This window comes from Lissotriton vulgaris, chromosome 1_1, assembly GCF_964263255.1.
Source record: "Lissotriton vulgaris chromosome 1_1, aLisVul1.2, whole genome shotgun sequence".
NCBI lineage: Eukaryota > Metazoa > Chordata > Amphibia > Caudata > Salamandridae > Lissotriton > Lissotriton vulgaris.
This window is the reverse complement of record NC_141685.1, coordinates 1,469,445,596-1,469,517,684: the sequence shown is the minus strand read 5'-3', so window position 1 is coordinate 1,469,517,684 and position 72,089 is coordinate 1,469,445,596.

Below are 72,089 nucleotides of genomic sequence, written 5' to 3'. Positions count from 1 at the left end.
AAATAACAATAAATAACTAGAAAAATAACTTTAAGATAAAAATATAATAAATAACTAGAAACATAAGTTTAACATAACAATATAATAAACAAAATGTGCGATGGACTCCAATGGAAGAGGGGTAGGTAATCTACACACAAAAATAAAAATTAGTGTTCAAAATTAGATCGATGTGAATAAATGAGGTCAAACATTACAAGTTAAGGAAATACTTAGCGATATTTTTTTAACTTGCACGTCTGCAGTGTGCCTGATACATTCCACTCCTCTTATAGGCTCGAGTTCAAGAGGTGTCTGTACGAAAGTGCCTACTGCATCAGATTTACAGTGTGGATCAATAGGTCTTTAAAATGATTCAGAAATGAGACAGAATTAGGTGAGAGATCAAATCATTATGCAGGACAATATTCTTTGGGGCTTATTTACAAGCCCCTTGCACCACTTTTGCGTTACTTTTCCCATGTTAAAAATGACGCAAAAGTGGCGCAAGGAGATTGTAAATAAGACCTTTTATTTCTAACGCTTTTAATCGGAGGCATTGTATATTTAGGCCGCACTGCTTACCTTGTGTAAACACTGTGACCAACAGAGTTCCAACAGCTTGAACTCAGCTTTGGTTGTACAAGGCAGAGTGGACAGCATTGTCCATAAGTTTAAAAGAGAAAGAGAAACAATGTGAGAGAGAGAGAGAAAAACCGACATTAAAATGTGAGAGAGAGAAAGTTATAGATGGAGCAGTTAATACTGGAGAAAATCTTTGTAGCTCACCTTTTGCCTTTGTTGTGTGTCCAAGCACGTGCTGGTTCATAGTGCACCCTCCAGTTTAGTGATCTGAAAGATAGTATATAGAGTTAGTAATAGCATAGTACATACAACTGCACAAGTATATTTTTGGTTTATTTATTTGTACACTCAGGAGTACTATATTCCATGCACTCCCACTGCATAGCGGTGAGTTTTCAATGTTGCGTACCTAGACTGTTGCACCCCATTGATTCACAGAGTTCGGAGGTGAGTGCTTTTTCTTGCAAACTCAGAAGCAGTTTTACAAGCTCTTTGTGCCACTTTTTCCATGTTAAAAGTGTCACAAAAGTGGCGCAAGGGGCCTGAAATCTGCCGCTCAGACTGTTGTAACTTATCTATTCTCACTGCTCGTAGGTAATTGTACATTCCTATGCAGTGAAGCTGCTGCACACTACCCACTCTCTTCTTTGACAGATGACTTGTCGTTGCTTTGGAAACAAGCTTCTTTGCTCACCTTGGGCCATTGGCGTGATTCAAAGTGTCTCCCAGCGTCCTTCTGCGCAGAAGCATGCTGGGAGACACCAATGGAAAGAGCGGTGCTCCTATAACCTGATTTGCAGCCAGGTGGGGTGATGCGCCCTTCCCACAACTAATGGTATTGTGGTGGATTAAGTATTCTAGAAGAACCTTTAATTCACAGGTGGTATACTTCATATTTTTTATTACCACAGTAGCAACCACCATGGTCCTGAAGAAAGCAATTGTACAACTACCACTAATGCTGAAACATGTCAACCCCTATTGCGAACAGATATAATGTCAAATCTGTTAGTTTGTTATTCACTTTTTAGATTTGGGCAAACTGAGAGAAATCATTAAAACTTGTCTTCATCGCTCCCCACGCTCCCTGCTCTCCATTGGTATCGTCGGGCTGCACTCTTTGCTTTGATCTGCGCATTTAAAAAACTGCTGGCTGCTGTCTATTATAGCGCTGTACCTGAATTAAGCATTATTGATTTATTTGTCTAATCCCAGTTTGTAGCGCTCGCTGTGAAGCTTCCGGTTTCACTTTTGCTGCCATTTTGTTGTTGTTGTGCCTCGGAGCCCGTCCTCTCCACCCCGCTACCTCCTCCCAGCTGCTCCTCCCTCGCCCCTCCCCCCTCCACTATCCACTTATGACAGAGGCTTTTGCGCGCAGCGTTCCCGCGCAGAGGTCACGCCCCATGCGTGCCGAAGGTGCGCCAAAGGTAAGCCCGTCTATGCCTGTCCGCGCCTGGACCGCGCCCAGCGCCAGACCCCCTGGTCCTCGCAAATCCCACTCCACCCGCATAACGTACGTTTCCGCATCCCTCTCGGCCCTCAACCCCGGCTGACTCCAAGACTGCTACCAAGCCGCCCCTGGACACACCCAAGGAGCCTTCACCTGCCACTCCTGCAAACTCGACTGCATCAAGACTCACACTAAATCCACAGACTCTAAACAGAGCTCCGACTCAAACCACCTTAAGTGCATCCTACTCAACACCCGCTCGATCCACAAACATGCAATTGAACTTTGGAACCTACTCGACACCACATCGCCGGACGTCGCCTTCCTTACAGAAACCTGGATGAACGCCTCATCAGCTCCCGTCATCGCCACAGCCATCCCGGACGGCTACAAGATCATCCGAAAGGACCGCACCATCCAAACAGGAGGAGGCATCGCCATCGTACATAAGAATTCCATCCGCATCACGACAAGCTCTGACGATAACCTTGCAGACGCCGAACACCTTCACTTCCAGATCCACACCGACCCCAAAACCAGACTCCGAGGCACCCTCATCTACAGACCACCAGGACCACGCACTCAATTCAGCGAAGACATCACTGACTTCATCAGCCCACACGCCCTCCCATCTGAGGACTACATTCTACTGGGAGACCTCAACTTCCACCTGGAAAAGAAAAATGACAGCAACACCACCACCCTCCTGGACAACTTGGCCAATCTCGGACTAATACAACTTGTTGACACCCCCACTAACTATGCCGGGCACACTCTCGACCCAATCTTCACCTCCAGCAAGCACATCTCCTTCAACCACACCACAGCTCTCCATTGGACGGACCACAGCTGCGTTCACTTCAACTACAAAAAGACCACGACCCACAACCTCCTGCAACCAATTCCCCGAAGAAACTGGAACAAAATTACCACCGACCAGCTCTTCACTCCGCTTCACAAAAACCCCCCTGCCAAATCATCGGACCCAAACCAAGCTGCCACCAAACTCACACAATGGATCAACCACAGCGCCGACGAACTAGCACCCTTGAAAAACCATCAAATCAAGCAAAATAACAAAAAAGCCCCCTGGTTCAACGATGACCTTAAGACATCCAAGAAGTTCTGTCGTACCCTGGAGAAAGCCTGGAGAAAAAAGCCAACCACTGACAACCTGACCACCTTCAAGAACGCCACCCGCAAACACCACCAACTGATTCGATCCACCAAGAAATCGGCATTCAAGGATCGACTCGACAACAACGCCCACAACAGCAAGGAACTATTCAACATCGTCAAAGAATTCACCAACCCCACCGCCGGCACCAACGACATCACCCCATCCCAAGACCTTTGCGACTCCCTAGCCTCTTTCTTCCACAACAAAATCGCTGACATACATAACAGCTTTGAAAACCAACCCGGAGACCAATCCACTCCACCCACCTCTGAACCAAATCCCCCCTGCAACAATCTTTGCGCCTGGGACCCAATCACCACTGAAGACACCATCCACCTGATGAACTCCATCCACTCAGGATCTCCTACCGACCCATGTCCCCACCACATTTTCAACAAAGCAAACTCCATCATTGCACCCCATCTCCGAGACGTCATCAACTGCTCCCTCAACTCCGCTACCTTCCCGGAAAGCTGGAAACATGCCGAACTCAGCGCCCTTCTGAAGAAAGCCACAGCAGACCCCACTGAACTTAAGAACTACCGTCCCATCTCGCTCCTCCCATTCCCTGCCAAAGTCATTAAGAAAGCCGTCAACAATCAACTCGCCTCCTTCCTCGAATCCAACAAATCCCTCGACCCCTCACAGTCCGGCTTCCGAGCCAAACACAGCACCGAAACAGCACTCATCGCAGCAACAGACAACATTTGAACACTACTGGACAACGGAGAAACAGTTCCCCTCATCCTACTTGACCTCTCCGCAGCCTTCGACACAGTCTGTCATAGCACCCTCATTCAACGCCTCAGCAACGTCGGAATACAAGGAATATCATTGGACTGGTTTATCTCGTTCCTCGCAGGAAGAACACAAAGAGTCCACGTCCCCCCTTTTAGATCAGAAGCCACCGCAGTCATCTGCGGTGTACCTCAAGAATCATCACTCAGTCCCACCCTCTTCAACGTATACATGAGTCCCCTCGCATCCATCGCGCGCCAACACAACCTCAACATCATCTCCTACGCCGACGACACCCAGCTGATCCTCTCCCTCACCAAAGACCCAAACACCGCCAAAACCAACTTACACAAAGGAATGAAAGATGCTGCCGAGTGGATGAAGAACAGCCGTCTAAAACTGAACTCAGCCAAAACGGAAGTCCTAATCTTAGGCTCATCCCCCTCTGCTTGGGACGACTCATGGTGGCCACCGGCCCTGGGAATAGCACCCATATCTACGGACCACGCACGCAACCTGGGCTTCATCCTGGACTCCTCCCTCTCGATGACCAGACAAGTCAACGCCGTTTCCTCATCATGCTTCAACATCCTACGCATGCTCAAAAAATATTCCTCTGGATCCCCACCGAAACAAGAAAAACGGTCACCCACACACTAGACACAAGCCAACTAGATTACGGCAACACCCTTAACGCCGGAACCACAGCCAAACTACAGAAAAAACTCCAACGCATCCAAAACGCCTCAGCCAGACTCATACTAGACATCCCCCGCCAGGCTCACATTTCCGGTCACCTGAAAGACCTCCACTGGCTCCCCGTCAACAAGAGGATAACGTTGCGACTCCTCACCCACACACACAAAGCCCTCTACGACCTAGGACCCGAATGCCTCAACACGCGCCTGTCCTTTTACACCCCCACCCGCCATCTTCGCTCGTCCAATTAGGCCCTCGCCGCTATTCCACGCATCAACAGATCTACCATGGGGGGAAGATCCTTCTCCTACTTAGAGGCCAAAACCTGGAATTCTCTCCCCACCCACCTCCGCCTTACACAGAACCACCTCTCCTTCAGAAAGCAACTTAAAACTTGGATATTCGATAAATAAAGTACCCCCCCTCCCTTCTCTCAAGCGCCTTGAGACCCTCTGGGTGAGTAGTGCGCTATACAAATTCTTGAACGTGAACTTGAAATGTTCACATTCACTTTGCATTGCTATTTAGTTACCACTCACACCATATTTGCTTGCACCTCCCATCATTTTATATATTACTTAATGGTTACGTTCCAGCCACAACAACATCTGTAGGCTGTGGAAGTATCTCCTGGGTAAGGAGAACCCACATGAAGTAAAAGGGCGGTACAGAATGGTAACTGATGGGAATATTTTTCCTATACCCTTGAGATTTGCCCATTTATTCTAGTTGCACGTATATACACGTTTTGGGTTTATTCCAACCTTATTAATAGTTAGTTGTGCCTTGGATGGCTCTCATAGTTGAGTGTCAGTTTCTTTTCTTTTTTTGACCCCTAGACATTGTTTGTTGCTATTATTATTGGTTAGGGTATGTGTCTAGTTCTTGGTCGTTAATCTTGCCCTAGGACCCTCCTTCTAATTGTTGTTTTTTGTAGATCTCAGGCAGTAGTCATCACTGGCATCAAGAAATTGATTTTTTTTGTATTCTTTACCAAAACTGTTTCTGACTTATATAAATCAAAACTCACTTGCATGGTGTCCATAGTGTAGATGGAAAGCTGAATTCAAGTTGTGAACCCTGCTGTACACAGTGTAGATCAAAGGCAGTAGTGACACAAACATCGAGGACAGCTTTTTTGTCACATACGTTAACAAAATGTGAGGATACAGTACAATTGTCTCTGCCTTAAATAAATCTAGAATGAATTTAATGTTGTCTGTACTACTTAAGTACTTCTAGTATCAAGTGGTGAACTCTGTTGTTCGCAGTGTACATTTGAAGTCAGTAGTCAGTCCAGACATTGAGGAATGTTTTTTGTTGCATCATTTAAGAAAATTGTCTCTGTCTTACATAAATCAAGGCTAATTTTAATGTTGTCGGTAGTATTGATTTAAATCTGAACTCAAGTTGTGAACCCTGCTGTCCACAGTGTAGATGGAAGGCTGTAGTCAGCACAGTTATAGACAAATGCTTTTTGTAACATCCTTTTAGAAAATCGGAAGACATAGAGTACAATTGTCTCTACCTTAAATAAAGTAAGGCTGGATTCAATGCTGTCCGAAGTGCAGATGCAAAGCTGAATTCAAGTTGTGAACCCAGCTGTCCACAGTGGAGATTGAAGGCAGTAGTCGATACAGACTAAAGTCTGTGGTGCTGTGGCGGTCAGTTCGGAGTGGGCCTGTATTGAGGAGGCACGTGGTCTTGGTGGCAGCCACGTGGCAGGGTGCGGACCTTCGCTGTGACAGAGTCTCTTCTCTTTGCAGAAGTGAACCACGACCAAAGCGTAGGCTAAATATTTATAGTCTTATGCTGATGATGCGTACATTGGACCAGCCCACTCCGCTTCTGCTTCAAGGAAGGGGGGCAGACAACACAGCTACATGACCAAAATATTCCCCAGTGTCTGAGATAATATGGTTGCGTCCACTGTGCAGTACACTAAACGTATCAATAGCATATCTACACACCAAAAAGTGTCTGGATTCTATAGTGTGTTGTGTATAGCATATCATCGGTAGTATTAGCAGTGTGTACATTATTGTTGATGTGCAAATCCTTCCCTTATACATAGTTGATTGCCACATCTCTGAACATTGAGCTAGTGTGCTGTTGAGGGGATATATTATTTTGGGAAGGTCCGTTGTCCTGTTTTGCACTGCGTCTGAGGTAGTAGAGGGGGAGGGGTCAGGAGGGGTGGTTGTAGTGGTGGTGGTGCTTGGTGTTGTGATTTTGTTGGGTGTTGGAAGTGCATAATTAGTACTTCTATCACATATTTGTCTTTAAATATGGGTCTGAGTTGGATGTAATTCACACAGTACATAGTCAACATCCTTACACTAGTTAAATGTAGATATTAATTTGTTAGTGGTAAATGGAACTATCGCCTTTTTTTTGGATAGCATTGCAGATTTGGTTTGTTTTTGAAAGTTTGGGAAGTGGTGTTTTGTTTTTTGTTTTTCTACGAGAACCCCTAGTTTGTATATTATTAACGTAAGTTGTGGTTCTGGTTTGAAGCGATTTTCTTGGAAGAAGAAATACATTGAAGAGTGGTAATAATTGTCGTTTTTACTAAGTTGAGGATGGGATGATAATTAAAAAAGAAAAAAAACGATATGAACTTTATAAATAGGAATTATCATTTAAAAAACCTTAGAAATTCACTGAAAAAACATAGGTTTCAAGCAGGTTATAGTTAGGAATTAGCATTTCAAAAACATTAGAAAATCACTGAAAAAACCATAGGTTTCAGGCACGTTATAGTTATGAATTAGCATTTAGAAAACCTTAGTTAGCTGGACATTTCTCTCATATAAAACCATTGAAATTCCTCCATCATAGTTAGTTCAGCTAACTATAACTCGCGCGCCCGCAATGCACTGCTGATAACGTCATATATTACATCACTCATGACATGGTCAGTGACATCACTCATGACATCACTGATGATATCACTGATGACATCATCTTTGTGATAAATTTGCAGACCTCCTTTTATCCTAATCTAACCTTTGATACACACATTCAAAAAGAGAAACAGGGGGGCAAATTTACAATAACTGGCGGATCCCTACATATCAGCAGGGATGCACCAGTTATTATGCACCATGCCTCCGCCATCATGGATGCGCCGCATTTACAATGTGGCGCAACATGGGGTTAAACCGGCACAGATGTGTGACGCATCTGTGCCGTAAAAGCGGTGCATTGCTGGAGTTGCGTCACAAGCGCGACGCAGCTCCAGCAATGCTCTTGGGGGCCCTATTCTTACAATGCTGCTTCAATCCTTATGCCTGCTTCAAGCAGGCGCAGGGTTTTGATGCAGCATGGGCCCAAAAGTGACTTGTTGATTCCACTCAGCCACTTTTAGAAGGCATTCCTGTGCCGGAACGCCCCCCCCGCGCAGGAACGCCTCCTTCTGGTGCAGGGCTTTACAACATGACGCATCTCCTAGATGCATCACGTTGTAAGTACCCCGCAACATGGCACATCATTTGCGCCGCCGCTGCTTCACAAAAGTGACGCAACCGGGGCATAGAAGGGGCGCAAGGGGCTTGTAAATGTGCCACTAAAAGTTTTTTTAAATGGACATACCAATACCAGTTACAACAACCTATTCAGTAATTCCAAGATCTAAATACACATCCACTCATTCACCAACAGTCCTATATAGTCACTCATACATGTATTCACTCATCATATGTACTCATACACCTATACATCCTGTTACACACCACCACTCATCCATAGAGTTACTTAAACACATAGTCACTTATGCTAATAAAGATTCAAAAATCCATTTACTTGCATATAAAATTATACACACACCACTACACTCACTTCTACAGAAATGTACACATACTTACTCTCTTAAACAATCACTTATTTATACATGAACTCTTCCAATCTCTCACTCTCACATATACTCACCTATATACCCCGATACTTTCATATACTAGTTTAAAACATGTGTAGTTATTCATAAAGACACTATTAAGCCAGTCATTCATTCACTAACACACCCATACACACACTCATCCACCCATACAGTCCTGCACACATGCTGCCTTCAAATCATACAAGCAGTGAGTCACTCCTTAATGGAACTATGCACTATGTAAGACCCATCACTGAACCATACAGACACTCAGACATTCATACTGATACTCAAATAAACAACTAATAACCCATATAGACACTCATGTAGCTACTCACCAACCCATGCAATCACTTATATACAGAGAGACTAATACAGAATATTATATATTTAAACATTACTCACTAACCCATATATTCACTAAGATACTCTTAATCAATGTGTTATATAATCAATATTTTTTTAAAACCATCCATTTAGACACTTATATACCCATTTATTCTTCCATCAACCTTTACATATCTATCTATACTACTAGTATAAAGAGAGAACAGAAACCTTTTAGCAAGGTAAACACGGGAACCACAGTGCCAATCCACACACCCAATACATTGTTGGAATCCTCAGGGTGTGTAGATGGACATAGGCGACATTAAATTTTAAAAAAACGTAAATTAAAAAATAAAAATGTGTAAACAAAGTAGTCCCCTAAAACTAGCGCCGGCCGCGACGTAGCGCTGACCGCGACCTAGACGTAATGATGATATGCGGGGAGGAGCGGTGACGTGCGGCGAGGAGTGGTGGTGAAGTCCGGAGCGGGCGGCTCAGGTAAGGCAAAGGCAGGCGGGAGGTGGAAGGCGGGAGGCGGGACGCATGCGGCGGGCGGGAGGCTCGAGGCGCGAGGCAGGAGGTAGTATGGCCAATGTCGGGGTGGGCGGCAGGGGGTGGCGGCGAGGCGGGAGGCATGAGGCGGGAGGAGGGAGGCGGGAGGGATGCGGTCTGGGCAATGTCTGGGGGGGTGCACAGAGGCTTAAAATGCTGCCCCCAGCCCCCTTCTGCCATGGGCAAAGCCGGGGTGGGCTGCTAGTACATATATAAAACATATTTAATTTTCTAAAAAACACACATTCACTGGATGATGTCATGAGTGATGTCATGAGTGATGTCACTGACCATGTCATGAGTGATGTAATATGTGACGTCATCAGCAGTGCATTGCAGACGCGCAAGTTATAGTTAGCTGAACTAACTATAACGGGGGAATTTCAATGGTTTTGTATGATAGAAATGTCCAGCTAACCATAACGCCCCTGAAACCTATGGTTTTTTCTGTGAATTTCTGAGGTTTTTTAAAAGCTAATTACTAACTATAACATGCTTGAAACCTATGTTTCTTTTCAGTGAATATATATAAAGCTATACATACATATACATCCATAAGGAGTTAAACAGAGCGGATTTCAGCCATGTATTTTAATTACCAAATAGATGAGTTTCAGTGTTCCTGCCTTTTTTCAATGTAATGTAATGTAATATGGACTTATAAAGCACCCTATCGCCCCACGGGCATCCGGGCACTGAGGTTAACAGGCACTCCCCTAAATGTAGGGGATTTAAGCATGTAAGAAAGCATGGGTCTTTTTTAATATTGCACAGTTTACTTCCATTAGAGAATGGGCAGCCAATGACAAGAGACTAAAGATTGCGGATCTTTATAGGGTGAAATATTTTCACAATGTCCGCCATTATTCATTATTTATCACATATAAGGCACCCCTAAGGTAGGCCTTAAGTGACTGTAAGGGCAGGGTGCCATGTAAGTAAAAGGTAGGACATGTACTTTTATGTTTTACATGTCATAGTAGTGACAAACAGCCTATTTTGTTTTTCACTACTGTGGCATATCCCTCTCCTAGGCTGCCACTGGGAATTCCTTTATACACTATTAAGCTGTAATTTCTGATCAGAGAGGAGTAGCTCTTTCATGTTTAATATGTTTGGAATGGTAATGATAATTCCTCCTTACTGGTGAAGTTTGATTTAACATTACTGTTATAGAAATGCCACATTTACAAAGTGGACATTTCTCTATACTTATTGCTCTTGGTGCCTTACAACCTGTCTCCAATACATGTCTGGGTTGGTTGACAGCTATACTTTGTGCATTACCTCTAGACAGCCACAAAGTCCGGGAGGTGAGGCTCCGCTGCATTCGGAGCACTCATCTGCATTCACTGCATTAGGATGGGTCTTCCTGGGCAGGGAGGAATGGGATGGGCTGACACTTGCACTTCAAAAGGAAGTGTTGTGTCCACCTACAAACCACTGGTTTATCCCCCTCACAGAAGGCCTGGCAGACAGGAATTGGTTGAAAGGGGTTCTTGTGCACTTCAGAGAGCTGCTCTGAAGCCACCCCCTCCCTCAAAGGCATTTTTGAGTATAAGTACTGGGTCTCTAAGACACTTCTGGATCTGGAGGTGAACATCTGTCAAATGGACTGCTTTGCTGCTTAAAGGACTTAACTCTACTGTTTTTCTGGTAGGACTGCTTTCCTGCTTGTTTCCCTGCTGTCTGCTGCTCCCTGGCTCTGTTGGAAGAGGAGTTGAACTCTTGCATTCCCTCCAAGTGATCTTCAATGGCTTCTTGGCTTGCCCCCTGTTCAAAAAGTCTAAGGCTGTCAAAGACTTCATGTCCTGCCACTGCTATAGGTCTCTGCAATCCGTGAGTTGGCAGCTGATTACCAGTCTTATGATGTTAAACAAAAAAGCACTTTGCTTGGTTACAGATCAAGTGTTTTTGCTTTGCCCAGGATCAGCGCTTCTCATTCTGAACTTTGACAAGGGGCAGAGCGTGCTGGATCACCAGCTTGTTTTGTTAAACCACAAGTGCTTATCTTGGCTACAGATCAAGTGCTTTTGCTTTGTTCAGAATCAGCACTACAAATAAGGCAATGTGGGACAATCACTGCCTTTCCTGATGCCGCAGGAGTGCATCACTGTGAAATTCTCAAGTGTCACATTGCCCAGGTGGCCAGGGGCGCACCTGAGACATGGGTCTGTGAGGCTCAATCAACCTGCCTATGCCTCCAGGATCAATGCTGTGTCCTCTACTCCGGTGACTCCCCGCCTGTGAAGTCACAACAATGTGTTTCACTCACCCAGTGCCTACTGACCTTCCCACAGCCCAGCACCTGTATCTGTATCGTCCGCGGCTTGCCCACTTCAGCGATCCTTCATCTTAAGGCCTGCAGTGCTGCCCTACGGCAAAACCTCATAAATGTGGCCCTTTGAGTCTGCTGAATTCTGAACTTCTGGCTATGAAGTACGAAAATGGCACAGTATTTACTTGTCAAGGATCTGCCCTACTGCTTACTTTAGATACTGGCATTACTCTATACTTTTGTCCAGTACTGTCAGGGCCTCATTTATGGTTTTTTTGCCGTATGGCAGCACAGTGGGCCTTGCTGCCATCATGGCTAAATGCCTCACTCCACTACTTCAGAAATGCAAGGCTGCACCATATTTGCAAAGATATGGTGCAGCCTTGCATTTCCATCTGCACTGGTGCTACACTTAGCAGTGTAGCTCCAACGCAGGCACCCTTGCACTAGTGCAAGAGTGTCTACGTGCAGTGGAGGACTATTTATGTATTGGAAGGTATCCCTTCCTGCACAGAAACAATCCTAAAATGCCATTTTGTCACTTCTATGTGAGCTGGAAGTTACAAAATGTCATTCTTTTTAAGGATTGTTTATGTGCAGGAAGATCACCTTCCTGTACATAAACAATACAAGGCTTTTTGCTTTTTCCATGTGTGCTGCACGATGTATCTTGTGAGCTGCAGCCTACCTGTGCCCCAGATTGCAGTGAGCAGAGTCCAGGAAGTGATAAGAAGTCAGACTAGTGATGTCTATTCCCTAAAAAACGATTTTCCCTACCTGTGATTGCATTATCTTTTCTTTTTAAATGTCTTTAACTGTCTTTGCCTGTGGTTGTTACAGTTTAAAATTGCACTTTTAACTTGCCAGTGATTGCATAATGTATCACCTGTTTGTGTTCAAACGTGTCTATTTTCCTGCCCATGACTGCTTCCATTCAACCTGTGGCATTGGGGGATTTGCAGTCCAAACCCTGTAGTTTTTCCCTCTCATTTCCTGTGACTACCAGTTTTCCCTCCAAATGTCTCCTTTGCTCTGCACTAAGACCTGAACGTTAAGCAGGGCATGCCCAGCCACCATTTTGTGTTAAGACGTCAGTGAAACCAACCCCCCTCGCCCCCCTAGCAACAAGGATATTCTAGTAATCTGCTGTGTGCTATTTACACTGTATTTAATAGGGACTGTGCGCTTTGTTTTTTGGCCAGGAGAGGGAGTAAAGTTTTATTCAAACAGTATTGTTAAAGGACAAGTTTGTTAGGCCCTTACCTGCAGGAGTCCAAAGTGTGGATTGAGCCTGTCTGTCTACTAGGAGATATCTGAATAGAGCAATAGCTTCCAACTCGCTGGCCAGCAAACCTTGTCTGAGGTAGCTGGGACCTTATGTATTCTGCTATTGTTTGGTACATGTGTACACTGATTGCTGGTTGTATCTGTTGTTTCTATTGGATTTGTGTTAGTGTCCTCATTGGTTGGGTATTTGAGGGTTCTGATTGGTTTCTGTGTCTGTGATTCAATGAATGTAGGGTAGGAACTAGGGCTTCCTGTGTTGTTGGTTGTTGGGACCAGGGTGGGACTAAGAGTAGGATTAGGCTTTCTATTTGAAGTAGGGACTAGGGCTTACTGTGCCATTGGTTGCTGGACTTGGGTTTAGACTACTGGTAGGGCTAGGGCCTCTATAGAGATCAAGTTTTTTTTAACTGATTGGTTGCTTGGACTAGGCCTAAGATTGACTGTAAGGTCCTGGTCTCCTACTGGTTCCAGATTTTAGGGTTAGTGTTGTGATTCGGTAGTGTTAGGGCTAGGGTTCCCAATGGCTGAAGGGGTCACCTAATTAATAGGCTATAAAAGGCCAGGGTTAGAGTGTCCAAGCCTGGGCATTGAGGCTGAGGCTGCCCATTTTCCTATTCACAATTTATTTTCCATATAGATATGTACCTATATTTGTGAATTGTTTTGTATAAACATGTAGAAAAATTATTTTGTTAAAAAAAAATCATCCTTGGTCTACATGTACTTGCTTTCATTGTGCATCTATGAGCCTCCATGTACTTGGATCTGTGTTTCTGTTACTTTTCTCCTGAAAAAGCATATCCAATGCACTACCCTACTTTAATCTACATATATTTACCTCCTTTATGCATCTATATACTTTCGATGTACTTAAGGATCTATATATTTATCACTTTCTTCTAATTTGGCATTTCCAATGCACTACCCAATTTCTCAGCCTATACTTCTCTTAATATACCTTCTAGCCCACTTTTTGACTCATCTCAAACTACTTCCTACTACTCTTTCCAATGAACTACCCTATCTCTCACCCTATACATCTATCAATATATCCCCTACATCCACTCTCTCATTTGTCTCAAACCCCATACCACTACTATGATCCTCAAAATAACCCTTTCTAGACTCTCTTTCACTTTACCCCTCCTTGCCTCATTTGACACCTCTTTTACTGTACCTATCCCCCAAAACAAACCTCTCTAAACTCTTCCCCTACAAAAAACCTTTTACTCATCCAAAAGCCTCCTCCTACTGCTATGACCTAAAAAATAAAAAATAAAAATATAAAAAGAAATCTTTCACTCTTCTATCCCTCCACTATCCTTTTTAATGAAAATAACAGACTAACATGTTCACTTCTCAAGTTCCTTATTCCACTATACTAACTCACCACTAATACTTTATGGGCTCCAGAGTAGCGTGCTACTCGCCAATAAAGAGTTTCAACACCCCATCAGGGTTACAAGCACTATATAACTGCAAACCTTTTTTTTCTTTTCTACCCCTCCCCAACCCTTCTTATTCCAAAAAACTGACTAACATAACCACCACTCAAATTAATTTCATGTTTCACCGTACTAATTCAACACTAATCCTCATGGGTTAAAGAGTAGCATGCTACTCGCCAAAAAAGCACTTGAAAACCCCATCAGGGGTAGCAAGCGCTATATAAATACAAACCTCTTTCCCTCTTCTGTCTCGCCACCTACCTTTCTCTATCCATATAGCTGAATAACATATCCACCACTCAAATTACTTCATATTTCACTATACTAATGTTCAACACTAATCCTTTATGGGTTCCGGAGTAGCGTGTTACTCGCCAGAAAAGCACTTCAACACCCATCAGGGGTTCTTCCCCTTCTATCCCTCCGCTATCCTTTTCACTCCAAATAACTGACTAATATCCACCACCCAAATTACTTTCATATTTCACCGTACCAGTTCACCACTAATCCTTTACGGGTTTCTGGAGTAGCGTGCTTCAACACCCCATCAAGGGTAACAAGCGCTATATAAATGCAAACCTTTTTTCCTCTTCTGTCTTTCTGCTATTCTTCCGAATGCAAATAACTGACTAACATATCCACCACTTAAAATGTACTTGCATGTTTCACTATACTAACTTAGAACTAATCCTCTATGGCTCCCGGAGCAGCGTGCTACTCTCTGAAAAAAATCGCTTTAACGCCTTGTCAGGGGTAGTAAGCACTATACAAATGCAATTACAATACAATTACAATACAATGTGCATACCAGTGCTTCAGTTGAGGCCTCTAATCCACCATACTACTGTTTGCTGTACTCACAGTGCACCTACAAGGCTAGCTTAGAATACCAGCTTAATTTATATCCTTCAATATCAAACTCCAGTGCATTTACAATGCATTTTACAATATTCAATTCAGATTTTTTATCTTTATGTAATGAATTAATCTGCTAATGTTACTTCATTTTTTCTGTTTAGCCTGTACAAGTTCTTGTGCAGTGCTTGTGAAATCTATTGTATTGAATTTATCTTAAAAGGGACTTACATCCCCTCTTCACTTCTTATTGGTCCTTGTGCTTGTAAATGTCCTTTTTCTCATTTTTTATTGGCTGTAGGCATTCTATTTCCTGGTATTTCATGTATTTCTGTCAGCTGTTTTCCATTGGCAAAGTATGGAATTCATTAGCTTTGGTGGAACTTCTTTTAAGTGTCTCAAGCAATGATCGTAAACCTCTCACCTCCCAAACATGCACTCACTCTAGACCTCCCTTTTGTTGCAGAGGCCAACGCTTGTTATTACACATCCTTCTGCTTCCGGTCTGTGTGCAGTCCCTTCGAGTTATTTCCACGACTCGTTGTATTTCGTTTCACAGCCCTCCCCATTTCTTTGCACTCTTCTAGAGTCTGTGCGCTTATTTAGTTACGCTAAATTTAGTTTTCAGCACTCACCAGTTGCCCCGGGGAACCGCGCACTCACCAGTCACCCCGAGTAGGAAGCAGGCACTCGCTCTAGTGCTCCCTTTTGTTGCCGTTGCTTGCTATTACACATATGGCCGAGATACCCGCCACCCCCGCTCAACACAATCCCCAAGAATTGGGAAACCGGAAACAGTTCTTGAACTTTTGGAAGGCGGGAAGGGAGTCACCCTTCCCGGCCGTATTTATTAAAATATGAAACAAAAGAAAACATTAAAATAACAGTTTCATATAATGTACAATTTCATTTCCACATTACGATGTTGGCTAACCTTAACAGATCTCTAATACAAAGGTTCTCCTAGCCGAACTAACATCCTACAAAACATTTGACTTGAAATTGTACATCCTAACGTTAAGGGCCAACGGCAAGGTCGTAACCGGTGTCAGATCCCTAAACCAGAAATACCCCCCTCACTTGTGAGAGGGGCGACCGCACAGAGGCGTACCTCAAGTGCATCTACCAATTTCCCTTTGTACTTGACGGGGGCCCCAATAAACTCGACGCCATTTAACGGTCGTTCGAGGACTCGTGTGAGGTGTCTAAAAGGTAGCGTAAACCCCCTCCCGCACCCCACACAACTTACCCATCTGCCGTCGCAGATGTCCTGGCCCCGGGAAATTCCCCAGGAGGGGCCGTAGCCCCTCCTATCCAGGAAGGGGCCTTGACCATCTTTCCTTTCCTTCCGGCGGCCTCTCCTTAGACAGGACCGCCTCCCCGTTGAGGGGCCAATTGGCCACCTCCCCCGCGCGCTCCCATCCGTAATGGGTGACGCCCCCTCATAGGGATCTTCCAATTACTGCTCACCGATCATGACCTTACCGCCCAACCAGAATAAATACGACAGTTCTACCTAAGTTACTAAGATTTACAAAGCAAAACAACATTTATTATCAGGCGTAAATACTGATCAATCCTTGTTCAACATTACTTTATTTGCAAAACATACTGAAAATAACCAATCTTTATTGCATCGTTAAGAAATTTCACGACGATCATCACAACCTGTAAGAAAACAGATAAAACCAAAGATACTATATCAACTGTATTTCCAACGAATTGCTGTCCTCAGGGGCTGGTGGGTGGGTCAAAATTGCTCTTCGTTCCGTCTCGAGCTCACGTGCAGCGGGGAGGTGCAGCTTCAGAGCACAGGAACAAGAGGATGCTTTCTTGGCTTCCGCTCCTTTTATCCGTCTTCAGGGTGGGCGTGAACCCGCCCCCGCCTGCCTCCGAGGGCGTGGCCGGCCGCGTTGGTGTCTAGGCCAGCCCACTCTAGGGCGGGAAAAAGGCGCGCCCCGGCTACGCCACTTCGGGCATACCAGCCGAGACTCGCCTCCCGCCCAAGATGGCTTCCCGGGGGGATCGTGGTACTCCACCATACGTTCGGGGGGACCGATTGGTCGCCCCTTTCCATATGGCCGAGATACCCGCCACCCCCTCTCAACACAATCCCCAAGAATTGGGAAACCGGAAACAGTTCTTGAACTTTTGGAGGGCGGGAAGGGAGTCACCCTTCCCGGCCGTATTTATTAAAATATGAAACAAAAGAAAACATTAAAATAACAGTTTCATATAATGTACAATTTCATTTCCACATTACGATGTTGGCTAACCTTAACAGATCTCTAATACAAAGGTTCTCCTAGCCGAACTAACATCCTACAAAACATTTGACTTGAAATTGTACATCCTAACGTTAAGGGCCAACGGCAAGGTCGTAACCGGTGTCAGATCCCTAAACCAGAAATACCCCCCTCACTTGTGAGAGGGGCGACCGCACAGAGGCGTACCTCAAGTGCATCTACCAATTTCCCTTTGTACTTGACGGGGGCCCCAATAAACTCGACGCCATTTAACGGTCGTTCGAGGACTCGTGTGAGGTGTCTAAAAGGTAGCGTAAACCCCCTCCCGCACCCCACACAACTTACCCATCTGCCGTCGCAGATGTCCTGGCCCCGGGAAATTCCCCAGGAGGGGCCGTAGCCCCTCCTATCCAGGAAGGGGCCTTGACCACCTTTCCTTTCCTTCCGGCGGCCTCTCCTTAGACAGGACCGCCTCCCCGTTGAGGGGCCAATTGGCCACCTCCCCCGCGCACTCCCATCCGTAATGGGTGACGCCCCCTCATAGGGATCTTCCAATTACTGCTCACCGATCATGACCTTACCGCCACAGGCCGGATAGTTGACCGGCTATCCGGACCCCCCACAAAACACTCCTACCTAAAGGTCATGCTGTAAACTCCTTAACCATGCTATGAAGTCTCCTATGAGTAATTCGTTCCCCACCCGGGACAAATGAACCCCGTCCCCCAAATACATACTGTCCCCTTTAATACAACCATGCGAAACAGAATGCAGTGTACTTGAACGAAACAATCTACTCATTTTATTATTAATTTTCCTTACTGAATGATTCAGCGCAGAAACAGAAATAGCCCCCCGCCACACTTTCCGTGGGATCATATGGGACCATGCAATTGTGCACCCTGGAACTCTTCTCGCCAACCAACTTACCGTGGAAAGCATCGCCTCAAGAAGAAGTCGTCTACCAGTGGCCACCAAATCATTGCCCCCAAGATGTACTATGACTACAGACGGCGGTGACCTTGTCCGCCCTAACAAACCCTCGAAAAATGAGCGAAACTGGTCAATACAGAGCCCGCCCTTTCCGTAGAAGGACACACTGTACCCGTATTCCCCAGCCACGTGAATCATGTCACCTGCTTTGAATACGTCCGCGGCACGCCTCACGTATGAGTGGCCCACGACCCACACCTCCTTTTTCACAGCCGGCAATGTCTGACCGCTGGCCCCCCGGTGTCGGGTCGACTGGACAGTCCGCCCCGCCTCGTAGGCTTGCGCAACTGAAAACCAAACAAAAACAAGAAGCGTGAGTACATCATTACAGCTTCACAACATGTGCAACCGCACATACCTCTTATAACAGTTCGAGGACCAATGCCCCACACGTTTTACTTGTTCAACGTTCAGACCCCTGGCTGTAGCTTCTGTAGCAGCCCCTATCCGAAAGGAATGGGTCCCAAAGTGGCCGGGGTTCAAGCCCGCGGCAGAAATCGACATCGCAAGCACCCGCTGAAACTGAAACCTCGTCAGTGGGGTGGCGTCAGCGTGTCTTAACAAGGTCCCCCCCCATGCTGCCACTCTCTGTGCTAAATATTCCTCTACGCACCCCACAGGGCACATGGCAGACCCGGGGATCCTCTGGATGATTACGCAGTCCCCGATTGCATCCTGATCGGATTTGGACCTGACAAACGAGACCGTCATTGTCTCCTCCCTGACCTGAATGTGTTCTCGGCACAGTCCCCCCATCGTATCCTGCTTGTTCCTTGCCACTAATTCGCTTACCCGCATAGCCCCATGGAATGCTAATGCAAATGCGGCTCGGAACAACACTGCTTCGTACTGGGATGAACATGTTACCGGTAGCACGGATAATAACAGGGCCAACCTATCCAGACCTATCGGGTGCCTATCGTCTACTTTGCGACCCTCAAGGCGTTGCCACCCACGTAGCGCTTTTTGCACAACGAAAGACGCTGTCGGGTCCTGGATCCCATGAGCCCTTGCCATGAAGGAAATGGCGGCCCGATGCCTCTGGGCCGTAGCTACTGACTTGCCTGCGTGACGTAAAGAGAGCAGGAATCTCACTACACATTCTTCCAGACCCCAAAGATCCCTCCCGGCAGTACCCAAAAAGGCCCAATAGGAACGGAACGCCCCTTCATATGCCTTCCTCGTCCTGGGTGCTAAACTCTCTCCCACGAGGTCTTGTAGTTCGGGGCACCGAGAGACCAGAGAGCTTCGGGAAAGGGTGCCGCCACCGGGTCCGCTGTGGGCAGAAAACCCCAGAAGGCCTGCATACGGAAACGAGAGAGCGCATCAGCCGCTTGGTTCATCACCCCCGGCACGTGTCGCGCCCTGAACAGTACATTCAGTTGCATGCACAACAACACAATTTCTTTGAGCAGTCTCAGAATCAATTTGCAACGTGCTGCCTGACTATTGATACACTCAACCACGGTCATGTTATCCGACCAGAACACCACAGAGTGATCCCTAAACCCTTCTGGCCATGTTTTCAAGGCCACCAGAATAGGGAACAGTTCGAGAAAAGCAATGTTACTCGTCAACCCGCACTCATGCCACCATGACGGCCATTTTTGAGCCGACCATTGTGTACCCAATATGGCGCCAAAACCCACACTCCCCGCCGAGTCTGTCCATAGCCCCAGCTCCTCGGAAGACACTGCCGGTTTATTCCAGACAATTCGACCATTGAAATCCGCCAGGAATGCAATCCAAATGCGCATGTCCTGGCGAACCTCTGCCGAGAGTCTCGTACGATGATGTCCTTCCCTCAAGCCGACCATGGACTGTGCAATCGAGCGGGAAAAGGGGCGTGCCATCGGCATTACTCTTAGGGCAAAATTCAACTGACCAACCACCTGTTGCAATTGATGCAAGTTCACTTTCGTTGCACGAATACATGTCTCAAGGGATAACCTGAATTTTAACACTTTTTCTTTAGGTAAACGAAAACAACCCTCTACCGAGTCGAGCTCGATCCCCAGAAACTCAATCAAGGTCGAGGGACCCACCGTCTTACCTGGCGCCAATGGCACACCGAATTGATTCATTAGGACACAAAATTCATGTAAGGCCTGTCCACACTCAGAATCCCCGGCTGCCCCCAGAAACAGAAAGTCATCGAGATAGTGCATAACATGTCGAAAACCTGTCTTCCTCGTGAATACCCACTGCAGAAAACAACTGAATTTCTCGAAATAGGCACATGAAATCGAGCATCCCATTGGCATACATTTATCCATGTAATAGTGACCCTGAAACTGAAAACCAAGGAGACGCTGATCGTCTGGGTGTACCGGGAGCAAGCGGAACGCTGACTCGATGTCCGATTTGGCCATCAGCGTCCCGGGCCCCAGGCGATTCAACATGGCAACGGCCTCATCGAAAGATGCGTACCGCAACGAACATACTTCCGGGTCTATCGCGTCATTCACGGAAAGACCATGTGGGGCTGACAAATTGTGTATCAGCCGAAACTCACCCGGGTCCTTCTTGGGAACCACCCCTAGAGGAGAACACACGAAATTAGCAACTGGTGGCAAATCGAATGGACCGGCGACACGACCTCGAGTCACCTCTTTCCCAATCTTTACCTGCACCACTGCCGTGTGCTGTAAGACCGACATTTGATTCTTACAGTCCGGTACCCCCTGAAAGTCCCCCACTGGGATGCGGAAACCATATGAAAACCCGTTCCGTAACACCCCAGCGGAGGCATGATCTGGGTATTCGCTGAGCCAAGGAATCATCGCCATGGTATCAATCGGGGTCGGTAAAGGCGCCCCTCGGACTATATTAGACCTGTTTGGCGCCTCCCTTACCACCGTTATCACCCGTTTTGGCTCTGCACATGGACTCAGGATGGGATGGCTGCCCGCACCCCCCACACTCATGTCTGAATTTGCATGACCCCTGGGGCCTGGTACATTTGCCCCTGTTAAAATTCCAACAGATCCCCCTTTTACCTGTGTTGCCATTCGGCTTCGTGTGGAACTCGTTACCTGTACCCGTCCGAAAGGGCGTCCCAGAGTTTTGGCGGGAGGATTCCCCCCCGTTACTCCCTACTAATGGCACCTTCAACATCCCTGTACTCTCCATTTTTTGCCAAGACACAGAGTCGTAACAATCCCAAGACAACAACGGGTTGTGTTCTTTAGCTTTTCTAAACAGATTATCATAGCAGAACCACTGATTGCCCCCATATGCCACAGAATACTCCATAATACGTGACTGATAAATGGGTAACTCGGTCAACAACTCAGGTCTGCGCTCCCCCATGATGGAAGTAAAAATTCCCCACGCTCTGCCCCAAGTACCAATGGTCTCGTCCACCTTAAAGGCGGCCATTTTTGCACGCCAAACACTCGGATGCATGAGCTCCTTTTGACTCTTTACATGCTCGATCTCGTAATGGTCGGTAAGCAATGAAAACATGTTAACCTATTTATCCGCCCAAATCAATTCCTTGACTTCTAGTGGGACGTGCTGGGCAATCTTCTCCTTTCGAGAAGGTGCAGAGTCCCCCCCCGCAATCGGCAATGGCCGCTTACCTGAAGTAGACCCCACGTTTGTCGCCGAACTTGGGCCTGCTGTACTTCCAACCGCCGGGACCTGCGGGGGAACAGGAGATGGAGTCTTCGCAGCCTCCCTAGATTCCCGCAGTTGCCTCATCACTGCCCGGGCGTCGTCAGCCGTGGCGCCCTCGCTATCGTTTCCCAACCACGCTGCCAATTGCGCCGCTAACTCGGGGGGCATATCCTCCCTGTTCGCAGGGGTGACTACCACAGGGATTGGATTCCCCTCCTTTGGCGCCGGGGTTGGCTCCTCTCGTGGCGCTTCGGGAACCGGGGTCTCCCCCCCAAGTGCTCCCCTTCTGGGCCTCTTGCTCTTTCCACCGGGAATTATCCCCTGTAAAGGCCTTTTCGGTCCTCCCTCTCCGTCATTAGCCTCAACCTTTCTCTTTAGATCGGCTATCTCCTTCATGAGTATGCGGAGCATCTCCTCGGTACCGACCCGCTTTCCGACCTTCTTGGGCATTCTTAGACGATATCTGTAAGACAAAAAGAGGGATTACAACGCTCAAAATTGCTCTTCGTTCCGTCTCGAGCTCACGTGCAGCGGGGAGGTGCAGCTTCAGAGCACAGGAACAAGAGGATGCTTTCTTGGCTTCCGCTCCTTTTATCCGTCTTCAGGGTGGGCGTGAACCCGCCCCCGCCTGCCTCCGAGGGCGTGGCCGGCCGCGTTGGTGTCTAGGCCAGCCCACTCTAGGGCGGGAAAAAGGCGCACCCCGGCTACGCCGCTTCGGGCATACCAGCCGAGACTCGCCTCCCGCCCAAGATGGCTTCCCGGGGGGATCGTGGTACTCCACCATACGTTCGGGGGGACCGATTGGTCGCCCCTTTCCATTCTTCTGTTTCCGGTGTCTGCGCAGCCATTTTGAGTTTTTTCACGACTCATTAGTGTTCTTTTCACAGCCCTCTGCATTTATTTGCACTCGTCGGGAGTTTGTGCTCTTATTTTGTTAAGCTAAATGCAGTTTCTACAAGAAAGACTGCAGAGGAATAATTTCTTATGTGGCGATTCCATGTGCCTCTCAAATTATTTATCCTGTCGGATATTATCTTCTTGGGTTACCTGCAGGTCAGTCACAATTTTTATTTTGTTCCAAACTCAGCTTCATGGGCACATTGTTAATAATGCTACTGTATGGTTTTAGTTTTACAAGATCTGCAAAGTAATGTAAACTGTGAAATTCCTTTGAAGGTGAGTTTCAAAGTTCGAGGCACTCAAAGACTCTACACCCTGAAGAATTCTATGCTGGAAACATATCAAAATGTCTGTGCTGATTTGAATTAGATATCATGCCAACATTTGGTCTAAAAACAGCCTGTCTGGGTACCTTAACATTTTTAACTTTACAGCTCCATACACCCTGAGACACCTGGGCCTCGCTGGGCATGTAAACCCTGCTTGCGGCTCTCCTTGTGTATCAGGGCTCCAGTGTGCATATCAGGGTAGTGTTGAGACCCAGATATATCACATATATCATCTGCAGATATGATATGGCTCTGCATCCACAAGCATTCTTGATAGTTACCCTTCACTCACAGGGCAGCCGCCAAAACAATGGTGGGGAATTCGTAAACATACCACATCAGCACAAAAATAAACAACAAATCATATTTTTATTGCTAAACGTTTCTAAACCATGGTTTTTTATATGCATTCACATCTGGTTAACGTTGATAGCTATTTTAAATCATCCAGTTTCGGCATAGCATGCAAACAACTTAAGAAAGGTCCAACCAGGTAGCAAAATTGATTTATTTGAAATGATTAAGGAAATATTTATATTATGCTTCCAAATATGATTGTCATTTTGGAGCACTGTGTGTATACACACTTTTGGTTAGGTAATGTAATCGCTAATGAAATAGTAATGCTATTTTCTTGTTGTCATTTTGAAAAAATAAACACTGACCACACGTGATATTGTCTCACGATGGTGTTTGAAGATTGATAGTGCCTGACAATTAGGGGTGGTAGTTTTGTATATGTCACATGATTAGTTTTTTATCTTTCTTGGTTGTTTTTGTCTCAGGGTGTTGGAAAATGATCGTTTGATGATTGGCTGATCTTGTCTGATGATAAATGTTGTCTGATAATTGGGTAGCATTGTGCAATGATGTTATCAGATGATGGGTAATGTCTGTTGATTGGCTGATGTTATCTAAGTATGTCAGATGATTGTTATTGACTCATGAATGGGTAACTTTACCTGTTGATGTCAGATGATTGTGTGAGGATGTCTGATGTCAGAATATGTCTGTCGATAATTGGTTTCCATTCTTTAATGATTCTTTCAGGTCTGCTGATGCAGTCTGAGTTTATGATTTTGTCTGATGATTATATCATATGGATAATCAATGATACTGAGCAACCTGCAAAACAGTCATACGTAATGAGGATAGAATAAACAGTTCCACTACTTATCTTTATAAATTCAATTTATTGAAATCAGACAGAAATCCGGCATTATGCTGGGTATTTATCAAAGGCCAAAGGTTCTGGTAATTTAAATAACCAACTTTAAATTGTGCCTAACAAAATTGAATTAAATAGCAGTGCTTGTTCTAATATAAGTAAGCTGTTTACCATAAAAGTTAATTTAACCCCTTGCATGCTCCTGTGGGCCGTTGGCCGACGGGAGCACTACCTCGCTTGTGCTGCCGTTGGCCAACTGCCGACAGAGCCCCGCCCACCTAATAGAACGACAGCGGCAGAAAAAACGCTGCGGTTAAGGTGTTAAAGATCTGTTTGTTTCTTTTCAATAGTAGTGCTATTAACAGACTAGTAGACACCTGCGTAGATATATATAACAGATATATATTATGCCACATTACATTGTGCAGGGCTAGTGCTCGGAGAAAGCACGTTCATCTAGTGGCAGGAAGGTATGCTGACCTTGGAGTGGACAGGGTAAAGAGTTGTCAGTTGCTGCTGAAAAACCAGTTGTTCATTGGCAGTGGGTTCTGTGGAGAGAAATTTTTACTTTTTATGTCAAAGTCCACCAGACAGCACAGCTGTCTGGCTTGCAAAAGACATCTTGGGGACATTCAGAAGCCTCCTTGAGAATGCATTCCACCCGTTGCTTTCCATTGACTTTATGTTTGTAACTGACATTTTCCCACTTTCTATTTTCTGGCTTTTTTTATGCTGTACAGGTTCGGTTTGTCCCTCCCACCGAGCAAAGCCTTTTCCCACTACCTTCCAATGTATTCTTCAACAGCTGCCCGTTTCGGTAAACAGGGCTGTAAATCTTGTCACATTTGCTAGGCATACAAATTCAGAGGACAATTGTCAGGCTCTGTGTTCTAAGGGAACTTGGTGGGTGATTACAAAGGCGGGCGGATTGCCACCGCCTGCATGGCAGTGGCGATCCGCCTGCCATAAACTACCGACTGCCACCAATTTCCCCTGCTATATTACTATGGCTGACGGACCACGGCGGACGGAAAGACCGTCCGCCGGTTTTCTGCCCGGTCGATGAGTCGACTGGGCAGAAAAGGTTTTAATATGGTGGCACCGCCATCCATATTAAGATACATGCGGGTTTTGCCTTTCAGGCATGCGGTCCTAGACATTGGGGGCCCGTAGCCGAGGTATTTTGGGGGTGCACATGGGGGGGTACTTATGGTACCTCCCTGCATTTGTATGTACAACGTGGCAGGCATCGCGCAGTGCCTATCACGTTGTGCATTCAAATGGACAACTTGCATTTTTGGCATTGCGGCGGGCAGTGCTTTCAGCACCGCCCGTCGCAATGGTAAAAATGCGGGATGCGCCAGTGTGGCGGGCGCATCCTAATTGTATGTACGAGACCCCTGCATGCATTGCGGGCAGTCCCATTTCCGCCCGCCATGCTAAGCAGCCCCTTGGTGTTTACTCTTTTTTATTCAGCTTCAAAGTGAGAGGATTTATGTGACAATATTGCTCGATAATGAGGTAAAGGAAAGGGTTTTATTCTAGCTCACAACATTTAAGTGAATGTTTCACAATATATCAGAATTAGCAAAGTACAAATAAAGCATATTTGATGGAAACAAATTCTTTAATATGATCAAAATAAATCAATGTACTAGGTGCTGCCATTTCCACACCTTTCATTTGTGAGTTGTATAATGTTATTAGTAAAACTGGATGTCTGTACAAATTTAATGGCCATTTCAGTTAAAAATGTGGCGTCTGTAATGGCAGTGTCCTACCACACCATGCATACTCCACTCTAATCTACTCTACTCTGCCCCACTCCATGTCACTGCCCGCTACTCTGCACCACTTTACTTTACACCATGCCATTGCACTCTGCACCACTCCACTCTGTGCTGCTTCACTCTGCACCACTCTACTTTATGCCAATGCACTCTCCTCTACACCCTCCAGTCTAGGCCACTCCACTCTACTCTGCCAAGCTCCCCTCTATGCCACTCTGAAACACAGCACTTCATGCCTCTGCACTCCATGCCAATACTCTCTACGGCTATGCACGCGACTCTTCACCACTTCACTCAACGCTCCTGCATTCTACGCCAATTCTCTGTATGGCACTCTAATCTACTCTGCACCACTGCAATCTAGGCAACTGAACTCTGCTCCAATTTACACTATTACTCTGCGCCACTGTACTCTACCCTGCACCACTCCACTCAAAGCCACTTCACTCTACGCTGAAACAATCTGTTCTACGTCATTGCACTCTACCTCACTCTATGCCACTGCACTCTATGCCATGTCACTGCAGTCTATGCCACTGAGCTCTATGACAATGCACTCTGTGCCACTGCACTCTATGCCACTCCACTCTGCACCACTGCACTTTCTGCCACTCTACTCTGCCTCACTGCACTTTCTGCCACTGACCTCTATGCCAATCGATTCAGCACTATGCCATCAAACACCAAGCGTTAGGCACTTTCACCCTGCACTCACACACTTATCAACCATCCTTCATGCACCACTCACCCTGCACAGAGAGAACTCCCCATTCTCCCTGCACTCATACACTGCTCCCACACCTCTTAACCTATTGTTAATACCATAAGTGAAACCTGATGCATTTACCAATACCTCTCTAATCAGTGATGGACCCTCAGAGTATTTGTCCTGGACCCCAGAGGTACTCGAACTACAGGTTAAAAACCACTGCCATAGTGAATTTCGTTTATCCTCAAAGGTAACACATATGGAATTACACAGCAATAAATAAAAATTGTCAGGCTAAATCTAAATTAGGCAAAATCTGGGAAATAATGTGTTATATTAATACAAAAATTATTGTTCTTACTTATCTCCCTAATCATTGCTTCCTACTGTCTCAATGACCACAGTTTCCTCCAGTTTTACTTGTTGATGTGCACATAGTAATTGTGGTCCTCTCGAATGCTGAATGAAATCAGACTTGGTACAGAATGAAGGAATGCATTAGTCAGAAAGGTGCAACTGTGTTTCTGCTTCAGTTCCTATGCAGTCTCTATCTGTCACTCTCTCTCTACATGCTTGATCCTATCCATAGGCCCATAACTCCAAGTGCTTCTGACTTAGACTTGGAGCGATGCTTGAGGACAGTGTCTTACTCAGCAGGGCTCTCAAGTGGAAGTTGAAAACACTCAGGGGCATATTTATGCAACAGTAACTCAGCAGAAAAGGGCATGAATGTGCTGTATTTATAGGAATTAGGTGCTTTCCTGTTCTTTAACCCACACTGGTGCACAGAGGTCTGCCTAGTGCCAATGCAGGCACCCTTGCACCATGGTGCAATGGTGCAAGGGTGCCTGCGTTGCAAGCAGGATTATTTTTGTGTAAGAAGTAGCACCTTCCTGCACAAAAATAATCCTGAGATGCATATTCCTTTTTCTATGCATGCTGCAGAATGCAGCACACACAGAACGAGGAACTAACTAGGAGAAATAAAGATTTTTCTCCTTGTTATGCCATCACTGAGATGGCATATTTTTTGGCACAATTCCAGATCTACCAATGATGATGAATCTTGGAATGTGTCAAAATCCAAGGGAGTTGCTTGAGAATACCAAAGCAATGCCCATAGAATGCCTTCCCAGGGCAGAGTAACGCAATGCAGCAATTTGTGCTGCAATGTGTTACTCCCAATTTCTCATGCCATGCATGGCCATACAAAGTGGCCTTACGTGGCTTGATAAACCACATTTTAGGGTTCAAACATTGTGAGGTCCAAACGCAAAGCAAATCTTGATAAATAGGGACCTCACTGTGAAACTTAGTATAAACGTTATTCTTCAGTGAGGTACACTCTACGACCAACATGTGCAAACACTTGAAAAATGAGGCTTTACAATGAATAGGTTGTACAAACACACACATGGGCACACACAAACACCAACACTTACACTTTAATATACATAATATTATTAATGCGTGGTCAGGAATCATTCGATTGAGTGCATGATCAGGAATTATTCTAATGAGATATTTACACATGGAGAGCAAACTTGCAGTGCTAATGTGTTAAATTCTATGCAGAAATATGTTTTTTTGTGTTTTCACTGAAAGTAACCAGCTCTTTTATCTTTCATTTTATGTGGCAATTTAACCCACCACTGCCATATGTTTTTGAATTTTTTTATCAAATCAGTCCACAAGTTATTGTACCCACAATCATTTTAGATCAACAATTTTCCAGGACCTCATATTTATAAGCACTCATTTCGAACCGTTTAATTTCAGTATTATAGGCTAACATCAGCCAATTTGTGAGTGTAACAGATTACCTACATTTTAATATTCATTCATCCTCAGTTGAAGAGGTTTAGTTCACACTCAAGAAGCACCTTTCTCCCCTTCAGTTATATATTCTGCCTTAGCGAATGGTAAAAATGCATCAACTACATACATGTGTTCATTGCATGCACTTTATTTGTCTTTTATTACCAGATGAATAAAATGGCCATACATTGCATTGAAACTGTTCATCAATTTTAAAATGAACCTTTCATTTGATATGTGTTCATAGGCTACCTGCTTGAAGTGTCCTCAACAAAGATAGCTGTAATACAACAAAACCAGGCATAGCATCCGCTATTGTTGAGACCACCGGAAGTCAGAGAGTGAGTGCTCCTTTTAAAAGCCTTATGCCCTCGAATGTTGTTCAGGGGGTTAGGTGATGCTCCTGTGGCATAGACTACAAAATCATGTCTGAGACCTGCAAAACTACTATGCATGGTTTTGAATGGCCTCATAGATAAGGAATAAGGCAAGTCAGCGCAAATCGCTGCAGCGCCTTACTCTACACTCGGAAGGTGTTCCATGATCATTGCAATAGGCTTTCCGATGCAACACACATGCAAAACCTGGCCAAACACAATGTTTTATATATTCAATCCATACATATAATTTTTGAAAATTAAATGGATTTATCTCCTTTAGTAGAAGGAAGAGGGGCACAGAGTATTATGGTCCAGGTCTAGTTGGAGGGTTGCGTCGACGTTTTGACCCGACTTCAGGGCGGGAGAGGTAAATTTCCACCTCAGCCACTTAGGTCTTCCTCAGGACAGGGGACCAGAAGAGGGGGGGCAACCCTCAAGGTAACATGGGTACCCCCTGGTGTTTCCACCCACCTGAATAGTGTGGTGTGGTACTCAGAAAATGAAACCCTGCATTAAATGTGGGGTATAAGTAGCCAGGAACGGTTGAAAACAATCAAACCTTGTCTGGTCAGAATTAATCACTCGACCAGTGATCTTGTAGCAGTCCACATCATATAGGATCCCTTGGTGGTCACCCACACTCGTCAGCCATCATCTTAACCCTGATGTGGTGCTCAAGGTACTCCGGTGGCCCGACTCCATGCTTACCTTGTTTTCTTTCTTTTGACAACCCGGGGACGGCACGCCACTGGAAAAGAAACCAGCGCTTTTTTCATCAAAGCGTCCTCCTTCCAGCAAAACTTTTGGTGCAGGGAGAAAGGACAGGAATACAAATATGGTGCAGTACTGCCCTTTCACTTTGGCGTAGGGCAGTGAAGCACGATAATTTTCTGCGCTGCCCTATGCCAAATCCCTGTAAATAAGGGCCCTAGAGCTCATCCACCTGTCCCCTGCCTCCTCAGACATCCTATAAAATTTGAGCCGATGCGGTTGGGAATGTCTTGTAAGTCTGCAGATATAGTCTTAAATACAAGGCAGTGTAGAATTAATGAACAATGTCATTGGTGTAAAGTTTGTTCTGCTTTTACGAAACCAACGCATAAAAGACCTTGTACAATTCATACTTTAAAAAAAAAGTTACTTTTCAAAATTATTAGAGCAGAATGCTAATTTGCAATGCCAAATTGCGTGCCATTCATAGCTAACAGTGGGCAACAGTCCACCCCAGCATCATTTAGTGGAAAATATTAGCTCGGCTGCGCAATTTACATATCAATGCAGTTGAAACGTAACACTTGCTAACAGGATCAACACTACTCCAACAATGGGTAATTTACCAAATACAAAGATTTTAAATATTCGAGGCACTCTTGATAGTTAAATTAATTAGCCCTATTTGTGTTTATCTGCTTTTTAGCTTTATACTTGCACATTTTCAAAACTTGACATGTGTGTGTGTGTTATTGGAATAGATATAGATATTTCATAAATTCTTCTGCAGAAACTGACATCGCTCAGAAATCTAAATTCATGGAAGTGGCTTCTTCCAATAATCGCGGTATACCGAAGAGTAAATATAGCCTCGGAGGGCAGCTGGAAGCATGCGCCAAGCAGCTGCAGCATCCAAGACTGGGAGGCCAGGCCTTCTCTTAGTGGTGATGTGGCATATTTCATACACACATATAATTCCCATCACTCGTGAGGAATGTAGAAATATGGTCCCACTTACTGCACACAGTGTGTTTAAAAAATGCAAGTAGGAAATCGTCGCTGATGTGAAAAATATAGCCGAATAAGTAAAAAGATTTAACCCTATTGATTTTTGTTAACTTTTTTTTCGAATAATTCTATCGTATGCACAGTGTGTGTGTATAGCATAGACATATACCAAGCACCTTCACGTCGAATAATTGAAACAGCGCCCTTTAATCATTTTTTAGGGGAATGAGAAGAAATCAAACGTGACTTATGAAGTGCATTTAACAGTTGTTTAGACATTGTGTTTAACTGAACATCTGCCACAAAAAGCTAAGTATAGTTCATTTGATAAGTAGACAATGATTTATTTCAAGCTTGCAGTTCTGCAGAAAAACCACATGCAAAAGCGTTCATTATCAGGCATTGGAACAGATACTGTTAGAAACAAAGATGCACTTATGAAACAGCATATTTTTGCTGGTGAATGCCGGCAACATGCATAGTTCAGGCTTTCTTAGGGAGACCGATTTGCCGTCATTAAGGGGATAGGAGAATTGCCTTTAAGCTCCTCACATTGAGTGCAGAGTTTGCAGTAAGCGTCTGTCTTGCCCACAACTGCAGGGGATGAGGTTCTGAATCCATGGGCATCTGGTGTGGAGGGAGCTGGCCCTGGACACCAAGGATGAACTAACACTCATCACTGCAATTTAGTTGTTGTGAGGTAGCTACAAGACTGCACACTGTGCTATTTATGACAACATTTGGGACTCTTTCTTGCTGCCATTACAAAAGGCTGATTGACCATCATGAAGTATGCACCACACCTCTTGTGGTCAGTGGCCTCTATGAGGGCTGAGGTAAATGATGTATTAGGGGCTAGCTGCCTTGAACTTTTAGTGAACCAAAAGAGAGTTCAGAATCCTATCTACGGACCCACTGGGAATCCAGTTCTCCCAGTCTACTAGGGGTCAAGTCAGGCCTTACACAGACAGTTCTTTTGGATTCCTCATACATCAGCGCAAGCTTCTTAACTTAAGGAACTCCACCTAACATACTATGGGAATATTTTCTCTGGGTCTACAAGGTGCCATTTTGGAAGAATCGAGAGGCTCTTTACCAGTCTTTCACGCAACGCAGCGCAGCAAGCTGCGCTGTGTTGAGTGAAAGGAGGAGAGTAGACATGCTCTGTATTTACACAGGTATAGAGAAATTCTGCTATCTTTTTGAAATGTTGTACTCTGTGCTGCCTAGCAGCAACGCAAGCACCCTTGCACCATAGTAGACACGAGTTTTTGATACAGGCAGGTTTGTTTTTGTGCAAAAAAAGACATCTTTCTAAACAGAAACAATACTTGGAGGCATTTTTCTCTATGTACGCTGCAGAATGCGTCATTTTCCGAAAGAGAAAATAGCGAGGGGGAATAAGGATATTTCTCCTTGTTACACCTCACCGGAGAAAGTGCAGCATTTTGATACATTCTCCGGTTTACTAGCTTTAGGAAATCAGTAAATGTGCCAAAATCCATGGGTGGCTCCATGGGAATGTTCATACTCCACCCATGGAACGCCTTCCAAGTTGAAATGTAAAAATCAGGCCTTGAGTGGCTTTGTAAATTCTAAATGATACTTGATGTTGTCCTCTGTCAGCTTGTGTGATGCAAAGGTGATGCAAAGGCTTAGTAAATCTAAGCCCTAGTCCTTTAAAACGCCTCCACCACCAACAAAAGTTAGCACCCAATGCCTGCTCAAATATGTGGGTACCAGACTAGTCCATGCTTTAATGGAGCCTCTAACAACCAACACAAATGACATGGGTTTTCTCCCCTCCCACATGGCCTGGGACCTTACTCACATGGCCAACGAGCAGAAGTGTTTGGCCCATACTGGGCTCCATTTTAATAAATGTTATTCTTGACATATATACTACTCACTGTAATTTCAGTGCAAAAAAGGATGTGGATAACCTTGTTAGCTAGAGCATGCAGAATGTTTAAGTAGGATTAGGAAGAGGTATCCACTTTAGTGGTATATCAATGGCTAAATACTGAACCAGACATTTAGGCTCTCTATTGAAGAATTTTGCTGCTTTGACTTTCCCAACATGCATGTTGTTGTTATCATTCATTATCCTGTTTCAGATGCTTTCACTTATGGAAGCAAAACAGTCATGTGTATTACTTACCCTGATAGGTATTACCCTTATAGGTAGCAGGTTAAAAAGGAGCATGTCTGAACACCAAAGAATGTATGTGAAAGTGTTGAGAAGCCACAGGCACATAAGCATATAGGCACTAAGTGTGAGTGCCACCCTTGAAAAACTTGGTTTTCATCTTGTGTTAGTAATGCATGTATAACATACTGTGTATTTGTAAAGCGCACATTCACCAAAGGGTGTCTTGGTGCTGAACAACATATGTTTATTGTTACCCAACTCAATGATACTTATTGTATCAACCTCAGAAGTTTGAAAGGGTGAGTGGACCAGCCGGGATTTAAACCTGTGATTGTGAGGTCAAACATAGTCCTCTACAGTGGACACATTAGGCCACCAAACCTAGCTACAGAAACCCTTATGAATCTTATGATCCATTTTAGACTGTTCATATGCACTGATATCTAGATTGTATTAGGTTGTTGGTGGCAACACAAGCATGAATAGTATAAAATATCCCAGCTAGATCAGTGTGTAGGGAGCAAGACAAATGGATGGTCCAGGCAAGTGTACGCATGGGGTAGTATGTTCGATCCAACAATGGAACTCAAGGAGTTTGGAGACACCTTTCGAACAATGGGTGAGGCTCACATATACCCTCGTGCCAGCCATAGGAGAGTAAACACAATTAGCCATGGAATAGGAACCTGAAGGGATCAGTAGTAGCACACCTGGAAACAGACGGGTCAGACTGTATGACTATTGTCAAAACAAGACCCGATCTGTTAAGACTTTGTCCATCTGAGTTTATTGTGACTAGTTCTAACTCAGTATCCTCTTTCAATGTAGGTAGGTATTTTGGTTAAGGGAAACAGTTAAAGGATCTTTTGATGCAACAATTTTATTTTTTTCAATATTTATTTGTAATTACTCAATGAACTCTTAGAACATAGAGCAATTCATAAAATGCCAGTGTAATGGATTTGGAGTGAAAGATGCAAAAGCTAAAACATGCAGTTATAGATTATATAGGCTGTACAATTCACATTAAATATAAAAACGGGTAATACCAGGCAGCAGAAAGTATGCTTGATAGAGAAATTAAACAACCACAATAAAAAATCCCTGGCAATATCAAGTCAAAGGATCAAACTGCGCCTTTTTAGGCCTCAACAAACCTCCATAAATAGTTAGATGTACAGAATAGTATTTTTACAAATACAAGAACATTTTGTGGCTAAAACATGTGTCTACTTTTTCTTGAGAAACTAACCCTATACCATTTCTGGGAATACCCGACACAGCTGACATTAACCTCTAGGGAACTTCTAAAATATTCTGGGCTTACATTCAAAATAACATGTTTCGTGACACGGATAATGGTTCATTAACAACCAAGATCCTTCTTTTTAAGAAGGTAACCAGTTTTGAGTCCTTTTTAGATGAAATTCGTCCACAACTGGCCAAATCATTATACATGAAGCTTAGATATGGGGTGATACGACGTAACACGAATTAGTTAAACTGGGCTACAAATCAAGATGAAAATAGCAATGAATATTGTGAATTATGTCAAAATGTGTCTAAGGAAAATGATTCACACATATTATTCTGCTGCCCTGCGTATGCAAAACAAAAGGAATACATGGATTAAACCCATCTGCAAAAATATGAATACTAGACATTGCCTAGAGGCAGGAAGAATACTGAAAACAGACACATCCCAAAAGGGTGTTTTCAGTGTTAACAGATTTTTGTTTAATGTGAGCCTTATAGGGCAAAAGCAGGGCTAAAACTTTAAGGTCTAACAATCAAGAATAGGTATTTTAAAGCTTATGGTTCCAGTAAATTTTGCATATGTACGTTTGGCCTAATGGTGCTCTAATGCGATTTGTGTATTCATTGATTACTATAAAATATCTGCAACATGTATTAACAAAATGGGAATATAATTTAGAGCTATATACATAATGGATTATGAGCCCATATTGAAGTAATGGACACTGATTCTAAACTCATCATACAAATGAATTTTAAAATGTTATGTCTAGTTTTAACTATTTATATATTTTATCTGTTACTTTTGCGGCTAGGAAATGAAATGTATTTTTTACGATAGCCCTTAATTTGATGAAGTGTAATTTATTAGAACTGAAGCTGCCATACTTGCACATTAATATCCAAACAAACTGTATGTTAAGTTTATGATGCATCTTTTTTGGTTTTATGTGAACCGAAATAAAGACATATTGAATTTACTTGAATTGAATTTTTGCAGCTATAGTGTCTTTACAGATTCTCAGTGCTGTCTTGCATGACCTGAAGTTTCAACTATATTTTTGTTCTTGCTTTTGTTCACTGTGCAACTACCGAAAATAAGCAACCTTATGCAAATCATCCTTGCCCAACTGACAGGTCATGTTCAATTGAAATGGAACACATGCAAACCTTGCCCGGTTTAGCTATCGTGGGCCTAATCAATAAAGCACTACTTGAGTGGTGTGCACAGTGAACTATGTGACCCATGTCTACGTACACCTGCAGCACTTGAGACGTCACACTGAGAGAAACAAAAAAAGGTATTGGTGGAGTACCTGAACTTATCTCACACACCGAACTGAAATAACTATTCGTTATAGATCTCAATTTTAAATGTATGCTTTCCCTACTGTGATTGGTTAAAAAAGTCTGTTTTGTAAAATGCTGTCACAAAATTGCGAACATCACATTCAGGAAGTGAAACATCTCTTTCACTAAACATTTCAGAGGAAGGCTCAGGAGAGGAGCTGGGGCACACACAAAAGTAGAGAACAACAGATAAAGACAGTGAGGACCCAGAGAGAGTGGACGGTGCCCGGAAGTGAAAAATACACTTGAGTGAAATGAGATGTGTGGCCAAAAAGACACGTACCTTGAGAAGTCATCCCTGGCTGTCCCTGTGGCCATGAAGCATCACATAGGGCAAAGCTTGCAAATGCATCTCACTGGATCTGCTCCCAGAGCACAATGAAATCTGTAAAAGATGTTTGAAATGCGCTTCAGACAAAGTAAAAGATTACCACCAGAGATAGGAGGCATCTGGCGCTGGAGGTGGTCCATCTACACAGACACCAGCCACACCACTGGAGGAGGCATTGAATCAACACTTGTGCCAGAGTTTTTCACTGTGAGTGACATTGATACGTCTGCAGCACAACCAGGTAGGGGTGGCAGCAACTTTCGTAAAATTTTGTACTGTAATAATGCAAAATTACGTGGGATAACACGGAATTACACATTGAAGGTAACCCAGAATTAATCACTATTTTCCTACTACAAAATGCACCCTCGCATCCAAAATTGACCCAATGAGGCATTTTGTGCTAAGAAAATAGCACTAAGTGCAATAGAACACGAACAGTAGCAGCCACTACCCGCTCGTAATCGCTACATTTGTTATTTGTGTGCTCCTTGCGGTAGGATTTATGTGCCAGTTTAATCAGAATGATGGGAAAACAGTGTTTTATAATTTATGTTATTTTGAATCACAGGAGTAATGAAAAATGACTGACATTAATCTTATTCTTCTTGCATAATTACAATGTCACCCAGGCCTAACCTAAACCCTATCATACAGTTGTCTATTTTGTTCTCCATGCACTACTTGGGATTTATCCTGCATTAAAAACTGCCATCGGACATATTCATGTGTACAACACTCCATAGCAGCAATTTGTGAGGCCACTGAAATTCATTGAAGGAGCTGGGGGAGTACTTTCAACACGACAACAATAATTACAACAAAATGATTTATGAAGTTATGAACTGTTTTTCAGACATAACATGAACTACACCCAGGCATCCAAGGAGGGTAGTGCACACCAGTATCATTAATGTCTCTTCACAGTTCCACCACACCCCACTTTCTACCTAAATAAAACATGTTCCCTCTTCAATAGATGACAGGCTACTACAGACTGAGGAAGGTGAGGCACAAGAGTTGCAGGAATGACAAACTGCTCCTCAGCATGTCGAAACAGAAACCACTTTCCCTGTGTCACAGCCTCTCAAACTGGTAGTGCTGGACCCCAAAGGAACCACAGACATACTGCACACAAACAAAGCTGTACAGGAAGACAACCTAATACACAGACTATTACAAGGTCAAGCCTAATCATGCAAGGATCCATAATTTGTCCAGGGTTACACTTACAAGGGGGGCATGTCTATCAGAAGGCAGAATGGGGATTCTGTGCACAGAAAACAAAATGTCAATCTTCAAGGCACTGGAGAGTAAGGTGGATGATCTGCACTAATTTTAGCAGGTTTAGTAATAGCTTTAATAGCATATTGACCACCATAGACTCTATTTTGGAGGCTATTACAGCTCTTTATAGTGCTTTCAGTAATGAGAGCATCACAGGAAAACATAAGCAGTGGCACATTCTTCCCAATATTAAGGTGCCTGGAAGATTGTTGGAAAGACCAGCCACAGCCATCAATGTCCTTTCATGCCGCATAATTAACATCCAGAGTGAGATGGCACATTGCAGACATTATGCTGCCTAGGGGCAGGTGAGTTGTTCTGCAAATATTGCAGATATTACAATTGCCTCCGGGGGAAAAAGATGCCCTTCCAAAGGAGAGTGAGGAGGCATCTAGCATAAGCAGGTCATCAGAGATTGGGGTCTGTATTGGGCATCACCTAAAAGTTTGCCGAGGGGAATCAAATGGGCTTATGGCAGGGTCAGGACAGGGACAGTAAACATTTTGAGCAATTGTACTCATGCAAATCGTGTACAAAATGTTTGTGGCACGCTAATATAATAGACAAAATATCATATATGTATTATCCAATTTCAGTTGCGACTAGGTAGGTATAGTTAGGTCAGCATTTCCATAGGAAATGCAATTTTTGCATTGCTAATAACTATGGGATCATTTGATGAATCTCCACTAAACATTCCTAAAAAAGTTTTGTTTTCCCTAGTTTGTGCATGTAAAGTTTCAGGGATGATCCGTCAAGCAGGAGCCAAGAGGAAAGTGGGTCCCAAAATGAAAAATGCTCATGCATTTTCCAATTAATTCTTTAGGCAGGGCAACCGCAAAAGCTGCTAAATGGAATTACGCAAGGTTTGATGGAAGCAAGCTCTTGGTCCGCAAATTGTACTTTTTGTGATTTAGTGCAAATCTGTTCAGTAGTTTTTTAGAAATTAAGGGGCACAAATATTTGTATATCTGGATGACTGCGTCCACAAGAGGTGCAAGTGACTCTCTCAGAATGTCACTGTCAGTTTAAAAAAGGAGTGTTCTGATTGGCAGAGGAAGATTTTTTTCCTTTGGGCAAACTCACTCCCACGGGAGCAAGTGGTCTCACTGGCTGACAGCAACATGAGAAAAATGTTTCTAGCAGTCATTATAGGGCTCGGGACTTGGTCCCTTGTCCTAAAGTTAAGAGAAAAAAGTAATATAATGGGGCAGGTGAGGGATGCCCTGCCCCCCCCTAAGGCCCCTTGGGTGGACCCCGGGCACCTTCCAGACCTAAATAAAAAAGGCATTTAGACACAACTACAGCCCAAACCACTGAATGTAATTACACCAAATTTGGCAGAAAGCTAGATCTTGGTACAGAAAGAGTGCTTTTTGTAATTTGGTGTAAATCTGTTGAGTAGTTTTGGAGTTATTAAAGAAAAAAGATGTATACATATCTAGTGACGCAGATCCACCTACCAAAAACAGCGCAGTGATTGGCTGGCCGCAACTTGAGTAATTTGATTTGATTTATATTTATGAAGAGCAGCGTATAACCTAAGGTGTCTTGGCGCTGTGTCTGCACTTCTTACCAAATGGAAAGAACACAGAACTAAGCTGGAGATGATTATACAGTCAATGAAAACATCCAGGTTTTTAATTGCTTTCTAAAAGTCATCAGAGTTGCCTGTGATCTTAGATGAAAAGTCATTTGGTCCCAAAGAATGGAAGTAAGCTACCAAAACTTCCACTTCCCCAGAAGGCTTTTCCAAATCTGAGGAACTTCCATAGTCTTAGTATAGGTGGAACGCAAGTTTCTTTTGGTAATGTGCCAAGACATTTTCTCCCTTCAGTAGGCTGGGACTTTTCCATGCAAGGCCTTGTGCACCATGCTCCTTTAAAAGCCACCCTGCTCTTTATTGCCAAACAATGGAGCTCCTTGAGCACCTTAGCCACTGATTCATTTTTGTTAAAAATGTTCAGCTGCAGAGCAGCTGCATTTTGCAGTCTCTGAATCTTTGTTAACAGTCCTTGTTGCATGCCTAGATAAATGGCATTGATATAACCAAAACCACAACTGTTGTCTGAATGACTGGCGGAATACAAAATAGCACGTTTTTAGAATTTTCAGCCGGGCATTAACGAGAAGATATCAGCTGGTTTATCTAATCCTTAAAGGTGAGTTTCAAATTGAAGAGCACAAGATTTCTAACTTTGGAGAGAGGGGAGGGAAGTGGGCCAAGATTAACAGTCCACCACGATGAATTCCAAAAAAACGAGTCTGCCCCAAAAAGGAGCAACTCTGTCTTATCGGAGTTCAACTTCAGACTATCCGTCCAGCTGACATGAGGTTTCTGAATCTCATGGCTACTTCCTCCACGTTAAGGTGAATGGAAATTGCAAGTTGCGTATCATCTGCATATGATACTGTATTGAAACCAAAAGATCTGATCCGTTCGACTAATGGACCAATGGGACAATATAGATGTTAAACAGTGTGGGTCTTTATGATGATCCCTGTGGGACCCCACACTGCAGAGAGAAAGTATTGAAGATAAAATCTCCAGAAGTGACAGATTGCCTTCTGTCACTCAAAAATGAAGCCAGGAGACAAAGTGCATTATCCTTAATGCCTATCTGTTAAGCTGCTGTGTCAGAATTGTATGACTTACAGTGTCAATTATTCCATGGATTTCCTCTGCTACTGCCACTAGGGCTGATTTGATACTATGGGACTGGAGTTGAATTGTGAGTCATCCAGGATCTCATTCTGCCCCAAAATTTGGAAAGGGCTGTATTCAGGTGTTTTTCAAGAATTGTTGCTGGGAGGGAGAGTTTGATGATAGGGCGGTAGTTCTTAAACATACTAGAGTCCAGAATATCTTTCTTTAATAAAGGAAGAACTGAAACTCTTTCCAGGTTGTGGGAAAAATTCCTGCGGTCGGGATGGTATTCAATAGGATAGTGTAGGGGCTAAGCTTCGTGCCATTTCGTAAAAGATAGTAACTGGGGAGGGGTCTGTTGGAGTCACAGATTTGGTGGGTTTGATCATCTGAACCACCCCATCAGTTGTCAGGGGGAAAAGTTACTTAAGGTTGAAGTATTGTCAGTGGGGACCACAGTGCTCAGACTTGGAGTGTTTTCCTGATTTCCAGCATTAAAAATCTTATAAACATCCTCCAACTTTGTCTTAAAGAATTCTGCTAAATTATCGCAAAACATTTGATTAGGAATCCAAAAACCTGCATTTGGCAGGCAGAAGAGCAGGTTGACTGTTTTGAATAATTCCTTTGGGGAATTACTTTAAGTTGTAATCTTCTCCTTAAAGAATTTTGAGTTTGCACCTATTATTTTAGATTTATATTCTGACAGAAGCTTGTTATATTTTGCTTTCTTGGCCCCTAGGTAACTAATCCTCCATCTTTCTTCTTGCTTTCTGCAAAGTCTTTTTAGCTCCTTAAGTAGAAGGGAATACCATCCTTCTGTAGGAAGACTTCTGTGGCATGGCTTCTAACTTGTTTATAAGGTATCAGAACTGTTGCTGCTTCCTCAATCCAGGAGGAGAATATGTCTGGTGATGAATTAACTCCCCACTCATATCCGGGGGGGATGAATCCAGTATCACCAAAAACTCATATCTGTCCAACTGATCCTCTGTCCTTCCTCTTCCCTTGGAAGAAAAGGCCTGAAGGGTAAAATTGATCAGCGAGTGATCTGACCCTGTGATAGGTAGAGTACTATCAATTGAAAGTCCTGTGAAGTTGGAAAAAATTGCATCTAGAGTGTGTCCAGCACTATGCGTTGGAGGGGTGATAAATAGCTTGCGACCTAGCTCAGACTTATTGTCAATTAATTGGCTTACATCGTTATTGTTAACATCATGCAAGAGAAAATGTAAGTCTCCTAAAATGGTAAAATTTGTGAGCTGAATACAGTTGTATAGCAGCTCACATATAGCTTCCAAGAATCTTACTTTAGGGCCTGGTGGTCGATGGACAAAGATGTAATGAATCCTAGTTTGGTTATCCAGTTTGCAATTAAACCTGAGAGCCTCTGCCTCTGTTAACTCAAACAGTGCACATTTAATATCAAGGTTATATTTATAAATAACAGCCAGACCCCAGACCCATTTCTCTACCCTGTCCAATCTAAAGGCTACATATCCTGGTCCAAGATCGGCTGCTATATCTAGGCCAGATGATCTATCATGCCTAGTTTCTGTTAAAAAACATATCTGGGCTATGTTCATCCAGATATTGATAGATTTCATACTTATGTTTTATCGCAGATCTGGTATTCAACACAGAGCAGTTTAATATGGTAGCTGCCTTAACAGCTTGCTTGGGAATACTACCAGGCATGGGTGGGAGAAGATTCCCCACAAGTTCCTTCAAGTGAGCAAGAGAACCTACAGTTAGAGCAAATATATTTATAATACGTCAGATTAAAATTAAAAATCTGACACAGAGAACCCTTACCTCCAGGTTCCAGCTGTCGCCTTTGGTCTCTGAAATATCTGAAGAATTGACATGGGGTTCTGGCGCAGGCCATAGTCCGGCTGTGGATGAGCATGGACAGACACAGACGGGTGCACCTTTGGCACACCTTTGGCCATCGGTTTGCCTGCTGCATGAATTTGAGGTTCTTAGCCAATAGCAGCTATGCGAGTCAACGCTTGCTGTGAACAGTGATTGGGCAAATGAAAAGGCAAACCGGATTGAAGCAACCCCGATCACTGGTTCAAGCTTCCTTGAACTCCGGTGACCTTCTGGTACCTTAAAACTAAACAAAGCAATTGTGAGAAAGAAAAAACTAAATTTAAATAAACAGGCAATTCCTGTGTCACACCACAGATTTGGAGCCAGTCTCCATTAAAAGTCCAACAGCAATCAACATACAAGGAAATAAAAACAGTGGGCAGTAAATCACTAGAAAACTATTCCAGTTAGGCAAGCTATGCATCCGCTGTGCATGCCTAGCTGCAGAGAAAAGTTGCATCCCCCATTTTGTCAATTGGGACACGGTTCCCGGGAAAGGGGAGTAAAGTGTAACTAGGATATAAGGAGTCAGAATAGATGAATCATGACCCCAATGGGAACTGATGGGGGGTCTATGAGAGACTCCTCATGGGCAAGAAATTGAGGATTTTTCTGGGCATGTGAGGATCTGTGAAGTGTGAATCCACATTGGTGCTCAGCAGACCCCCCTGTGTGAATCCAGGGTGGATCCATAGATCCATAACCATAACCCATTTAAAAAAGTGCACCCACTCACATACCCACTCAGACATCAATGGAGCCACTCACCCACTCACATACCCACTCACACATCAATAGAGTCACTCAAACACCCACTCAGAGACCCAGAATGTCATTCACACACCCACCCACACACCCATACAGCCACTAAAAAAAAACACAATCAGAGACCAGAGAACCACTCACACACACACTCACATACCCACGCAGGCACTCACACACCCACGTATACACCCATGCAACCACTCACACACCCTCTCAAACACCTGTACAACCACTCATACACCTATTCAGGGAGTCATAAGCCAGTCGCACATGTACTTGCACACCCACCAACCCACTTGCACACTCACACACTCACTTCCACACCCACACAACCACTCACATACCCACTCACACACCCATACAGCCACTCATACACTCCCTCAGAGACCCAGAAAACCACTCAGTTACACACTCATACAGTCCCTCACATACCCCAGAGATCCAGTGAACCACTCTCATACCTGCTCACAGACCGACAGAGGCATTCACACACCCACATACACACCTATACAACCATTCACACGCCCAGTCACAGACCCACACATCCACTCACACACCCACACAACCAGTCATGCATGCACTGACACACCCACTGACACACACACTCATACTCCCACTCACACTCCCAGGTTACAGGGATGTTAAGGTTAGGAAATAGCATGAAGAACCCAGAGAGATTCATGCCAAAAACAGCTCAGGAAGGGGGGCACATGACCCCCTTTCCTAAATAACTAAATTGGGCCCCATGGATGGAGTCCACGGGGTTGAGCATGGTTTGGAAGGGGGGCTGTATGCCCCCCTCCACGTGTTAAAGAATGTTCATGTCATTTTACTTTGTTTTTCGATCCTGTTGGAGTCCTGTAGCATTGCAGAAAAAAATGCCATTTTGTTTCTAATTTTGGCCCCAGTTGGAGGGCCCTCTATGTTCCACCCATGGGGCCTAGGGGGGTAAGGTATCTTATCCCTGCCCCCTCATATTATAATTGTTTTTTTATTCAGGACAGGGGACTGAGTAATGGCTGCCAGCATCATTTTACTCATATTGCTGGCAGTCAATTGGAGCGCTTGCTCCCGTGGGAGTCTGACTCTCATGGAAGTGAATTGGCGTATGGGAAAAAGACTCCCTGGGCCATTCAGAATGCTCTATTTTGAAACTGACACTCCCTCAAGCCTTTAATAAGCCTCTCACATTCCAGATATACAAATATTTTAAACCTTAATTTTCCAAAAACTACTGAGCAGATTTGCACCAAATCACAAAAGCACAGTCTGTGGACCAAGAGCCAGCTTCCTACCACATTTGGTGTTATTCCATTCAGCAGTTTTTGCAGTATGCTTCTTAAACGAGTCTATGGAAAATGCATGGGGATTTTGCACTTTGGGACCCAATTTGTCTTGGCCCCTGCTTGATAGATCATCCCACAACTTTCCATGTATACACTAGTCAAAAAGTAGCACCTTTTTGGAAACTTCATGGAGATTCGACAAAGGAGGTCAAAGTTATTAGCATAACAAAAAAGGCATTTCCTATTGAAATGCTGAACTAATTATAACAACCCAGTGATGACCGCACTTAGATGTGGAGTTAGGTATAGAAAATCTATACATACTTACCTTACAATATTTTGTCCCCTGATATTTTGTCCGAGATTTTAGTGTCACATGATATCCTGGACTTGAAATCCTGGTTCCAGCAATTTCTATATCTCCTATGCATAGGTTATCGATCTTTATTAAATTGTTGTGGTTATGTATATACATTTATTCAGGGAAAAGAAGCTTGTGGAAAGGGGTGTTCAGGGTGAAATCCCTTGAGCCTAAGAACAGGGAGGAGGAGACAGATATTCTGGTCAGCTGCTCAACCAAAACTGTGTCTGACAAAAGAAGGGAGCCAGAGCAGCAGAATAAACACATGAACATACACAGTGTGGGACAGATTCTATGTTACTTCAATCCTCCATGTCCTATGTGATTAATGTAGTAATGCAAGCATTCATGTAAGCACTGTGAAATACTGCAGAATACTACGTACCTTGCTAAGGGTTTAGCAGAGTGTAAGGTACTCTGTAAACCGGTAGCCTTCCCATCCCACCTAACTCTGTTTAGATTTGGAAAACCGCTGGGTTACCATTTGTGGAGAAACCCCTGACCCATCAGTATGTCCATCATATGATTGCAAAGGCACATTAACAGTTGTCCCACCCTGCTGAGTGCAGGAAATCAATCACGTATTTTCCCCTCCTGTACAGTCCATGCACGGTAAAGTGAAAATGTTTTGATAATGCTGTAAATAATCCCCAGAGAAACTAGAAATTGACCCAAATGTACACACAGGGGAAGGACAGTCAACGAAAATGTTCTTTACTGATTTTACTAGTTACCCAGGAGCAATTGAAGAGTGACCTAAGGATTGTATTGGGTATATTCAGTAAGAGTGATGCTATAGGGTCCAACAACAAGGAGTGAAAAAATAGTGCACATGTGTGTAGACTGAATTAAACCGAAAAGATTTCTCAGTTGAATGTAGATACTACAAAGGGGGAGGCTCAGGGAAAAGCCCTAAGGATGTACACAGTTATTGGTTTAAAAGAGGAGACGCTTAGTCAATCACTATACTGCTACTATTTGGACATTTACCAAAGTTATAAAACAGGATTGTTCTTCCTTTATCATTAAATTGTGTTTGTCCCACATCCGCACAACATAATCCCAAGGGAAGACGTAAGAATTACACTCTTAATAGATTTTATGTGTGCATCAGTTTTATCAGATCTAACCATGAAAAGGAAGTATTAAAAGCTGTCCCATGTTAAGGTATATTTGAATAGCCTCTCTAGTTGTGTTTTCCTAGGCAGATTTTTCCAAAAGCATATTCTAATATAATCACCATTAGTGCTAATAAATTCCTCTAAAACACAAAATTGTGTTCCAAAATGTTTACATTTAATATTCTCTACTTTTAAGTTTTTCCATTAGAAATAAAGGGCTACCAGCAAGGCAGCTAAACATTTTTGCAGTTGGGCTTCCAAAACAAAATTATTTTTGAAAAGTGAATCAAGAGTGAAGCTAAATGAAAACCTTAGCAATCCTCCAGTGATGCTTGTAATGTGTTCATTACGATCATTGATTAAAATGCTATGAAGGGGGGACCAAGAAGCCTCAGTCTCCCACCGTCACACCAGGAAAATGATCTGTTATTTTATTCAAAACATACCTTTGCCATTGTTTGACACAAGAGATGTCTCTGATCCTTTAAGATGGATGCGACCATGATCTCAGATATCATCCTGTCCTGTCATGAATCCACAAACATGGCATTTATGAGAGAATATTTTAAATACTTCATGCTTCGTAATAAAAACATTAGACACAGAAGACTACTTAAATTCACGAATGACGTCTGATTTTTTCTTTAAGTTAATACCCATATATATATTTGCTTTTGAAAGAGCTTACAAATAATTTTACCTTGGAAATAAGTCACAAAATATACCATTATTTTTCTGTGGCGTATTTTATGCATTGTACTATTTTACCTGTTGAAAATCAGCTTCAAAATGTTCGTCCCAAAATAACATTAATAATAACTTTTTTAAGACATTATTTTCCTATTCCACAAACGTGCAAACATAAAATCACTAGATCAATCTACGGAATTTTGTAGATCCTTCATCTTACGTAATAACAAAGGGACCCATAATCGTCATCATATTTCACAAATCAATAAAAGTTACATTGGGATTTTAATGAATTTATGAGCTGCCAGAGTGTAAATTTCGGAAAATGAATTAATAAAATATAATCAGATATGTAGGTATCCCATGTATCACTCCAGTTGTCATGATATCGTTGGTGTGTTTTCAGCCTATTGCAACAGAGAAGTTTAACCAAGTTTCTTTACTTTTATTTTCCTAAACTCTACAATTCGAAAAATCTCAGCAACATGACTTTTTTTTACAATATATGAAAGCCTTTTTGTGAGAATATAGTGGTTGCAAACCACTGATCACTTAATGACCCCCACGTTGTGGCCATAACTGATTTCTAAAGCGAAGCTCTCAGCATGGGGGAAAAGGACCAGTGGCACCCCTGTCCGCAATGTCTTCCAAAACTGGAAGCATTTTTCTAAAAAGCAATGCCTGCCCACTTAAAAGACAGTGGAATGCAAATTCAGGGATGGAAGTCTGCTGTCCCTTGCTAGCCTTCCCTGCATTTGCATTCAATCACAGGGGTGTGCAAACTGCAACCTTCCTAATATTCATTGGGCAGGTTGTTTTGTGGCCCACATTTTGAGTGTAGGATTTGCAATGAAATCGTATTGCAAATTGCATTCCCATTCAGTAACCAGTTGGTGTGGAATTTGAACATCCCTGGTTTGTGAACAAGGATAATATATATGGTCCTTCCTCCTGGTGACAGCTTCATACCCATGCTTATATCCCTTAATAATTTCACAATTTTTCCCAGAGCTAACTTTCCTACATTTATGTACTATATTAATTTTACGTTTTTGGAACTGATGTCCTTTATCGAATTAAGGGCCTCATTTATGGTGTTTTGATAAAGGGCAGCTCAACAAGTCATTTTGCAGCGTTGCCCTTCATCAAAGTGAAAGGTCAGGAATGCACCATATTTGTCTAATATAGTAAATTACTTTCCTTGTGGCTGGTGCTATTTCCAATGCAGGCACCCTTGCACCATTGTGCAAGGCTACCTGTGTTGTCGGCAGGGTTGTTTTGTGCAGGAGATGAGCTTTCCTCATTCTACAGCACATTTAGAAGGGTGAATAAATCAGGAAAAATAAAGTTATTTCTCCTTGTTACACTTCACCTCGGGAGGCGTAAGGTTTTAGTGCTTCCCCAGGTTTACATGCGTTTGTAAATGTGGGGAAGCATAAAAATCCATAGGTGTGGCATGGCAACACCCACCGCAATGCCCATGAATGCCTCACAAGCACAGAGTTAACCCCTTCGATGCTCATGACGAGCTCAGCTCATCATGAGGCACGGTGCTCGTGTGCTCATGACAAACTGAGCTCGTCATGATCACACCCAGTTCTATTATGGCCCTGGAACACCGCGATTTGCGCTCCCGTGCCTTACTCCATATCTATGAGGCCATTCAAAGCCCACAAAGTGGTTTTGCGTGGCATCGTATATATGATTTCAAGGTTTGCGCTGCTGGAGCATCACAAACAGTGCTCCTCCGATGGCGCAAGGGGCTCATAAATATGCTCCTACGTGTATTGACATTTCTTTCATTTTTCTCTCTGTGTGGATGATATCAAGTAAGGGCAACTGAAGTTCATTTTATTTGGCTTTTTGTCCTAAAACATTCTAGGATTAGTTACTAAAACTTCCAAAGATTTCCTTAAAATGAGGGATTGTTTTCTGAAAGAAATATTTCAACCATCTTTCTTTGTTTCCACTTAGGAGTACAACAACTGCTGCATGCAGCTGTGTCAGATCAGTGAACCTTTTCAATGAAGAGAGAGCATTTTATTTTTCATGTTCAGCAGCAGTGTAGTGTGATCAGTGGCGGCTGGTGGATTTTCAAAGTGGTGGGGCGAAAAGTTCTGTACTATTCAGTGGCGGCTGGTAGATTTTCAAAGTGGTGACATGCTCCTATCACTCGAGAGTACTGCTCTGCTTCCGGAGATGTGTACCTGCCCCATAGAATAATACTGTGCGTGCCCCATGAGACGTGCACTGCCTGCCCCCCAGAGACTTCTACTGGCTCTCTCTCGGCCCCAGAGGTTTTTTTTTGCTCTGCTCCTACCCATGAGGTCACCATACCCTTTAGGGGGCTCCGCGCCAGTCACCAAAGCTCCTCACATCCAGAGAAACCCAGCTGCACGTGAAATGCTGCTTTACTCGTTGCCTGATTAATCGTAACAAATGGATATGCCCTAATACTCTTTTTGTGAATCGTACATTTCTCCCTGCTTCTTCAGTGAGAAAACTCAAGGTCAAAGAGGACAGGGGAATGAATACATGGCGATGATTCTGCCAGACGCAGTCGCGTGCAGACAGTATCCCCAGGGTTTCGTATACATTTATGGGCAATAAATTGGAGACAGCAGGGTCACAAGCTTATATTTCAAAAGGACCAAAGTGCATGGCGCATCGACTCATTACCGCGTTGCACAAATAACAGCTTGTTTGCATTCTGCTGGACAGAGATATATAATTTAGTTCCAGGACCATTACAGATGCGAACCCCAGGCTATATAGTTTACAAAGTTCGACCATTTTCTGTTACATAACACTCATTTGATCGCGACATCTGCTTTAGTTTGAGTGCGTACCTCGAGGACATATACATGTTTTTGAAGACTGTCCCATCACTTCTAAGACACCAACCACAATAGATCAGTCACGGCTCGCTCACAGGGGGGTGGGGATAAATAAAATAAAAAACTTACCTTGTCTTCACTTGACCGGGTCCGCACCATCTCTGCTCTGGGGTCCCGTTGGCGCCTAGACTGATGGCTGCCAACTTGCCGATGACGAGGGACAGTAGTAGCCAATCCTGATGCTGCTCTCTTTAGAGGAGAGCTGCTCTCTAAAGAAAGTAGCATCAGGATTGGGCTGAGCATTAAAAAAACGTCGTTCGTTTTTTGAGCAATGGGGTACGTTGCATTAGGCAGGCAAACCCCTAATCGGTGGTTTTTTTTAAAACCACATAGTTATCTAGTTAAAGAAGCCCTGCCGGGCAAACACCACATGCGCAGTGAGTGCGCACTGTGCCGGCACAGAGTCAGTCCAGCGCCACCCAGTGTCAGACAGTGCATACTGTCCAAGTCCATGACACACACCACGGCCGCAGGGCAATAATTATCGGGCAATTTATTCGAGCGGCGCGTTAATTTATAAAACTTTTACTAACGCGCCGCTCGAATAAATTGCCTGATAATTATAGGTGGGGCAACGCCCAAACGCCCTAATGGTAAAACCGCCACTGAGTGTGATCGTTCTGCGAACAGTGCGCAATGTCTTTGTTATTAGTTAAATCTCGACCTTCTATGTTGGTTATTATAGTCGGCTCACTGCTTTCAGCAAAGTGGGTTTGGTGGGTGTTTCACAGAAGTCCAATCATTTACCACAAGTAGATTATAAAATTGCATAGGAGGCTTCATTGTTTATTTATGTAATTGTATAGCACGGGTTTATAATCAAATACTCTTCACAGCATTAATTGCTGTTATATTAATCATGGCTACGCGGGGATTCTTATTAATATTCCACAGATTGCATTAAAGCAGTTATATCTGGGAAGAGATGTGCTAAAGGAATTCAACTGTGTTCACAAGCACCTCTCACACTTCTGCTATACACATGTGCGATAAATCTCATTTGGTGTGCGTCAAAAAATACTTTTTTTTTTGTTTAATAAGTTTTTATTAGCATTTTTGGATTAACTACAATACAAAGGTCATAAATAAGTCAAAAACTAATAATATACAATAAAGAGTACCGAAACAATTGCATTGAGTTTTAAAACCAAATGATAATCAAAACAGATATATAGAGGAGGAAAAAGGAAAAAGGGGAGAGACATGTGAAAAAGAAAGGAAAAGAGAGGAAAGAAAGAAGAGAGAAAAGACAAAAGAGACAAAGGGAGAAGAAGGAGAGAGTGCGTCAAAAAATACTAAGCAGGGTACACATTTGCCAGCGCCCAAAGGGCCTTTCCTGCTCCTGTGAGATGCACATGTAGGTAACGGTGTCAATCTGTGTATTGCTCACCTCGCCCCTAATATTGATGCTGGTCCTTGCATGGAATCCCCTCTTTGGACTTGCACTTGGACTTCAAAATCTCTAACACAGAAGGTGGAATATCCTCACTTACGGAAGTGATCGCAATTCCAGATTTCTTAAAGCCGCAAGGACAGCTTGTACTAACATATTTACACCATCATTGTCTCCCTGAGTATTATACAATCTTAAAATGTTCCACAATCAATGTTTAATGCCATCTTGTAATGCCAATATATTTAATGGTGCCCCAGAATGAACCAGAAATCATGTTGTCAAAGCGCAACAGTGGAGGACGTTCCTTCTCACACCAGGCAGCCAAAGCCTGGAACGACCTTCCCTTTCACCTCAGGACCGCCCCTTCACTTTGTCAATTCAGGAAAAAACTCGAGACCTGGCTGTTTGAATGAACAGGCAACTAGAAAGCAACTAGCAACTAGCGCCTTGAGACCCTCTTGGGTGATCGGCCTCACCTTATAAATCCTTGATTGATTGATATAGCATCTGTTTCTCTTGTTTAAACTTTGAAGGGTGATGTAAAATGGGTGTCGGGAAAGTAGGCTGAATTCACTACATTTTATAAATTTTATATCAAAATGTATCATGTCAAGCGGGATCCAGTGCCTGCAGCATCCTGTACCTCAGAAAGTGGAGTTTGTCAACTACAATAGTGATGTAGATAAAAAGCTGTCAGAATTTTTACTTGACTCATGTTTCATTTGAGACATTTTGAATAAACGTGCACCAACTACACGTTAAAGAAACATGTGAAATAAATATGAGAGACTTTACATACTGCATCGTAATAGGGAAACCCATTGCGGGTAGCTGTGCGCCTTATAAGTTTAAATAAATAAATAAATAAATAAATAGCTGCACATAATTGTAGGATAGATGAAATCACATACATTTGGATAGTATAGTTTAATATTTTAATTAACCAGTCTAAGCAAATTATTTCAACGTGTAATAGAATGTTAAAGTGATGTACTCACGTGTTAGATAATTTTACGTGGTAAGTTGAAGGGTTTCATTCTGAATTCCATCATTTGCATGTGTGAAATTGTGCACTAAAAGAGAAAAGCAAAAATGGCGCAGCATAGTCATATGAAGGGGGTCATTAGGATGGCGGGCGGACTTAGTCCGCCCGCCATCCTATCGGAGTTGGGTGCTGCCCGCCATAAGGGCGAGGGTCCCGTGGGGGGATTAGGATTCGCCCGCCGCTGTGGCGGGCGCATACTACATTTTTAGCATTGTGGCAGTCGGTGCTCTCAGCACCGCCCGCCACAATGCTAAAAATGCATATATGCATTTGCATTAACAAAGCGGTAGGCACCGCGCGGTGCCTGTCGCTTTGTTAATGCAAATGCAGGGGGGTACCACAGGTACCCCCCCCCGTGTGCACCCCCCACCTGTCCTTCACTCCGGGGGCCCGCATGGGACCCCCGAAGTGAAGACCGCATGCCTTGCCGCCACGGAAATGCATCTGTTTTGGGCCAAGCTAATATGGCTGGTGGTGTCTAATAGACACCGCCACCATATTAAACCTTCTCCGCCCCGGCCGCAAGGCGACCGGGGCAGAAAAGCGGCGGACGGTCTTTCTGTCCGCTGCGGTCCTCCCCGCCATCCTAATATGGCGGGGGAATTTTGGTGCGGATGGAGGGCGGATTGCCCCCGCCATGCTGGCGGTGGCTACCGCCAGCCTGGCGGTGGCAATCCGCCCACCATCCTAATGGGCCCCTAAGTGTAAATGTCATGAAACCTTCAAATAATAATCTTCATGTTAGTAGAACACTTGAAACGATATTAACATTTTATGATTTGAAATAATTTTACACGTTGGTATTTTGAAAATGCAGTAATGGGTACTAGTTACATGTGATCATTCACACCCATTATATATAGTTGTAAAGATTATTAGAATATTGATTTCCACCATGAATGTATATTTCCATTACTTTATATTCTGCATATTCTTCAATTGACTTTATCATAGGCCTGAATTTTTCATTCTCTGCTTTGTCTTACACTTGTGAGACGTTTTCCCAAACTTACAATGAGAAGATAAACTGTGTCTTCCATAAAAAAAAGAGTTCTCACTCCCTTACAAGGACTAGTTGCAACTAAGTTAATACTTCAGGAACATTTACTACGGGCAACTGTCCTCTTGAACTCTCTCATGTGTCTGTTGCTAAAGGATCATTGTTTGGAAGTTTACGTGTACCAAATGATCTGACAAATTACATGATCAGGACCATCTCTTTCAATAATATGGGTCTTCCTTTATGCCGCATGACAATCATACTATACAAACTGACCAATGGACTGAGTGGTCTGACATGAAGAGGTGACCAAGGAAGTGTCACCTCAGAACTAAAGGATTATATTATACATTGATTTCATGGATGGAGAGAAACTGCCTTTGGCTTTCCTGCACTTTCCATTGAGAACCCTTTTCCTCACTTTGTTCTCGCTGATTCTTTTTTGCGGACCCTACTTGCTCTTTCTTTCGGGCTGACGAATGAACTGTGTGGTCCATTCTTGGACACTCTTTCATTGGGACATTGCCCATGAGCTGTCTTGGCTCATGGTCTTGCTGAACTTTCCAAAGCTACTTTTCACTTTATGGCAAGCCCCAAACAAATTAAACTGTATGGCACTTTTTAGCTCCTGAATGTTTACTGATAATGTATTTACCCTTTTCAATACTTTAGATAAAATAAACCTTTAACTAAACCATAGAATCTGGCTTATAATGACTTATCTCTTTAAGGTGATTGTGCATTCCTGTGGAAATTCACAAAATTGATGTACATAAGCGGCGTTCATTTGTCTTTTCCCATTCCCCTCCCTGTACGCACCACAAATATCGTGAGACGTTAACCGCATCACTCCGCCAGTAAAGGCCCGTGCCCACATGTACCTGATAGCCATTTTAGGCACCATGGCCTTTTGCCCGCTCATTGGAATCCCCGGCTTCCCTCCTGCGCGTATTCAAACACCCCCCCCCCCCTCTCACATGCATAGACCATGAAACCCTCTCCCTCTGCGCGACCCTGCCCTGAAAAGCAACCCTCCTGCTTGACCCACGAAAAACCCCCCCATTTCCTCTTGAAGAAGTATCCTCCGCCTCAGCTGACATAACCCTCCCCAGCTGTACCTGACTGCCCCCGCTCTCTCATGCACGGGTCATAAGACCTCTCTCTCTGTGCAACTCTGTCCTTGGGAGTCACGGCCGCGCCTGACCAACGCCTCCTTTCCTTTCATGAATGACCCCTCTGTTGGTAAATCCTCCCTCCATGATTGACTGTCCACACAGGTCCGAGGCCATCGCCCAAGCTGGGAGATACTGTTTACTGCCCCTTATTGTATGGAGTCACTCCTCTTCAAAGGATCCACTATTGATCCTGGCCTCCCCACCCCCTGGGGTACGATCAGGCGCACACATCCTAAGAATCGGCGGAACACTCAGCTGCATGATTACCCCCTCCCCTTATCGGCAGGTTAAGGGCCTCTATTGTGGATATATGTGGGGTGGGATTGACACGAGGATTACGGGGATGTCTTTTTCCTTGTTTCACAATGTCGTTATTGTAATAAGGAATGTTTTGTAAGGTATAAAAGGCGATGTCTCAGAGAACTTGTTAGAGCACCTCCCGAAAGACACTGTGTTTCGTGTCCGAAATGACAGGCTCTCCTCATGAGTAATAAATCCTGTTCTTGTGATTCCTGCTTCCAGCGCCCGTCTCTTTATTTGGTAACTATTCAGAATGGGAACTAAGAGGCGTCTTGCGCCAGCAGCCCGGGCATCGATAGTAATATGGGCTCATTTTCTACAATTGGCGTCCCAACGCGGGGTCCATCAGTGACATAAGGTCCAGTAAGAGAGATTCAGACGATGAGGTGAACATCTAAATGATTGGAGTATACCTGCCTTGAGAGGGCCCTCGTCCGGCTGCCGATTGAATGAACTTCACCGATTCTGAACGGACCTCTCTTGAGTGACCTATTGTCCTGACTGGAATCCCACAGGAATGCTGCATAGAGTAAGAGAACGATCGGGCGCTGGGGGAGGAAGACGAAGAACTGTCTGCATGGTCCGGTCCGGGTAAGATTAAGTAGGGCGTTTTTACGCCTGATTGGTAGGATGGTTTTATCCATCTGATTGATTGATTGATTGTATTGGAATCGGTATTTAAATACTGATATTGTTGTTGTTGTTCATTTAGCTTTGGTTGCTACTTGAAATATTGGTTCTCTTCTTGAGAACGAGACATTCTCTGTTTGCAAACAGCGGCGAATAGGAACGTTCGTCTCTCTTTGCAGATAGAGAAGGGTAGGTAATGCAGACTTTTCTCCCCGTTGTAATCCGTCATGCCTACCTTTCTCCCCACTGATTGTTTGATATCGATTTATATCGATTATTGCTCTTTGAGATCTTCCCTGTCAACAAACAGAGACGAATAGGAATATTCTGTCTCCCTTTGCAGATAGCGAAGGGCAGGTAATGCAGACGTTAGTCCCCGTTGTAATCCGTCATGCCTGTTTTTCTCCCCACTGATTGATTGATTGACTGGACATTGTTGTCCAAGGAATTGTTCGTTTGAGGTATTTTCTGTTTGCAAATAACGTGGAATAGAAATATTCTGTCTAGTCTTTGCAAGTAGTAAAGGGTAGGTTATGCCCCTTTATGATTCGTCAGGCCTACCCACTCCCCACTGATTGACTATTTATTGGGGGTAGCTCACCTGGTCCGCCCAGGAGGCTGCCCTAATGGAGGGACATATGCTCCTCACTCATTGACCATTTATTGGAGGTGGGTCATCTGGTCCGTCCAGGAGGCTACCCTAGTAATTGGAGGTACATCATTTGGTCCGTCCAGGATGATACCCTAATGAAGGGACATGTGTTCCCCACTAATTGATAATCTAGTTCCACCCCGGACCATTTATTGGAGGTAACTCATCTGGTCCGTCCAGGAGTACCCCTAATGAAAGGACATATAAAAATATGAAGTGATCACCGTACCCTGTTAACAGAAACTTTAGCTTGAAACACGCTAAGGAAAGGAAGGAAAAATAAAAGAAATCGGGCTAAGTCAGTAACCCCCTGATGAGCTTTCGACTTCACTAAAAATAAGAAACATTAGGAATAGTTCGTAATAAGAAATATAAAATGGCGAAAGCTTCACGACAAGACAGCCATGAGGTAGCTAGGCTCCGCTGCCTATTCCTGCTCCAAACATGTCTGCCTCATTGCCCACCACGCCCAAATAACGGTAACATAAAATAGATACAAATCAATAGATACCTACCCCCATTCCGGAAGCTCCCGACGTGCAATAAGTCCGCGGTTATGCCCATCCGGAAGGCGAGGCCTCGATGTACTCAGGGCAGGGCTCGGCTGGCCGCCAATGGAAGGGGAGACTGTGGGGCGGACGGCTCGAAGGTTGTTATGGTCTCCCCATTCCCTCCTTTCCTTCTGCCCTGCGGGCCACGGGGGGTGGGATGTCTTGCCTCAGCCACCCACCCCCCCCTCCTCTCTTGCCTGATCCGGCCATCATCAGAGTCCGAAGCAAAGGCAAGGTCGGCAGCGCTTCTTTCAGCTATAATGGCTGCGACAACACTCCTTTCTTTTCAATTATGGCTTGGACAACTCTGGAAAGTTGCAGGTAGTCCCGCCAGCGGCAACGCTTGAGTTGCAGGTAGTCCCGCCACATGACGAGGGGGGGGATGTCTTGCTGCCTCCGACTCCACCCCCCATCTTCATTGCCTGGCACGGCCATACCAAAGCGCTGGAGCCGAAGAACGGCGCGGGGTCGCTGGAAGGGGGAGGCGGCGCGAACGAGCCTCCCCCACCTCTCTCCAGGTGGAGGCTTCCAGCGACACCCCAACGCACCTGCTTGAAGAGGGTCCATATCAAAAAGCGTTTTTTTGCCCGGGACGGGCACACGCCCTGTGCTCCTCAACCTTGAAGATTCTAAAAGAGCCGGGGGGGCCGACCTCTCCACGAGGTGCCCCCCGTCCTCCGATGGAGCCACGAGACGTCGACGCACTCCTGCCAGCGCCAGCCTCAGCTTGGAAATGACTAAAATCCTGCAAGATACAGATTTGTTCAGTTCCGGTGGAACACCAGAATGACCCGGTAGGAAAGATTGTTGCCTCCCTCCCCACTTTTGACTGATGGTTCATATTGCTAGTCTGTTACCCCATTGCGAAAAACTTTTTGAACTGCCAAAAGAGGTTCTGGTCCAACCACGAGTCAGTGGAGACATCCTGACTATACTGGGACCTGCCTGACCTCGCCCAAAATGGCGCCGATACAAAATGAAACTTTCAAACTCCTTGTTGCACCCTGATTGCTCAGCCTTGATGCTCCAAGATATGTATGCAGTTTTTGGACAAAGAAAGTAGATAAGATGGATATTGATTATGTGCTGGGACAATGAACTGATTTAGGGTGGGTACTAATTATGTTTGAAAGCAAAGAATTGGTATAAAATAAGCACTGATTGAACGTTTGGACAATGAATTGATAAACGTTAGGTCTTAAGTAAATAGTTGGGCAATGGGATGATATTATTGAAAGCTTGAATTCTTGACAAGCGCTATACTTGCCCCTTAAGAAAGTTGATACGATTTTATTGCACTGCTGCACTTTACGAAACGAATGGCCACCGACTTCGTTCCTCTTATGCACAGTTCCAGTCTGCTCCGTAGCCGGCCCATTGGGTTGTAGGCCCGTATTTGTGCGCCAACATTTCTAATTAAAGGTATTTTGAAGAGGAAAGCATAATTGTAGTGGTTGCATTAATGAGTTTTGAATGTGTTACTACTGTCTCCAATATGAGCGAAAAATAAGCATGATTAAAACTGAAGGTTAAAAGGGCCCGATACTTAGCGGCTACATTATGTGTCACAGGCAGCCAGAAAAGTGTTTCAGACGCCCTTAAGTGATACCTCAGAAATGCCACCTGACCACCACCCTTGTACATGACCTAACAGGCCACGATCAAGTGATTCATGTAGACACGCAGACCATCAATGATTATCTATCTAACACTGCTGATCCCTCTGGGCTTAAACGCCGAGATGGTAGAGAATGAACCCCGTGGAGATAGGTCGAGTATGAGGTAGGTAAAAAAAAAACTTTTTCTTCAGATTTTACGCATTGATGTGTTTTGAATGCTACCCCCACCCCCTTCTTCTCCTCCCTTCTGCAGGTCACGTCGGAACATCGGTTGAAGTATGGAGGAGTGATGATCGAACGACCGACGAAAAGAGAAGGAGGAGATCGGAGCATAGTACTTATGCTAACGAGTTTTTAAAGACGTAGACTTAGACATGACTGTTCCTCCTTAGAACGTAGCGACTGGGAGGATGGACTGACATAGAAACTTGACGGGTTAGTACTGTATGACGGAATTTGACTCGAACCAGTACACCAGATAGTGCAACTAGACGTTTAACTAGATAGGGAAAGGACAAGGAAAAGTCCCGGGGAAGGGGTTACCTCAGCACCACCCGTCTGGGAAAGTAGGAATGTTGTTGATGTTCAAAATGTACCACCTCCTTCTCGCACTCTTACAGATATAACTAAGCTGTCCGACTGTTCTCCCGATCAATACCCTCCGTTGCCTCCGCCTGAAGAACTTCTCACCAAAAGAAGAAACTCTAAAGTGGTTTAAGATCCAACCGTGGGCAATAGCCCGACCAGGTTAATTTCTGACCGGCTGACCGAGGTGTAGGTATTAGCAATTGAGAACGCTCGCAAAAATAGCAAGCGAGAGGAAAAAGGAGGAAAAGGTAAAAAGAGCTCAGCCCGTAGATAAATAGGATATTAAAGATGCGCAGCATGCAAAAAGAGATCTTTTTGGCCAATAACTGTTCTATGTTTTGTCACGAATCTCTTTGTATGTAATACATGTACTGTCTTTCTTCGTCTGAGTTTTGTGTGTATGTACTGTATGAGTTTATGTCTCCCCTCTGTTCGCGTCTCTTTGTTACCTGACCCCTGCTGTTCTGTGTTGTGAGCGCGCTAAATGACCTATTTCCGTACACGTCTCTCTATCTATCTCTCTCTCTCTCCCCCTCTCTCTCTACATGTCATACGTGTACCGAATGGCTCGTTTAGGTTGCGGACGACTCTCACTCTCTACGAGAGTCCCCCTGTTCCATCTTCCTTTTTGTGGTAAAATTGTGCCCCGCTGGCACCAGTCTGATTGGATACTTATCGAACACGAAGGTGTTCAGCGAAATTGACAGATACTAAAACGATTGTAACTTGCCATATTACTACCTCTCCTTTCTGCAAAATGAATAAACTCGAATTGGCTAAGAAAGAAAGGACAGGTAAGACGACTAAGGTCCCCTAATCTGGCCTTTTATAGGGGAACTATATGTCAATGGCACCCTATTTTTCAGTTCATTAGAGTCAAGCGCCAATGTCCAGATTGACCCCCAATGCCCAGATTGCCCCACCCCTTTGCACTCAAGCGCGAATGCCCGAAGCGTCCCCGCCCCACTTGATTGACCCCAGCTGCTGACCCCGACGTATAAACTGATGACCATGAGTAACTGCCGCCCCTCGAGAAAAACCTGTTCAACCCTGTCTTTCGATGATTGCACCCCCGCTCTGTTTGAAAGAGTTAGCCAGCTCTAAAGGGAAATTTAAGACTGTTAAGGCTCGGGTTAGAAGGACGAGTCTCCCCTGAATGTTGCCAATTTTGGAGTTTTTGATGAGATACGCAAGTGATAGGAGTCTGACCTCTGTCCATATGTGTCATGAATGAACGCCGATTAGACTTGGTGCGAACACAGTAGAAATACCCACATACTTACTTCATGGTAATAGACTTCTGACTATGACCAATGAGCGTAACTCCCAGGTGCTAGGATTGCGAGTGGAATTCAAATGTAAAAATTTCTTCTCCTGCCAGTTCCCTAAAACTTGTTTTTACCCATTCAAAGATATACGATCACCGGAGGAGAAGGGTCGGACGTGACACACAGCCTGGCTGCCGATCATGGGACACATGCGACCTCGACCAAAGGTGGAGCCGCAGCACAACAAAGATACGGGACGAGGCAGCACTCTCCAACGCGGTAAACGAAAGGATGAAAGGCTGTCCTGAAGCTCTCTGTCCGCCTACCCACGTGTGCCTGAAGCCTCCGTCCCCCTTTTCAAGCCCGATTGATGGGCCTGCTTGCTTGTTAACCTTTGCTCCCATGGTCCCTTTGGTGTGTCCCAGGAAATCTGACCCCACTCCGCCCTCTTTCTCCCATCGACTATTGAACCACACACCCTCTTTTCCACGTGACTTTTTGCCGAAAGGAAGAACAGCATCTAGGTGGAAATGGGGTTATGCCACGGAAATATAGGTGCCGAGCATAAGGCGCCACTAAAAGGATTGGTTAGGAAACAGGACTGTGGTCTAACAGCAGAGGACAGACCGCAACTTGCAACGCGAAAGGTTAAATCCGAGCTGGACCTATAGCTCCACCGCCGGTGCTCAACAGCGCCAACGAAAGGACACGGACTAGAGCCTACCAGTGATGGCTCACTGCTAAAAAGACACTGTGACGATGAGATCTTATTGGACTGAATTCCTCCCTCAACTACTTGGTCAAAATGTTCATTGGTCACATTTTTGAGAAAGTCAGAAGCATTTATGCTATGTAGTACGTTTGCAAATGCAATTCCCTATGTGCTGCATTCTGCCAATCGCATCGACTGTTCATGGTTATATGCAATATGTTGGTGTTGACAAATGCTATTTCATCAACCACACATGTTTATATGTACGCCCATCAATAAGGAAATGAACTTTGTTATGTAAAAAGCGGCGACTGTGGAAATTCACAAAATTGATGTACATAAGCGGCGTTCATTTGTCTTTTCCCATTCCCCTCCCTGTACGCACCACAAATATCGTGAGACGTTAACCGCATCACTCCGCCAGTAAAGGCACGTGCCCACATGTACCTGATAGCCATTTTAGGCACCATGGCCTTTTGCCCGCTCATTGGAATCCCCGGCTTCCCTCCTGCGCGTATTCGAACACCCCCCCCCTCACATGCATAGACCATGAAACCCTCTCCCTCTGCGCGACCCTGCCCTGAAAAGCAACCCTCCTGCTTGACCCACGAAAAAACCCCCCATTTCCTCTTGAAGAAGTATCCTCCGCCTCAGCTGACATAACCCTCCCCAGCTGTACCTGACTGCCCCCGCTCTCTCATGCACGGGTCATAAGACCTCTCTCTCTGTGCAACTCTGTCCTTGGGAGTCACGGCCGCGCCTGACCAACGCCTCCTTTCCTTTCATGAATGACCCATCTGTTGGTAAATCCTCCCTCCATGATTGACTGTCCACACAGGTCCGAGGCCATCGCCCAAGCTGGGAGATACTGTTTACTGCCCCTTATTGTATGGAGTCACTCCTCTTCAAAGGATCCACTATTGATCCTGGCCTCCCCACCCCCTGGGGTACGATCAGGCGCACACATCCTAAGAATCGGCGGAACACTCAGCTGCATGATTACCCCCTCCCCTTATCGGCAGGTTAAGGGCCTCTATTGTGGATATATGTGGGGTGGGATTGACACGAGGATTACGGGGATGTCTTTTTCCTTGTTTCACAATGTCGTTATTGTAATAAGGAATGTTTTGTAAGGTATAAAAGGCGATGTCTTAGAGAACTTGTTAGAGCACCTCCCGAAAGACACTGTGTTTCGTGTCCGAAATGACAGGCTCTCCTCATGAGTAATAAATCCTGTTCTTGTGATTCCTGCTTCCAGCGCCCGTCTCTTTATTTGGTAACTATTCAGAATGGGAACTAAGAGGCGTCTTGCTTTGGGCTCATTTTCTACATTCCAACTGATTTAATAATGTCAAGGAGAGATCAGAATAGAAAAATATCTGAGCACTAATGTTATTGTTTTGTATTGCCTTAACAGAATTATTGGTTTACATGATTTTAGTCTGACTTAATTTCATCAGAAGGTTTGTACTAGCAGTGATAATTCTTTACTTGAATAGTCTGGTTTCAAGAGTCATATACATGGATCTACTTACCAGCTTGTTAGTCGGTTGTCCAAATCCTGGCCAGATATTGGATTACTTATATCCAACCCCTCCCCGGCACAAAGCAAGGTCCAATGGAGGACCAAATGAGTGTTGGAGAGATAATAATAATAAGAAAATCAGAGTAAAAGAGGGCCCGGTATTTGCTAGAATAATAATCTGGTAGCGAGTTGGATGTTTTTTGTCAGATGAAGTTAGGATATAGGGGGGGTATCTACTGAGATCCCTATTGAGGCTCCTGTTTATAATTTGCCCATCCGAGCCCTGGTAAAAAGCTTTATGTTCAGCTAAAGAGATCTAGTACCGGTGGAATGGCTCGAAGACGAGTTGTAGCAGTGGTGTGAGTATCAATAGGGTTGCGCGTCACAAGCACTTCAGCTTAGATTGCAGAGTTGTGAAATGGCTGTATGATATTATGCAAATTGGTTAAGGTCCGTGTTTGGGTGATGCGCTTTACACAAAGAAGTTGAAGTTGTTATTGGGTCGGTCATAACCTAAGTTACCGGGATATACACCTACAGCTGTCTCAGTGTGGCATGCACTGAGTAAGTTGTTGTTTGCATTTCGAAGGTGCTGTTTGTGAGACGTCATCAACAGTACCACCAAGAGAAGCAGACATTTCTTTTTGAGATTGAGGGATATGGCTGTTACGATTGCTCTCAGTGCACGGGGAGTAATTGCATCCACTTGGGTGAGATCATGCTGGTTGAGGTATCGCATTAAGTGTATGTTAAATTAGATTAGATCATTGTGTCTGGTTAGACTTCCTGTGTGAAAGGTTCTGTAATTTTTTAAGTTGAGCAGACAGAGTTTATTGAAGGTAGCTTGCATTGTGTGAGGATTTTGCTTAGAAAAAAATGCACTTTGGATTGTGAACGAGGGGTAGCTGCTACGAGGAGTCTTAAAATTAGTATTTTTCTCAGTTTAGGAGACCTAAAGTTAGGAGTCCTAACTTTACTACTCCTAAACTGAGAAAAATCCTAACTTTAAAACTTTCGGTATTCACAGAAGGCATTTAGGAGTCCTAAAGTTAGGACTACTAACTTTACTACTCCTAAACTGAGAAAAATCTTAACTTTAAGGCTTTCGGTATTCACAGAAGGCATTTAGGGTTCCAAAAGTTAGAAGTCCTAACTTTACTACTCCTAAACTGAGAAAAATCCTAACTTTAAAATTTTCTGTATTCACAGAAGGCATTTAGGAGTCCTAAAGTTAGGATTCCTAACTTCTGTGAAAACCGAAATGAGTAAGTGCCTTCTGTGAATACCAAAATGGCAGTAAGTTTAGGATTTTGCCTTAAGTTAGTTCTGTGAATCAGGCCCCTAAAGAATTTGAAAAGGTTAATGCAGGGAGATGTGCTCGTACCTGTTAGAGTAGGAGTGCAGATGAGACCTGAGGGTACACCAGCATTGTAAATGTTGCAGGAAAAAAGGATATCATACATATACATGGCTTCAAAATTGCATGAAATACACTGAAAATTATGACCCAATAGCTTTTCCACAGTATGGAACATTTAATGTCAGAATGCTTGAAAATTTGAGGAGACAGTTGCATGAGATGAAACTGTCTTCTAGGCCAATGCAATTTGAAGCACTAAATGGGAGCACATAGCTCACCAAAAAGCAAAACAGAAATATCAGGGAAGGTTCAATAACACTGTAACTGGATTTGTCGAAGCCAGGTGGGATGCACAACAAACGGCCTAGAGAACTGAAATAGCAGAGGGAACTAGCATGCATCCTGTAATAGTGACAGAGAAAGGAGGTGGAGGGAATTGAAAGGAAAAGAAAGAACATTTTGAGGAGATGAAGATACTAGCTCCAGTCAGAGATAGTGATAGTGAATCTGATAATGAGTTTTTAAATGAATTATTGCTGAATCATCCACCAACTTATAATGGAACTCAGCCCCAGAATTTAACAAATTCATATCTTGGGGAAATTCCCGATACACCTGATGTGCCTATAGATCCAATGCCACACACACCTTTCATGCCAATGGGAGGAAATACAGAAATGCTAATCAAGCTTTTCAAGGTGCACCAGGGGCCCGATGTAGGTGGCCAATACCGGTCGGAAACGGCCGAATTCGGCCGTTTCCGACCGGTATTTGGCCTTTTGAGATGTAGGGGACCTTTTTTTCTCCGAATCGGTATTTTACTGATTCGGTAAAATTACCGAATCGGAAAAATACCGAATCGGTAAGTTAACCGATTTTAAAAAATCGGGATGTAGGTGGGACTACTTTCAGTCCCACAGGCCCTTCAGATTCGGTATTTTAACACCCAATCCAATTGGGTGTTAAAATACCGAAAATAGGTGTGCATGCACATGTGGGCATGCACACCTATGCCATGTGACAGACAGACATGCCCTTAGGGCATGTCTGTGTGCCACATGGCACACAAGCCAGTATTGGGGGTGCTAGAGGGTGTCAAAGTGACACCCCCTGCACCCTTGCAGAAATCGGTAATTACCGAATCGGTAAATACCGATTCGGTAATGCACATTGATTCCTATGGGCTTCAAGGCCCATAGGAATCAATGGGGGATACCAATTCGGTATTTACAGAATCGGTAAATACCGAATCTTACAGATTCGGTATTTACCGATTCTGAAATACCCACATCTCCCCCCCTCCAATTTACCACTTCTTAAATACCGAATCGGTATGATTCGGTATTTAAGAAGTGGTAAATTGGAGTTTACCTACATCGGGCCCAAAGTGCCTTAACTTCTCCAGTGACTATAGGCCCTGTAGTTCCTTTATATTAGTCCGGCAACAGGAGGAATCATGTACATATGTTAGCTGTCCCTACTAGGATAAATTATCCAACTTCTACTCCTGGAGATTTGAAACGGAAACAGCCTACACAGATGCCTTTGGTTCCAACTCCAGTAGATGTTTCTTGTGGAATGAAGGACGGTTCAGTTGTGCATTCGACATGACTTAATTCCTCAAATGGAAGGTCATTGAAAACTCAACCTTTCTATACGTCTGTGAATGTTACTGTAACACAGTGGCGGCTGGTGGATTTTCAAAGTGGTGGGGCGAAAAGTTCTGTACTATTCAGTGGCGGCTGGTAGATTTTCAAAGTGGTGACATGCTCCTATCACTCGAGAGTACTGCTCTGCTTCCGGAGATGTGTACCTGCCCCATAGAATAATACTGTGCGTGCCCCATGAGACGTGCACTGCCTGCCCCCCAGAGACTTCTACTGGCTCTCTCTCGGCCCCAGAGGTTTTTTTTTGCTCTGCTCCTACCCATGAGGTCACCATACCCTTTAGGGGGCTCCGCGCCAGTCACCAAAGCTCCTCACATCCAGAGAAACCCAGCTGCACGTGAAATGCTGCTTTACTCGTTGCCTGATTAATCGTAACAAATGGATATGCCCTAATACTCTTTTTGTGAATCGTACATTTCTCCCTGCTTCTTCAGTGAGAAAACTCAAGGTCAAAGAGGACAGGGGAATGAATACATGGCGATGATTCTGCCAGACGCAGTCGCGTGCAGACAGTATCCCCAGGGTTTCGTATACATTTATGGGCAATAAATTGGAGACAGCAGGGTCACAAGCTTATATTTCAAAAGGACCAAAGTGCATGGCGCATCGACTCATTACCGCGTTGCACAAATAACAGCTTGTTTGCATTCTGCTGGACAGAGATATATAATTTAGTTCCAGGACCATTACAGATGCGAACCCCAGGCTATATAGTTTACAAAGTTCGACCATTTTCTGTTACATAACACTCATTTGATCGCGACATCTGCTTTAGTTTGAGTGCGTACCTCGAGGACATATACATGTTTTTGAAGACTGTCCCATCACTTCTAAGACACCAACCACAATAGATCAGTCACGGCTCGCTCACAGGGGGGTGGGGATAAATAAAATAAAAAACTTACCTTGTCTTCACTTGACCGGGTCCGCACCATCTCTGCTCTGGGGTCCCGTTGGCGCCTAGACTGATGGCTGCCAACTTGCCGATGACGAGGGACAGTAGTAGCCAATCCTGATGCTGCTCTCTTTAGAGGAGAGCTGCTCTCTAAAGAAAGTAGCATCAGGATTGGGCTGAGCATTAAAAAAACGTCGTTCGTTTTTTGAGCAATGGGGTACGTTGCATTAGGCAGGCAAACCCCTAATCGGTGGTTTTTTTTAAAACCACATAGTTATCTAGTTAAAGAAGCCCTGCCGGGCAAACACCACATGCGCAGTGAGTGCGCACTGTGCCGGCACAGAGTCAGTCCAGCGCCACCCAGTGTCAGACAGTGCATACTGTCCAAGTCCATGACACACACCACGGCCGCAGGGCAATAATTATCGGGCAATTTATTCGAGCGGCGCGTTAATTTATAAAACTTTTACTAACGCGCCGCTCGAATAAATTGCCTGATAATTATAGGTGGGGCAACGCCCAAACGCCCTAATGGTAAAACCGCCACTGCTGTAACACCACTACAAGTGACTCAGAGTGCCACAGGAAACACTCTTTCCTTGGGAATGTGAGATTCTGATGAGTCTCTTTTGCATTCACCACCTATTTAAGAGAAGGAGCATCATTATGGCGATTTACTTTTGAATACACCAAAAGAACAAACAGATCCTAGTTCTCAAGAAATAGATGATTTACTCAGAGATATAGACACTCCTGTAAATCACATGGGTGCCGAAATTAATGGAAAAATTGCCAAGGAAATTGATAAAACTAGGTTCCTTGGTGTAGCAATGCTCAAAGCAGAGCTGGAAGAGATGATTATAGGGACAATAAGGTGGGCTAGGATAGTTGCTTATCAGGGCGATAAGTTATTGTTTGTCTGCGTAGACATTACAGGGCGTACTTGAAGCCCTCATGAAAAGTTGTTTGAATTGGCTCAGAAATACACAGTGGATGTACAAAACTCAACGACATTGCAGAAACCCTACAGAGTAGATTTCAGTGACAGAGATATTGAAAACATGAGACCTTTAGGAATGAGATTGCAAAATAAGTCATTACTAGATATCCTTGGGAAATGGGGGGGTTAAAAAAATGTGAAGGTCGGTGGGCTAAGACGAAGGAATCAAAGGAATCAAAGAAGGTTATAATGCATATGATCTCAGCAATTAAAAATGATGGGGTGATGGTGCGGAAGTGAGGACTGTCACCATGAGGAATATACCTACATGTTCCTTGGATTAGGCCAGGTCTATTGTCTTTTACAAATGACTTTCCAAAATTTTTTTTTGTATTTTTTTTTTTGGTCCTCATCTCACCTTACAAGCCTCTGCAGGTCTTATGAATCCGCCTTCGTTACTGGTCGCCCCTACGGCTTACCGCACTCGCTTGGGTCATCCGACCAGTCCCATTATTTTGTATGGGACCCTGGTGTAATCATAAGACCAATGATGTTACAGTAATCTTAAGTCCTTGCCCCAGCTCACCAAGGAGTGCCAAATATTCGAGATTTTATCTTCCACTCCATCGTACTCTAGTCGCGCCATAGCGAATGCAGCTTTAAGCCAATCCTCCCTTTGCGGGGGTAGGGTATCCTTCCACCTCTTACACACTTCCCTTCTTGCCAGCAGTATCAAGTTCAGTAATAGGCCCCTATCTTTCTGCGAGAGGTTCTGGCTGAGGTGACCATCATCTCCAAAAAATACCAGTTGTATATTGATCTCAATGTTGGTATTAAATATGCCCAGTAAGTTGTCACCTACCTCAGCCCAGAGTCTTGTGAGTGCTGGGCACTCATAGAAAATATGTAAGTCGTTTGCTAAGGGTACTGCGCATCTAGGGCATTTAAGGACGGGAAAAGGAGCAAACTTTGCAATTTTTGCCGGGGTGTAATAGAGTCTATTAATAACAAAAAAATGATTTTTCTTTAGGCAGGCAGGTTTAACTGATCTGTACAGGGTCTTCAGTGAGGATTCATACAAAGAGTCTGCTGGTGGTCCGAGTGGGGATCCCGTCCACACTGCTACAGAGGCGGGAGTCTTATGGTCTTCGGCATCCAGCAGACTATTATACCAAATAGATATTTCCTTATTCAGTGGGCGTGTCTCTTGCAGCAAGTCTTCAATCTCCCAGTTTCCGCTTATCTCCCGCTTTTCCACCACATACCATGATGTTAACTGTATGTATTTAAATCTTGAGAACCCGGTGCCAATCTTAGCCCTCAGGTAATCCCAGGGGAGTATCCCCCCACTGTCCAACAGTTCAGACCAGATTTTGACGCCGGCCCTCTTTATCGGCAGTGCCAAGCCATCCTGCAAGCAACCCGGGGTCCCTGGGCTGTCCCATATAGGGGCATAATCAGAATAGTATCCAATGCCCCATCTATGCCTGAGCCTACACCAAGTCTCCAAAGCTGTCCTTAGAACCTTCAGACGAACCCTCTTGAAAAACCTAGGGGATCCAAATTTATACAGAAATGCTTCTCCATTGCCTCCCCCTTCTACCCGCACCATTTCACCTAATAGCCTCCCCCAAGCTGATTCCCCTGGCTTAACTAACAGCATCCGTATGCTTTTAAACTGGAACGCATCTGCATATAGTCTTACGTCTGGAAGCGCCAGCCCTCCTTTTTTTAATCTGCGTCTAAGTTTTTTCCACGCTAGTCGAACCCCTTTATTGCCCCAAATGAAACTGTTGATCTTACTCTGTACTTTACTCAGGCTTTTACTTGAAAATGTCAAAGGAATTGAAGAAAAGAGGTATGACAGTTTAGGAAGGATGACCATCTTTACTAAGTTGGTTTTTCCATATATAGTCAGAGGTAGATTTCTCCATCTACTGAATAAGCTGTCAATTTCCTTTACCACCCTCTTTAGATTTAACTCAGGGATCTTTTCAATTTCCTTCACTACATAGATCCCCAAGTATCTCATCTCTTCACTTTCTGTCCCTGTCCACTCCAAATTCCAGCACATCACCTCCGTCTTGGTTTTATTTACAAGAAACCCAGAAATTGCTCCAAACTCGCGCATACGCTCTTCCACCCTTATAATAGCTGTATCCGGGTCGCTTGTATACAGAACCAGATCGTCAGCGTACAGAGCTATTTTTGAGCTATAATGTTCTGATCTGAATTTTGAAAAAATCCAGTTGAATGGTTCAAAAAGCTTGAGTGGTTTGTAAAGGTCTCAAAGGTTTTGCTGAAGGATTTTGATATTTTATTTGACATTGTGGTTCCAAGCAACTTGTGGACAGAAATGGCTGTCAATTAGCCTAAAACAGAACCATCTAAAAATGCTCGTACAGATGCACCACCTGCTGAGGTGATGAAGAAATATAATCAAACCATTACCAACTTTAAAGGTAAAATTTCCCTAATGAAATTGATTGGGTACAAATTGACAGAATGATTCAAGAATTGAATGAAATAGTCCCTGCTTATTATGAGAGATTGTTACAAGCATTTAAGCAATACAATGGAATGGGGAAAGCGTCAGAGAAAGATATAGGACATTTTGTTTGACTATTTGTATTTGGAATGAGGCTTGAAATTCGCAGCATGATTCAGCAGCATTTGATTTGTTTTGAAAGGCAAGGTAAATGGGACTCCTATCTCATTTCTCATTGACACTGGTGCTACCCACTCTGCTATGACAACCGTGGAAGTTCCAAACCTATCCCTCTCGGAAGAAAGAATCCAAGTTGAGAGAGCTGCAAACAGACAAATGTAAAATCCGGTAACAGAACCCATACTTGTCAAAATAGGTTCCTTTGAGGTTTTACACAAACTTGTTGTGTGTGATTCAAGTCCAGTTAATTTACTGGGATGAGATTTGCCGGTCAAATGCAATTGTTCCATTTACTGTACTCCAAAGGGAATAGAATTTCATACAAATTATGAGGATGTTTTTTTCAAATTGGCTAAGCAAAAATCAGAAACTATAAGGTTGTTCCCTGGGCTAACCAGAGATAACCTGCCTCTAGAATTAAAAGACACTGTTTAGTCAGAAGTCTGGGACTTTTTCAGAAAAGTCATTGGTTTGATGGTGTTGCTCCAGTTAAAATCACTATGAAGCCTAATGTTACATTTCCATGAATCCCACAATATAATTTGAGTCCAAAAACTATTCCAGGGATGACTCCCTTGATTAATTTGATAACTGAACGAACAAGGAATCCTGAAAGAAATAATGGAATTCCATGTAAATCTCCCATTATGGGTTTGCAGAAACCTAACGGTATATACTGCATTGTTCAGGATTAGAGCCGAGTTAATCAAATCGTACTTTCATGTTGTCCTGTGGTACCAAAGCCCACTGTGATATTATTTCAAATTCCAGGCTGAGCCAGTTTCTTTTTGCTTTCTGGTTCAGCAGTAGTGTCTTAGCATGATGCGGAGTCCCACAAGGTTTTACGGAAATCTCCTCTATATTTAATCAGATCCTGATGAAAAATGTTGAGACTTTGGTGATGCCAAATCTTTCCGTCCTTGTCCAGTACATTGATAGCCTGTTGGTAGCGTCAAGCACACAGGAGGCTTGCACACGCAATACCATGCCCTTGCTAAAAACAATTAGCTGTGAATGGACATAATGTGTCCCTGTCTAAATTGCAATTTTGCAAAAGAGACAGTCTGTATCTTGGACATCATATTGAGAAAGGAACAAGAAAAATGTTCCAAGATAGGGTCACAGCGATTCTAAACATGAGTTTGCCTAGTACACAAAAGGAAGCCCGCATGTTTCTGGGAATGGTGTGCTACTAACGTCAATGAATTCCTATTTTTTCCCTGACAGCAAAGCATCTCCAGAGGTTGCCACACAAAGATTTGTCTGATCAGGTACCCTGGGATGACAATTGCATGTGCTCTTTCACTGAACTGCGAGAGAAACTTTGTTTAGATCCAGACTTGTAGATGTCTGACTATAACAAGACCTTTACACAATTTTGTAGTGAGCGTGAAGGTTTTGCAATGTCAGTACTAGAACAAATGCATGGTACTGGGCATAAACCTCTGGCCTATTTTTCGGCTAATCTTGATCCTGTAGCTGTCGCATTGCCTAGATGTTTGAAAGCCACTGCTGCAACGTGTATGAGTTTGGAACAGAGTGAGAGTATTGTCATTGGACCTTCATTGAAAGTACATGTGCCTCATTCGGGGGAGGTGTTCCTTTATTAGTACTCAAATGCAACATCTTACTAGCAGCTGAATCACTAAGTATGAGCAGAATATTTTGTAAGCAGAGAATGTTACTCTTTTGAGATGCATGAGTCTAAATCCTGCCCACCTGATGCCCCTTCCTAGAAATGAGATTGTGATTGATGAAGCTGATCATGATTGTCTGGATGTGATAGAACTGGGTACGAAGCCTCATCCTGACATACTTAATAACTCTTTGCCTGAATCCAATCATGTGCTGTTTGTTGATGGCTCTTGTTTACGAGATGCGGAAGGGAACCTGAAGGTTGCGTATGCTATTAGCATGGTTGCGGTTGAAGCTTCATGGTTGCAAGGAGTGTTTTCTGCACAAGTGGCTGAGTCGGTAGCTGTGACTGGAGCTTGTAACTTCTCTGATCAATTGCGAGTCATCACCTTCACCGACAGCCAGTATGGATTTGGCATCTTACATGACTTTGGGCAGCTGCAGTCACCGAGGGGGTTCATGACTTTGGTCGGCTCCCCTTTCCATAATGGAGAGAGTGTGAGAAACCTTTTGCTGTGACTACCAATTTACTGCCCAAATTGCCAAGGTAAGGTGTGCTGCCCATCGGCAGAGCAATGATAATTAACGTTGGGAACTACTAGGCGGATGAAACTGTGTGCTATTACCCTCTAAATATCTTGCATATTCAGTGGAGATCCAATGGGAGATGTCACAGATTGAGAACTGTTGTTATCCACTGTAGAAGTAAAAGCATTGCAGGATGAAGGACTGGAAGCTGGGAAGCAAGGGTGGATCAGCTGTTGAGAGAGTTGGTACCATGTTTTGGACTTCCAACCTCTTTGGAGTCAGACCGAGGAGTTTGTTTTAATATTGAGGTCTTGAAGATATTATATGCAGGATTACAAATTAACTAAAAGCTCCATTGTACGCCTCAGCCAGAGGCTTCTGAAAATGTGGAACTATTCAATGGAACATTGAAATCCAGGTTGGCAAAAGTATATGCTTCAACCTCTCTGAAATTACCTGATGCATTATCTCTTGTGTTGGTTAGTTTGAGATGCACCCCAGACAGTAAGCCGGGACTATCCTCACATGAAGTAATAATGGGGATGGCCATGAGACAGCATGTAGTTCAGATGAATGCATTAGTGAATATAACAGATGACTTGGTGCTCGATGACTGGAAAGGACTGGCTGATGTGGTGCATTTTGTGCTTCAGCGAGTGGGGTAGCTGCAACCTTGCCTCAAAAGGAGCAGTGCTATGACCTTAGTCCCAGAGACTGGGTCTTGGTGAAGAAGCATGAACAAAACTCATGCTTGGTACCTCATTGGTGTGGGCCATTCAAGGTGATTCCGCTAACCACAACTGCTGTCAAATGTGGAGGTCTTGTTAATTTGGTACACGCTGCCTAAACCCACAGAGTCCCATGCCCTCTTGAAGATACAGCACCTGTCTCAGATGTGCCATTTATTGCAGAGAGACAACCGATTCAGCTCAGCCAAGCTGTTGGGGACACACAAGCTAGTGAGATTCTGTGCACTTGGCCTGAG